The following is a 71,663-nucleotide window of genomic DNA, read 5'->3' as shown; positions in this document are numbered from 1 at the left end:
TTCATCTTCAAATTGATAAGCAAATAGAATAGGTGAATTAAGTTCTGAAGTAATACATGAGGTGTACCATCAACTATCATTAAGATGATTGAACAACTTTTTTACCATTGGCAGAGTTTGGATACAATAATTTGATACATTCTTCTACTCAACAAACACTTTTTTTTATCAACTATAGTTATCATCTATGACTTGGTACTTTTGACTTTTTAAAAGTTCATAATTCTTTGGTAGAAGATTTGGCAAATCGTTTGTCAAAGCTACATATAAAAATAAAGGTGCAATTATTGAAAGCTCAAGAATGATAAAAAACTAATTCCTATTACAAGAAACAACTACAATTCAATAAGGATGATAAAGTATTGTTACTTCATTACAATATCAAGACTACTTGTCTTTAAGACAAATTGGACTATCGTAGGCTTGGACCTTTTTTTATTAATAAAAAAAATCAATCTTATTGCTTATTGATTATATCTACCAAAGTCTATAAAGATCTAATTCATATTTCACATGTTTCTTCTTAAGTCATATAAAAAAGTGAATATTTTGGGAAGAAGACAAATGCCACTTCCTCCTATAGAAATGGATAATAATCAAGAATTTGAGGTAGAAGAAGCCTCAGATTTAAGGTGATGCTAAAATAGATTGGAATATTTTGTTAATTGATGTGGATATGATATTAATAAATATACATGAGAGTAAAAAATCTCGCAAATGTAACAAAAAGAGTTGAAGCTTTCCATCGGTGATATCCATCAAAATCAAGATGAGAAATTACAAATATTTTTTATAAAAGAAACAAGATCAAAAAAAAGATAATAATCTATCTTCTATTTTTTTTATGGCTTGTGTATTTGTGATGCTAAAAAGATGGAGAACCAACAACTAGTAGATTCAATTCAAGAGCTTTTATTTGCAGACCTATCAAATGAGATATTACAATTGTCACAACCTCTAAGATGACAAAATCAAAGTGAAGATCTTCAAGAACGATATGTCCTCTATCCTATAGATGGTAAGATATAACATGCTTGGTATTACAACCTTTGAAGAAGCTCTTGATGTTTTGTGATTTTATTAGAGGTAGAAACAGCTCTTAACAGTATTTCATAAATTTTATTTGAAAGAAGTTTTAAAGTCCTAAAAAAAAACCAAATCACAAGGTAGTCTTCTCATCCTGGTATAAGATACTATCAATGACTAAGAAGACCTATCAACCATCTTCAAATAAAATAAAGATCAGAGTATGTAACAAATATAATTTGTCACATCTTAGATTTTTTCAACATATAAAGACCGCTCCTTGTGGAACTTGTCAATGTCTTTCTAATCCTTAGTCTTGCTTCAAGACTTTCTAATATTTTTTTTTTTAGAAATAGCTATTCTAGTTTAATATTATATCATCTTTGAATGACTTTTTAGTTTCCTTCAGTGACACAAGAATGTATTGAAGATTTTTTTTTTTCAAGTTTTATGTCCTTGATAGATACAATGCATTTAATCACGATCTAGGAAGAGACTCACAATACTTGGTGATTTTATTGGAGGTAGAAAGGACTCTTGATGGTGTTACAAATGTTTTTTTTGAAAAAAATTATAAAAGTTTCAACAATGATCAAATAATAGAGTGATCTTTGCATCCTAGAATAGGACATTACCAATGGCTGAAAGGACTTATCAACTATTATCAAAAGAAACAAAGATCAAAGTACATAGCAAATATAATTTATTATAGTTTAGACTTCTTCAATATGTGATCACGGCTCTTTGTAGAACTCGTCTCTAAAAGGGGAGATAATATTATGGATATATATCTATTATACTTGTTATCTAAGTAATATGAATAGGTAGAAGTAAGTAAAAATAGATTAATTTCATAACATCTTCTAAAAAAGCTTTTTAAAAGCTTTTTAAATATTTTTTTGACTTTATATGTATTTTTAGTTGAATGATAGGTTAAAAATTTGATCAACAAGCTAACCACGTGCCACATGTGTTAGTAGTTTGTAGAAAAAGCTAACTATGAGGTGTCCATTTAAAAAACTTATCTTGTAAATTAAGATATATGTCATGCAAAGTCAACACATTTTTGGAGATCCTATAGAATGTTGCCATATAGATCCAAAGTAAATAGTATATATAGAAGCAAAAATAAAGCCTTCTTCACTCTTGTCAATTCCTTTCTTGCTTCTAGTCTAGTTTCAAGAGTCTCTAGTTTTTTGGTCTTTTGATAATAGCCATTCCAATTTCTTTCTTAATATATATATATTTTTTATTTCTATTTTGTCATATTTCTATAAGAGAGTCTCACTTGTTTATTTCTTTCATCAAATTCTTGTCTTTAACAACCAAATCAGTATAAATCAACACAAAGAGAAGTAAATTAAAGCTTTAAAAGATGTGTTGTTTAAACTAAGTATCTCTTGAGCCTTGACTCTAATATATACTTGATATTAGGAAGCTTTTCAAAAAATTACCATGTTGCTTAAAAACAAAGAAATCTTAGAAAGTTTTTTGTGAAGTTTTTATGTTCCTTGAAGATGAAGCAATCTTAGGAAGCTTTTTAAAAAAAATTCATTTTGCTTGAAGATAAAGCAACCTTAAAAAGCTTCTTATGAAGCTTTTATATTGCTTGAAAATGAAGCAACCTTAAGTAGCTTCTCAAGAAGTTATTGTATTGTTTGAAGATGAATCAATACCAAAAAGCTTCTTAGACAATTTTTTTAACTCTCCAAAAAAATTATAAAATTTTATTAAAATATTTTAAGAACCTTCTAAAATATTTTAAAATATTTTAATATTTTTAAAAATATTTTATTAGAATATTTTAATTTTTTCAAATCATCTTATTAAAATATTTTAATAATATTTTAAAATATTTTAAAATCTAATAAAATCTTTTAAAATCTAATAAAATATTTTAAAAATATTTCTAAAATCTTCTTATTAGATGTCTATAAAAAAAACATTGTCATATATCTCATAGTTGGATAACATATATAGAAGCAAGAATGAAGCCTTCTTCATTCTTCTCAACACCTATCTAATCTTTAGTTTTATTTCAAGACTTTCTACTCTTCTTGTCTTTGGTAATAGTCATTCTAGTTTAATATATTACTATCTTAGAATGATTTTCTAGTCTCTTCAAGTGACATATGAATGTATTGATATTTTTTTTTATTTAAGATTCATATCTTTAACAATTTGATGAGAGTGCTAACTTGTTGTCTTTATATTGTGTTTGAAGTAAGTAAATTATTTCACTTCTATTATTTCTTTTTGAACATTCTAGTTTATTCATCTTTACATTTACTTTTAATTTTTTAATATTGATTTTATTTTAAAATAAGAATAGACTATCTTTCTTTGTCAAAACTTCTATTTGATATTAGAGATTATGGATTATCTTCTTTTAGTTTGATTTTTTTTTAAATTTTAATTATTTACAAAAAATAAATTATAGATGCAACTCTTGGCATAAGTAAAAATAGATCTGCAACCATTTCAAATCTTTACAAGCTTATTAACACTTTGAGGGTAGAAATTTCATGTATCTCTAATATTAAGTATGAAGGTAGTATTTTCATGCTTATCGAAGAAATCAATAACAAAGTTTAAAATCTACATGAAGAAGTTTTGTAATTGAAAGAAGTATGTAGATCAAGTTTAAAACTAAATCTAAGAAGTATTACTACTCCAAGTAAGAAAGAAATAAAGATAAATATGCTCAAGAATTTTGATGGAATAAGATAAAAATTTTAAAGATTTTTAGAATAAATAAAGTTCTATTTAAAGTTGCATCATTTTAAATACATTAATAGATTTACTCAAGTTGGATTTATAAATGCACTTTTTTTTGGAAGTAATTTTTTTTAATTTTTATCTTTAATAGAAAAATATTTGTATCTTTTTTATGATTTGAATTCATTTTTAGAAGTTTTTATAGCCACAATTTGAGAAAATAATTGAAAAAAGATGGCATAGATCAAATTTTTAACTTTATAATAAGAATCATATTCAACTACCATATATGCTATAGAATTCTAAAATTTTACTTGTGATATAGATTGGAATGATAAACCTTATTAATCAATTTTGATATGGTTTAAAAGATAGCGTTAAAGGTTTATTATTGATAATGCTAAGAGTAAGCTTATTAAAGCAATTTATTACTTAAGCCATTACATATAATAATCAATTCTTTAAAAGATGCCAAGAACAAAGATTTGGTTGGAGAGGTACAAATCAAGCCAAAAAAATATTTTCTACATTCACAATAGGCACTTTCAATCTAATAACTATATATATGGATCATAAGAACCTCGAATACTTTATATTGGTATGTATTCTAAATCATTTTTAAGCCTGTTAAAGCATATTTTTATCAAGATTTGATTTAAAGATCACTTATCATCCAAAAAATAAGAAGGTTTATCAAAATTTCTTTCTAAATGTTATTATCTTGCACCAAAAGAAAGAAATGCATCTTATAATCAATAAAAAATGATTTTCTTATAGCTAGAGCATTTCCATCTTTGAGAAATGAAATTTATATTAATTATTGATTTAATTATTGTCAAGAAAGTTCAATCGAATATATCCATTGATCTTCTTATTCATGATATTAGGAATGGTTCTTCTTAGTCTCAAGATACTTTTAAATTTTCATTCAAAAATAATCTATTTTATTTTGATAGATAATTATATATTTTAAAAGGTAAATCATGATTATTGGTCCTTCAAATTCATCAAAACTTTCCAACAATTAAACATCTCGGATACAACAAAACTTTAGAGCTAATATCTAGAGATTTCTAGTGGCCTCAAATGTAAAAAGAAATTAAAGTCTTTGTACAAAAATGTAACATTTATTCAAGATCAAAAACTCCTTATCATCAATCCTATAGACTTTTTCAACCATTACCTATTCCAAAATAACTATGGTCTTTTGTTTCTATAGAATTTATAATAAATATTTCAATCTTAGATTCTTTTTATTTTATATTTGTAATAATAGATCAATTTATCAAGATAGTATATTTTATATCATGTATAAAATCTATTATAAGTAAAGAAAAAACTAAATATTTCTTTGACAATATCTATTATTATTATGGATTATTAAAGAATATTAAATAAAAGAATTAAGATTTTAGAAAATTCTTTTTGAGATTCTAAAGATTGATTTAAAACTATCTTTGGCTTTTGAACTTCAAGCTAATGGCCAAATATAACAAGTGAATCAAGTTTTTGAATAGAATTTGAGGTATATCATCAATTACCAATAAGTTGATTAGATAACTCTTTTATCATTTGTAAATTTATTTTACAATAACATGATACATTCTTCTACTCAATAAATACTTTTTTTACCAATTATGATTATCATCTATGACTTGATATTTTTTTATTTTTTAAAAGTTGACAATTCTTTAATTAAAGATTTAAAAAAATATTTTTTAAAGCTATATACAATAATAAAGGCATAACTAAAAGAAGCTCAAGAATGAAAAAAAAAATTAATGCATTTTCAAGAAGGCAAGCCTCCTCAAGAAAACACAAGGTCTTTGATCACAAGTAGCTTATAAGAAGGCACACTGTTGTCCCAAACAAAATCAAATATAAAAGATAGCTCAAAGATTAGATATAATTTATATATTAATTTCTTTCTTGTACTAGGATGCATCCAATTCCTAAATCTAATCTCAAATTCAAACCTCTATTCACTAAAATATCTATAATTTACTAAATGGTATAGAAAACTTAAATCCAATCTTGAAATTTATTGTCCAAAAATTCTAACAACCTCTTCCTATAAATTTGTTTAGATTTCCTTTATCAAAGCTCTATTTTTATGTACTATAGCTTATTGAAAAGCTCACAATTAGATCTAGTTTTTTTCCAAATATAAATGCAAAAAAATAAAAATACAAGAAGTGGCATAGAAAAATCCAAATCAATGTTGAATCTTTCTTCCCAAAATCTCTAATAATCTCCTTTTCACAAATTTGCTTAAATCTCCCTCTTCACATCTCTATTTTTAACATGCTATATCTTATTGAAAAGTTCACAATTAGATCTACTTTCTTTCAAAATAACTTTGATATGTTTAAATTAAATACATCACAACACTCATCTCTTCTAAATTTGTACATACTTTGATATGTGTCAAAGTATTAAACCACAAAACCACCATTATCAAAATCAAAGTCATTTTGAGTTGTATCTTTTTTGAATCATTGATTAAAATGTTGAAGCTCAACAGCCTCTAAATCCTCTATATAATTCATTTTATTTCATTGCTTAAAGACTTTAATTTGCTTTCTTGTAATTCTAATCTTCAATGGTATTCTATCTAATTCTTGAAGAGAATAAGTTACATTATTATATACTTCAAGTACTACATAGGATCTAAACCAATATCGTGTAAATTTACAAAGAGTAGAATGTTGGTACATCAAACTACTATTATAAATCAAAATCTAATTACTTACTTTAATTGGCTTAGGACTCAATTAATAAATTTTAACAAACCTCTTTTTGTTATGTAACCTTGTCATCTTAAGCTTCTTCATAGCAACTTAATAATCCTTTGACAATCTTTCTAGTTAGTGAATTTAAAGTTCCAACAATTTTTCCTTGTTAATGCCATCTTCTTTAGACAAAAACAACCAAGAAAGAATAGACTTCTCTACAAATATTAAAGACTTTTGTCCCAACATCAACTCCATTAGCATATAGCTAGTGACTATGCTATGAGTAGTCCTATTTGCCCATAAAGCAAATAACAAAAGCCTTGGCTATAACCTTGCTTGATTCCTACATGATTTGACCAAAGCTTGAATGATTGCATTGTATCCTCTTTTATTCTTACCATTAGCTTTGGAGTTGTAGGAGTTGTTCTATTTTAATTGCATTTTATACCTTTTGAAAAAATCACGTGTCTCTCGCATGTTAAGCTCACTCTGATCTACTTTTATTTTCACAATACTCCTATAATGATATATAATATCTTCCAAAATAAATCAATATACTACCTCTGTAGACTTTGATCTCAATACCTTCTTTTTACATAATTGGAGAGTTTTTTTCTTGCCAAAATTAAATACTTCATATTCCAAAGTCCCATTGGCATGAAAACCAAATCAATCATTGATTAAAAATACATGGCAAGTAGATAGATAAGCCATAAACCATCTCTATACTTTACCTTACATTGCAATTGGCACTCTTTATAAGAGCTTAAAAACTCCTCTATATCCTTGTATAAGTCCTTCTATCAATAACGTTCCTTGATTTTGGTGTAGGTAGCCCAAATTCTTCTATGCCCAGCCTACATTGTATCATGAAACTCACCTAATACCTTATGTTTGGTCTCCAAATCATCCACAACTCTCAATGGGGTACTATCTCTCTCATGGAAATATCACTGAAGAAGTTTCTAGAAGGTTTTAGAAGGTTCTAAAAGGTTCTAAAAGATTCTTATAAAATCTAAGAAGGCTCCAAAAAGTTCTAGGAGATTTTAGAAGATTCTAGAGGATTCTAAAAGATTCTAATGGATTCTAAGAAGGTTCTAAAAATTTCCAATAGATTCTAAGAAAGTTCTAGAAGGTCATAGGAATTCCTAAAAGGTTATAGGAGGCTTTCGATGATTTAAGAAGTTGCCAAAGAAGGATCTTAGGCTTGTTTTGTTTCCAAGCTTCATAGAAACTTCTTAAGAAGCTTCCTAGGACCTAGTATATATATGAGTCGAAGCTGAAGAGATCCTCAGTTTTAACAACTCACTTCTTATGGTTTAGCTAAGATCTTCTTGCTTTGTATCCAATTCTTGTTATAATGTCAAACTAACTCCATTTCTTGATCTGAAATCCTTGTCTTTTATATGGTTTTTAATAGTTTGTCGAGACTGCAATAAAGTAATATTAGAAGCTTGGTCTTTTTTGGTAGAGAATGGATTATCCCTCTTTTTAAAAATACTATAGTATTCTAGAGGTTACAGATTATCTTCTCTTAGACTAATATTATTATTTTTTTAATATTTTTTTTTTTTTTAATTCTATAGATCATATTTTTTTTCCTTTGAAGGCATGTGTTTTCTATGGCAAAAGGTAGAAAAGTGAATATGACAGACCCTAAAGAAATCAAGTTAGATTCTATTATTAATGCTCTTGAAGCATTGAGTATCAAAACAAAGACTTTTTCAAAATAGAATAGAAAATTATATATAACCATACATAATGGTCAAGGAGCCGAAGCACCTCAACTACATCATCAAATCGCAATAGAGGTTCCAAATCCTCAAACAACTATGAGTACTTCAAATATAGGAGGTATATTCTGTAAGTGGATTTTTCTCCTCTCACTTAAATTTGATTTAATTAGATCATAACTTACATCAGAGCCCAATACTAATTAATGTGGAAATGCAAATCATCTATAAGATAGAAAAACCAAAATGAGGTAATAATCAAGATTAATCCAACAATACAAAAAGTTAGTTACACTTTTTTATGATTTAATTTTTAGCATTTATAGTTCATTTAGTTAAGTGCCTTCCAAGACTTATTCTATCAAACTTAAATTCTGAAAATTATGAATTGAAATAAAATAAAATAAAAATAATGAATATCATGCCAAAGTGCTAGTTTAAGGCTTTCCAAGGTAGTATCAATCATGTAAATCGGAGTTCTATATAGGAAGTTATCTACAGATGAAGTTTTTATGACAAAACTTCATCTAGAATTAGAAATTCAGTAATAAACAGCCTTGAATATTTAAGTTCAGCACTAACATGATTTTAAGATTTTCCTTTTTTAAGATAAAAGATGAAAGTTGGAAAATTAAAAAATCAAAATAAATAAAATAAAATAAAAAAAATAAATTAAAATTTAAGTTAGAATTAATAATTAAAATTTAAGTGAAAGTTTAAAAGTAATAAAAGTAAAAGTTTAAAGTTGAAGGTTAAAATTTAAAGTTAAAAGATTAAAGTTAAAAAAAAAAGAAAAAATTAAAAGATTAGATTAATTTTTATTTATTTATTTATTTATTTTTATATTATCCTTAAGGATAAAAATGGATGGAAAGATAAGAATTTAAGATTAATTTCCAAGTGAAATAAAAGTCCTTTGAAATTATTAAATAATATTAATTGATGGTAATAAGACAAAGGAATGATAATATAGCAATTTAGGTGCTAAGGGATGTGATTAGACGGTGATTAGGGAAGAAAAACTTACTTAGAGTATGTCAAGTTGAGGGCAGCAGATCCCTTGTCATTCAAAAAATTTCTAGCAATTATACACAGCTCCTATGTACTTGAAACTTTTTGTGGTTGAGGTTGACATAGAGTTGCTCCTATCTACCAAATTTCATGGTGATCCAAGGTTTAACATTCGAGATGTGTGTTTTCGAAGCAAGGCTACTTGAACTGCCTAGGCAGCAGACCCTCTTCTACTTAAAAATTCACTAAAAATAAATTAATAGTTTAAAATTGACAAGTATAATTTTTCCTAAAACCACACGTAGTAGAGTTACTTGTTCAACAAATCCTAGCCAAAAAAATTTAAGTAAGTACTAAGATACAATTTTTCAAAACTGGTTGTTCAAGACTGCCAAGGTAGTAGATCACTTCATATTTAAAAATTCATTAAAAATTTGATATAGATCAAGAATCAGTGATTTAATTTTTTTAATAAACTAAGCTTTAGAGTGCATTCATTTCAATAATCCATATCAAAGTTGAGTCACAGGTCACCGAGTTATAGATTTTTTAAACTAATGCTCCTACACTACCAAGGTAGTAGACCCCTGCCATCTTGAAAACTCGCCAAAAATTCATCAAAACTTCAAATCAGGCGTGCGTTATGCCGTTACAAAGCTTAAGGTGAGTAGAATCTGTTCACAAAGTTTTACAGGTAGAAAATAAAAAGAAATAGACTGAGCGAGTTAAAACTGAGGCCATATAAGTTTAAAGAAGAAGATTTGTATTCACAAGATGGGGGAATATTTTGCTATGGCTTCGCCACAAGAAGATGGAGAGAGAAAGGGAGCTTAGTCACCTAAGCCCTCTTAACCAGGTGGAAGGAGGTCCAAAAGTGGCCGACACATCTCCACCATCAAAATTGGAAAATCTCTAACTAAGATCAAGGGTCCTCAATAACTCTTAGCCCAAACCCGATTTTAATGCTAGAAATGCCTAGAACTCAAAAACTAACATCTTTTTGGTGAAACTAACACCACAAATGTCTCTAAAACATATTTTTATCTAAAGATCAACTATTCACAAGCCCAAATCTAAGTTCTAAAGCATAAGAATTAATTAATTTACTAATTTAGTTATAAATTTTAACTACAGTTCTAATTCTAATTAACATATTTGGAAATCAGCAAGGGTTCTTGCCATCAAAGCCTTCATAGTCACCATTCTTCAATTTAAACTCCCTTAAGCATGAACTCTTGACAAATCCAAAACCTAATTGCAAATTGGCCTTGAATTTGTGATTTTTTCCAATTTTTCTTTTTTTTCAACTTCAAGTAGTGATTAAAATCACTATGAGAGGAAACTCCACCAAACATTTAGCTTGTCTCCACCTTTTTAAGATTATCATTAATTTAACAATTAGAATTTATATTTTTAATCCAATTAAATTATAAAATAAAATTTAAGCTTAAAAATCTTTAAAATTAATTAAAAAGATAAAGCAATTAGGTTTAAGGGACTTTTTAACCATAGTCAAATTAGAAATTAGCTTTTGGATTGAAAATCAAGATTGTGGATTAATTTAAGATATAATTTCTAAGAATTAAAAGAGAAATTCTACTAAAATTATAATTTTATTACTAAAAAAAAGATTTAAAGTAATTCAAGAAAACAAAATCATAGACCTTCTAAATTTACTATTTTTTTTTTAAGTTTTAAAATAGTCAATCAATCTACTAATTAAAATTATCTATTTAATTAACAATCTAAAGATATGATCAAAGTAATAATTAACTAAAAAACTAATTTGGATCTATTGATTAGTTATATTAGCATTAAAATTAATAAAAATATGTTAAAAATTACAAAAAAAACTGTAACTAACCATTGAAGCTTTTAATTATGCTCACATATCCACTCAAGGTAATGATTTGATAACAATAATAGCAAAAGAACTAAGGATCAGTCTTCCAAAAAAGTTCAATGGCACCCGCTCAAAATTTCATGGCTTTGTAAACCAAGTACGACTAATCACCTTGCTTCAACCTCAACAATATTCTACTCAAGTATCTCTTGTTGGTTTGGTTGGAACTTTGTTATTAAGTCAAGCTTTATCGTTGCTCACTCCATTATCTGAAAAGAATTCTCCTATATTGCATAATTTTGAAGCATTTTTAGCAACATTTGCAAAAGCATTTGGTGAACATGATAAGATTCATTCTTCAATAACTAAAATTTGAAGCCTTTGACAAAGAACGTATTCTGCATCAACGTATGCATCACATTTTTGACAATTAGCATATGATATAAATTAGAGAGAAGATGTAACGATAAGCCAATTTCATTAGAGATTAAGAGATGATGCCAAGGACTTATTGTTATTTATGCCAGATCTTCTAACACTCAATGAAGCCATTAATCAAGCTATAAAGTGGAATAATCGTTTATTTCAACAATGATAAAATAAATATTCTTTAATTATGCCACATGTATATACCAATTATTCTATAGCTTCTTCACCATCTAATTCTAATAAGCATGTAGAAGCAGAAGATATGTAGATTAATGTAGTTCACTTGAAACCTCTTTTTGAGCAAGAAAAAAAATATCAAAAGGAACTTGGCTTATGCTTATATTGTAGAAAATTTGGCCATAAGATTAATAATTGTACATAAAAACACTAGCATATATATCGAATGAAGAGTGCAACTGCATTATCAAAAGCATTGCAGGAAAATAAGGACGTCCAACCATAGTAAGGATCATGTAGCTCCATTCTTCACTATCACAAATCAAAAAAGGTCTTATATTCTTTGCCAGCCCTTGTCATTGTTTTACTATACCTATATGATTAGGAGTCAAAAACTAGAATGTCATGCATTACTTGAGTTGAGAGCCTTTGCATGTTTTATTGACAAAGAATTTTTTAGATCACACAAAATCTATATGGTCAAAAATCCAAAGTCGTGCATATAGAAGTAATAGATGGTTGACCTTTATTCTCTCAAAATATCACTCATAAAACAATTTGATTAAAAATAATCTTTGATAATCATAGCAACTAAGTAGTATTCAACGTAATTAGGTCACCATCAAGTCTAGTCATTTTAGGACTCTCATGGCTTGAAAAATACAATCTACGGATAGATTGAGTATCCCAAAAGTTAGAATTTCTTCTAATAGATCATAGAACCCACAAATCTATAAAAAAAAAGCTTCTAACACCCGACAAGCCAAAACTTAAATAATATTTATTTATTAGAGCTAGAATATTTGTGAGGGCGGCCAAACAAGGTACTACATTTGCTGTTTATGCAAATCCACCATCAGAACCTATGGTTGCTACAACAACAATTCTAAAGGTGTATAAGGATTTTGCACATGTATTTGAAAAGAAAAATGTACATATCCTATCAAAGCATCGCCTTTACAATTATGCGATTGACCTTCAAGAAGGTGCTCAACCATCATTCAAACCCATCTACAATTTATTCCAAAATGAGCTTGCAACTTTAAAAGAGTACATTGAAAAAAATCTAATTAAAAACTTTACTTGACATTCCAAGTTTCTAGCTCGTGCTTTGATATTATTTATGAAGAAAAAAGATGGATCTTTATGAATGTGTATCGATTATTACAATCTTAATAAAATTATAGTAAAAAATTGATATCCATTGCTACTAATATCTAGACTTCTTGATCAACTTAGCCAAGCAAAGAAATTTACAAAGATTGATCTATGAGGCACTTATAACTTCATATGCATTAAAAAAAGAGATGAATAGAAGACAGCATTTTACACCACGTATGGACATTTTGAATACAATGTCATGCCTTTTGGACTTACCAGTGCATCAGCCATATTCCAACATTTAATCAATAACATAATTTGCGAGTATATCAACATCTTTGTTGTAATCTATTTGGATGATATTGTAATCTTTTCCAAGAATCTGGAAGACCACAAAAAACATGTCCGCCTTATACTGAAAAAGCTACAAAGTGTTGAGCTATATATAAAATTGAAGAAGTGTATATTTCATGGACCTCAAGTCAAATTTGTTGGATATATTATTTCCAAGAAAATCCTTTTTATGGATCTAAAGAAGGTACAAGCAATCATCGATTGAGCAAAACCAAAAATTGTAAGTGATGTCCAATACTTTCTTGTATTTATAAACTTCTATAAGATTTTTGCTAGAAATTACTCTAAGATCACTGCTCCATTTATGTGGTTGACATGCAAGGACAAGTTGGACTAGGGCTCTAAAGCAAAGAAAGCTTTTCAAAGCTTAAAACATGCTTTTACAACACCTCAAATTTTGATACATTCAAATTTCAACAAGCTCTATTTTATAAAGACCAATACTTCAAACTTTGTATTGACAGCACTCTTGTCACAATATGGAGAAGGTGACAAACTTCATCTAATTGCATTCCATTCTAAAGAATTCTTAATATCAGAAATTAACTACAAAATCCACAATAATAAAATTCCTTGATATCGTGGATTCTTTTTAAGAATAGTGCCACTTTTATGAAGGGACCTTTCATCAAGTGACTATATATATAGATCATAAGAATCTTGAATACTTCATGTCAGCCCGAGTCTTAAATCATTATCAAGTACATTGAAATATATCTTTATTATGATTTGGCTTTTGTATCACATATCAACTCGGGAACTAAGAAAGATTATCAGATGTATTATCATGATGTTCCTACCTTGAACCAAAAGGAGGCGAGGTAGCATATGATCAACAGCGGGCAATGTTATTAAAGCCTGAGTAATTTTATCTTCAAGCAACCAATATATCAATGCCTATGGATTTATCATTTCTTAATCAGGTTAGTAAAGCCTCAAATATGGACCCTCTTGTTCTTAATATCAAGTGTCTTACTAATAACCTTCTTGAAGAGTCTTTTAAATTCAAGTATGAAGACAACCTCTTGTTATTTGAAGAATGTTTGTTCATTCTTGAAGGCCAACTCGCATGCACATTCTTCAAATACTCCATGACTTCCCTGTAGTCGGACATTTCAGATTCAATATAACCTTAGAACTTCTATCTAGAGATTTTTGGTAGCCTAAAATATGGAAGGACGTTAAAAAAAATTTACTATCATGTGATACTTGTTTAAGGTCAAAGAACCCTTGACATCGGCTACATGGACTTCTTCAATCCCTTCCTATTTCAAGACAACTATGGTCATTTATTTCTATGGATTTCATTATATATCTTCTACCATCAAGCTCATTTGGCACTATCTTTGTAGTTGTTGATCAATTGATCAAGTTGGCACATTTTATACCTTGCAAGAAGTCAATTACTAATGAAGAGATGGCAAGACTCTTTATTAATAATGTATGTCATTATCTTAGGTTACCAAATGATATTAAATTGGATTGTGGGCCATAATTTGTATCAAGGTTTTGGAAGGCTTTCTTTAAGATTCTTAAGATTGATATCAACCTTTTCTCTGCCTTCCACCCTCAAACTGATGGCCAAACAAAGCAGGTCAACCAAATTCTTGAGCAATTTTTGAGGTGCACCATCAACTATCAATAAGACAATTAAACTTCTTACTTGTTGTTGACAAAGTTTGCATATAACAATACAATCCATGTATCTATATAGTAAATGTCATTCTATTAAAACTACAGTCATCATCCACTAAATTCTTTTAAAGATCTAAAATCCATTTAGTCTATAGCAACATAATTTCTATTACAAAGTAGGATAAAATAGAATAAAACAAAACTAAATACAACTAAACAAAATAGAACATAAAAGACAAAAGAAAACAAAAGAAAATAGAATAAATAAAAATAGAAAATACAAATCAAACTTTACTGAGAGAAAAGAACCAAAGTTATATCACATTGAATGCACTAAATGGCCTTTATCAATCTTATTTATATTTTTTCTAACCATCTTGGAACTTTCTAAAATATTCTTTATCGTAGACTCCATTTCAGTAACTGCCTTTAGTTCTTTTAGGATGTTCTATGGTAGATCCCACATAAACCATCAACTTGCCACCAATTCTAAAAACTTCTAAAAACTTCTAAAAAATGGCCCTAATTACCTATTTCTACATGTTAATAATATAATTATCTTATCCATGCCCCATTATAGTTAATCCTTCTTTAGTAATGCGGAACATCTTCTTTTTGCTTTTGATGGTACCTCTAGATTGTTTCTTGACAATGAATGAGGTTCTATACAAGTTTTCACATTATATCATGGATGGAGTAGCCTTTTCAAAAAACCTTGTATTAAAGTTGCAAATGTCCATTGCCACAACAAACATAGCAATGCTCCAAAATGTTATCTATTTCATATTCTTATTAGTCATTAATTAAAATTAGTGGTAGTGGTGGTTAGTATTAGTTTAAAAAGTGCCTTGATTGAGTATGAAACTCCTTGCGCTACAAAATATGAAAGACTAGATGGACCTAAATATATGGCAAAAGCTTGAGATGATATGCAATATCAAAAATCACTATAAAAATGTAGAAAGGTCTAAGCCACTAAAGTGTCAACTTATGGACTTGGATTGATGTAGTAAGTAAAAAATTGACATTAGAGAATAATATTTGGTCACCCTTCCAAAAGGTCTTATGTTGTTGGTATTGTATTATATGTCATCTTGTTTGAAAATGCATTGGACATCTCATTGTAGAAGATGGAATTATATTTTATAAGTATCTAAGAATTTTAATATGTTTCATCTTTATTAGAAGAATGCAATTCGAATTTTAATTTAAAAGTGCTTAAATCTAATACAAATTATTAAAAAAGAATATTTTTAATAATTTCAACCATACATAAACTCCAATTGCCTTGTTACTTTCATAATTAGGCAATTTCAAATTTTCTTTACAAACTTTAACTCTAATTAATAAGCTTTAGCAATAGCTTCTAATCTAATAGTCCACTTAGAGCAAAATTTTGCACACAAATGCCACTTTAAGTCTTCTATGTGCTCAAAAAGAATTCATTCCAATCCAACTTATAAATTGTGAAAAAATATCTAAAAACCACACTAATGTTACTTGGCGGCCAACTTGAAAGTTGATACAAATGTTCTAACACTAATTTTTCCTTCTCCAACTATTAACTTCAATTCAAGATTGGTATATAGCTTGATCTTTAAGTCTTCTAATATCATGCAAAATTTTACTTTGATCCAATTAGTAGATCTTCAAATATCATAAAAATTCTATCCAACCTCAAACTTCTAATTTTTGATACCTTCTTGTATCAAAATCCAAATATCTTTCAAACCCATTGTTAGATTTTTGTAAATTTTTACATACATTTAGCACACCTACTTAATCAAGCACTTTCAAATTTTGAACTATAGATGTGACATCAAATTTATGAACTAGCTGAGAATGCTAGCCCTATTTGTATTGCATAAATTCCATGTTGTCAATATAATCCTTGATTTGAACAACAATTGCTAAGTCTAAATAAATCCTACAAAAAAAGCCTTATGTCTTTGAAATAAGCTATAAGCTATCTCTTGAACTCTAATCTTTGATCTTCAAATAAAACCCTATTTAGCCCTAGGTCATCGTTTTAGTGGATAGAGGTCTGATTATCACCCTATCTAACAAATGGTCGACCCTTGAGTATCAATCTAATCTATCATAGAGATTTTTTAGTCCAATCCTATGTTCAATTTAATCCTAGTAACAATCATGCTAATTATTTATGTCTTTTAACTTGATTTTATCAATTTATGGTCGTTCTAAGGCAATAAAAGAGTCTCTACAGCCTAGAAGGTAAAATTACTAACCAACCTTTAACCTACTAACTATTAAGAAAAAAAAAATAAACTAAGAGACTTTTATAAAAGCCATGTTTAAATATCTTGAATTATTATTGAACTAAGATAATTAAATATTAATTAAATTTTTATTTTTGATTATATCTTCACCATATAATTGTATTACATTATGACATTGATGGTTATCTACATATTGTTTCTTTCGATTCTAAGCAATAAAAAAACCAATATAGTGCTTCTTGCAAGGCAATTATAAGCTATTATATAAACTCTCTCCTTATAAGATTGCTAGTGTTGATGATATGATAGAGAATTGCTAGCATAATTGGATGCTAAGTGAGGTTAAAAAATGATGGTGAATAATCAGTACTTGCTTGAATATTATCATTGTAAATAAACTCCAAAGGCATCAAATATTCATTCCATTCATTATTGTGAATCACCACAAATTCTTATAGCATATCTTCTAAGATCCAATTTTTATGCTCTATTTGTCTATCTGTTTGAGAATAGAAAGTTGTAGATATAGTAAGTCGTATATCCAATGGCTTGAGTAAGGCCTGCTAAAAATTCTTCATAAAATACAGATTCCAATCTAAAATGATGACATAAGATAATCCATGGTGATGAAAGATAGTATCAAAGAAGATTCATGCAAGTGCTAGGGCATCAATATCAAATTATATCACAATTAAATGAAGTTGTTTCAAAATTTGATCTACAAAGATAGCAACCACAGTGTAATATGAGGCATTTGTGGCAAACATGTAATGAGGTCTATGGTCACTTGCTTCCAACATGTTGTAGGTAGTGGAATTGGTTGCAATAGCCTAGAAAATATTACATTGCATACTTTTTATGTTAACATGACTTGCAAGAGCACACAAAAGCTCAAATATCATAATCCATATCTATCCAAAACTATGTCCTTGAGATTTATTTTAGAGACTTCTTATGCCCTAGATGTCCTAAAAAGATGACTTCCAGCTTCCAAACTTCATACTTTGATTTTTTGCAATAGAAGTGACTATCTCGTAGTTGATGCAATACTTTCCTTATATATTGCTTATTTTTTTAAGGATTTTATTATAGACTAGGATATAATTGATGAAAATAATTACATACTTATCCAAAAGGTCTCAAAATAGTTTGTTCATATGATTCATGAAAGACATTATAGGTAAAGATGTGCTTAGATGATGTTAAATGAAAGAGAATAGTATTAATGGAGAAGAAATGGAATCTTAGTAAGTCTTCGAGGTAAATATTTTTAGTTGGTTAAGGATTTTTACTTATTATTGTGTAGTGAGCATTAGTTATTAAGATCAATATCTATGTTGATCTTTTATCTATATGTATTAATTATAAAAAAAAAAAACTATAAATGTTAGTTAGTAATTAGAAGAAGCATGAAAGAGAACCTCATGTCTTTTTAGTTAGTTATATAGAAAGTAAAATTTATAGTAGATTTAAATTTAATTTATTATTATAAAAGTCATTAAGATAGAAAATTATAGCCATAAACTGATAATAGTATTATAGAACCATTATAGGAATTTTTAGAATTTATTTAGAATTTATTTAGAATTATTTAGGAATTTTTAGAGTAATTTCTAAGACTTTGGTAAAAATGTATTTTACCACTTAGAGAGCCATTATGAAGAAATGGAGTAAGAATTGGACACTCAAGGTTCTCAGGCTAATAGGATTTTTTTAAACACCATGAAAAAGTCAAAAATATAAAAAAATGAGTTTTACTTGTAAAAAATAGGAGGACCAACAACTAGTCTAGCCGTTGTAGGAAAGGAGGTGTACAAGTCCTATATGGATTGTAGCACCTTGGATATAGATAGGAAGATAGGACTAAGGCCTCATAGAGTCTCTAAATACCCTTATACACTACATGTGAGCCTTGGTGAGGCTTGAACTCTTGATCAATAAGCAAGTTATCCATGCAATAAAATATATTTACTTCACTTTTTAATTATTTACTTCCTATCTTTAAAACTTCATAAACTTCCTAACATAATAATTTAGATTTACATGGTTCTTATGTCATTGGAAAGATAATAAAATTTCCTATATAAAAATATACTTTTTACTTTTCACTTTTATTTTTTACTAGATGAAAAGATAGTGAACAGACTCTAATTTAGTTTTACATGTTCTAATTACTTGATTTCATTTCTTCTACTTGTATAGTGGTTGTTCTTCTTTGGTTTTTTTCCAATTACATACTTCACTTTACACCACCAATTACAAGCAACTTTTAATTGAGGCCATCTTATAATTTGGATTGAGAAGTGAAATTGACACTCACAACTATTATTAAAGATAAGAAGACTAGGAAGTCTTGAAAAAATATTAAGGACTAAAAAGGCATTGACAAGAATAAAGAAAGCTTTACTCTTGTCTCCATATATACTCTTAATTAGAAACTACGTGGCAATGTCCTATACATATTAACTCCTTTCAAATAAAATATTTGAAACACTATTAAGAATTGTTTCTAATTCCAATAAAATCACCAAACATTAAAAATCTCTTCTAAGGTTGTGATATCAACAAGTTGTATCTTGCCATCTATTTGTGGAAAGACATGTCATTCTTAAAGATCTTCATCTTGAATATGTCATCTTAAAGGTTGTGACAATTGCAATGTCTTATTTGATAAATCAACAAGTAATAGTTCTTGAATTAAATCTGTTGGTTGTTGATTCTCTATGTCTTTAGCATCACAAATATGTAAAAGTTATAAATAAGAATAGAAGATAGAATGCTATCTTCCTTGGATCTTATTTCTTTTTATAATAAAAAATTATTATTTTTTATTTAAATTTTTATGGATGTTGTCAATGAAAAGCTTCAACCTATTTTATTACATTTGTAAGATTCTTTATTGGCTTTCATGTGCATTCATAAATAGGAAAAAGATTCAAGCCAAGAATAGTCCAACTTATTACAAGGACAAGTAATCTTAATATTATAACAAAATAGCTATATCTTATCATCTATGTTGAATTGTGGTTGTTCCTTGCAATAAGCATTTGTATTAATCTTTTGTTGTTATAGAACTTCCTTGAACTACTCTTTCATTTTTGCATATAGATTTGATAAACAATTTGTCAAATCTTTTGCTACAAAATTATCAACTTTAAAAAAGTAAAAATATTAAGTCATAGATAATAACCATAATTTTTTCAAAAAAATATTTGTTGGATAGAAGAATATACCAAAATATTGTATTCAAACTCTATCAATGGAAAAAGAGTTGTCGAATCATTATGATGATAATTAATGGTACCTTTTAAATACTATTCTAGAACTTCATTCATTTGTTCTGTTTGTCCATCAATTTGAGAATGAAAAACAAAAAAGAGCTTTAAATCCATCATTAAAATCTTAAAAAATATTTTTTAAAATCTTAATACAAATTGAGTCTTCCTATCTGATAATATCTTTACATAATCCATGATAGTCATAGATGTTCTTAAAAAAAAGCTTAGCCATTTCTTTACCTATAGTACATTTTGTACATAATACAAAATGTGCCATCTTGATAAAATTATCTAATATTACAAATATAAAATCATACAAACTTTAGACTAGAAGATTTGTAATAAAATCCATAGAAATGAAAGACCATGGTTGTTCCAATATAGGTAGTGGCTAAAATAGTCCATAAGATCGATGATAAGGAATTTTTGATCTTAAAAAAATATCACATGATTATAAAAAAAATCTTTAACTACCTTCTATATTTGAAGCCACCAAAAATCTATTAATATTAGCTCCAAAGTCTTATTGTGTCCAAAATTTTTGTTGTTAGAAAGTCATGAAAAGCTTAAAGAACACATAATTGTGCTTCATTATTTGAAATATATAATCATCCTTCAAAATAAGATAGATTATTCTTAAACTTGAATTTAAAAGTATCATAAGATTTAAAAAAATTATTCTTTATATTATAAAAAAGTATTAGAAATTGTATAGAAGATAAGGATTCAAGGCCAAGAAATGGAGTTAGCTTGACATAAGAACAATAACTAAACACGAGGCAAGAAGGTCCTAACTAAACCACAAGAAGTGAATTGTTGAGACTGAGGATCGCCTCGGCCTTGATTCCTATATGTACTAGATCCTAGGAAGCTTCTTGAGAATTTTTCAAGAGGCTTGAAAAAAAAAGTAAGCCTAAGATCTTTCTTTGGCAACTTCCTAAATCATCTAAAGCCTCTTAGAACCTTCCAGGATCTCTTTTCACCTTCTAGAACTTTCTTAAAATCTACTACAATCTTTTGGAATCTTATTAAAACCTATTAGAACCTTCTAGAACCTTCTAGGATCTACAAGAATCTTTTCAAAATCTCTTCAAACCTTTTTAAACCTTCTTCAGTTGTATGTCCATAACATCACCTCCTCCTGTGGCTTAGAGGTCTCAGAGAAGTAATATTACTACAAGTCAATATATATACAAAAAGTTGAAGATCTGTTGCATAGTATCCACTATATATTCTAGTTTTTTTTTGTAAGGCAAATATTTCATAGGCCCTTATATCCATCAATAGTACCCCAAGTCTTCTACTTGTGACCAAGCATGAACTATGATATATTTGTTATGAAATTATCTTACAAACAGTCCTTCTCGGTATCCTTCATGGCTAGGTTCTACCTCAAATATAATTATCGATGATCTATTACTGGATATCCTTCAACATCTTTGTGGTTCAGGTAGTTCTTCATCATAGAATCATCTTCACAAGCTACTTAGTTGAAATCATATGACCGACAAGGTATCTATGTCTTGACTATTCATATCACATAAAATAAACAAGATCAAAAGAATATATACAAGTTGTGATTGGGAACTCAAACTATTGACATATATTGTTCTAAACATTTGAAAAAACTGCCTCTTCAAAGGTTGCTTCCTTCCCTTCTTTATGAAACCAAGAACTAAGAATCTTCATGGTGAAGCCATCTTATCAAGCTATTGTTCCTCATTTTGCCACTTTTTGTCTAAATAGATGTCATTGATAGAACTTTTGAACCTTCATTTGTGCATTTACAAGATTGTCAGCTAATTTCCACATGTAATTATTGATATCATATCCACGCTAATGAACCAGATATTCAAGCCTTTTATGTCTTATCCTTAAATCTAATATCTCTTCTACCTCAAATTCAACATGATCATTGATTTCAACTATAGGAGGTGGTGGTTATCTTTGACTTGGTATGTTTAATTCTTTATACCTTTTCAAAACTGAAACATGAAAGGCTAGATGAAGGTAACTCCAAGCAATAACTTACATTGTTTATTTATTTTTGAATCACAAATGGTTCCAATTTTTAGTAGTCCAACTTATTACATAGCATGTTGGTTTTTATATATGCCAAAGTAGCCACACTTTGTCACCAATTTGGAATAGAGGATGTTCTTTTTTTAATTCATCTATTAATAGCTTATAACATTTTTGAGCCCTTTTTAGATGAGTCTTCATGATTGCTTGAAGTTTGGCCATTTTCGTAGCAAACTCCTCTGTTATTTGATTTATCGACTTTGTAATTCTATCATATCCAATTCTAGATGATGACCATAATTTGAATAGAATGGCATTTCTTGCATAGATGCATGGATTGTGTTGTTATATGAAAAGTCTGCCAACAACAAATAGAAAGTCCAATGGTCTAGTTTATAGTTGATAGTGCATCTCAAATATTGGTCAAGAATTTAATTGGCCGGCTCCGTTTAGCCATCAGTTTTGAGATAGAAGACAAAAGAAAGGTTGATATCAAACTTAGGAATCTTATAATATGCCTTCTAGATATTATTTGGCAATCCGTGGTAATGATAGATATTATCAATAAAAAATCTTGCCATCTTCTTAGCAGTAATTGACTTCTTGTAAGATATAAAATGTGCCATATTGATCAATCAATCAATAACTACAATGATAGTGTCAAATGAACTTGATGGTCAAAGATCTGTAATGAAATCCATAGAGATAGATGACCATGGTTGTTTTCGAATAGAAAGGGGTTGAAAAAGTCTATATGGCTGATGTCAAGGGTTCTTTCACCTTGAATAAGTATCACATGATAGTACAAATTCCTTAACATCCTTCCATATTTTAAGGCACCAAAAGTCTCTAGACAAAAGTTCTAAGGTCTTATTGAATCTGAAATGTTCGATTGTAAGAAAATCATGGCATATTTGAAAAATACATAAGCAAATTAGTCCTTCAAGAATGAACAAATATTCTTCAAAGAACATATATTCTAACGCGCTTTGCAACAATTCAAGACTCAAGTTGATATGAAGTATTCAAGATTCTTATGATCTATATATACAATCATCTGATGAAAGGTGCCTTGAAGAAAGTGGCACCATTCTTGAAAAGAATCTATAATAGCAAACAACTCTTTCTTGTGAATTTTATAGTAGATTTTTTCATTAAAAAATTTTTAGAATGAAATACAATTAGATGAAGTTTGTCATCTTCTCCATATTGCGAGAAGATTGCTTCCAATGCAAAGTTTGAGGTATCAATTTCTATAAAGTATTACTTGTTGAAATCTTAATGTATCAAAATTGGAGCTATTATGAAAGCATCCTTTAAGCTTTGAAAAGCTTTCTCTACTTTAGGGCCCTAGTCCAACTTGTACTTGTATGTCAACCACATAAATAGAGTAGCAATCTTGGAATAATTCCTAACAAAAACCTTGTAGAAGTTTGTAAATCCAAAAAAGTATTGGACATCACTAACAGTTTTTGGTTTTGCCCAATCGATGATTACTTGTAGCTTCTTTAGATCCATAAAAAGGCATTTTTTGGAAATAATATATCCAATAAATTCGACTTGAGGTGCATGAAATATATACTTCTCCAGTTTTGCATATAGTTTAAGACTTTGTAACTTTTTCAATATAGGATAGATATGTTTTTTGTGGACTTCCAAATTCTAGGAAAAGATTAGAATATCATCCAAATAGATCACAACAAACTTGTTGAGATGCTTGCAAAATATATCATTCATTAAGTGTTGGAATATAGTTGGTACATTGATAAATCCAAAAGGCATGACATTGTATTCAAAATGTCTATACGTGGTGCAAAATATTGTCTTCCATTCATCTCTCTCCTTAATGTGTACAAATTTATAAGCACCTCGTAGATCAATCTTTGTAAAGATCTTTGATTAGCTAAGTTGATAAAAAAATCTGGATAGCAATAGCAATAGATATCAATTTTTTACTATGATTTTATTAAGACCGCGATAATTGACACACATCCGTAAAGACCTATCTTTCTTCTTCACAAATAATATCAAAGCACTAGCTAATGACTCGGAATGTCAAATAAAATTCTTAGCCAAATTTTCATCAATGTATTCTTTTAAAGTTGTAAGCTATTTTTGAAATAAATTATAGATGGATCCGAACAATGGTTGAATATCTTCTTAAAGGTCCATTGTATAATTGTAAAGATGATGTTTTGGCAAGATATCTGTATTTTTTTTTTTGAAATACATCTACAAAATCTTTATATGCCTCTAGAATTGTTGTTGTAGCAACTTTAAGTTTTGATTGTAGATTTGTATAGACAACAAACGTAGTACCTTATTTGGCTGCCTTTACAAAATACTCTAATTCTAATAAATAAATATTTTTTTAATTTTGGCTTATCAGATATTAAAAACTTTTTTATAGATCTAAAAATTCTATAATCTATTAAAAGAAATTTTAACTTTCATGATATTCAATCTATCCATAGATTGTATTTTTCAAGCCATGAGAATCCTAAAATGACTAAACTTGATGGTAATCTAATGACATTGAATACTACTTCATTGCTATAGTTGTTGAAGGTTATTTCTAATGGAATTGTCTCATAAGTGACATCTCTAAAGGAAAAAAGGTCGACCATCTATTACTTCTATATATATAGCTTGGATTTTTTGACTATACAGATTTGATGTGATCTAAAAAATTCTTTGTCAATAAAACATGCAAAGGCTCCTGAGTCAAGTAATACATGACACTGTAGTTTTGTGACTCCTAACTATACACATAAAGTAAAACAATGGAAAGGACTAGCAAAGAATACAAGATCTTTTTTGATTTGTGATAGTGAAGAATCCAACCAAACGGTCCCTACTGTGGCTAGATGTCTTCATTTTCTTACAAAGCTTTTGATGAAGTGGCCGCACTCTTTATTTGAAATATATGCTAGCATTTCTTTGAATAATTATCAATCTAGTGGCGAGGATTTTTATAATATAAGCATGGGCCAAGTTCCCTTTGACACTTTTTTTCTTCCTTAGAAAGAGGTTCAAAGAAAATTACATCAATTTACATATCTTTTGTTTCCAAATACTCATTAGAATCGGATGGTAAAGAAACAGCAGAATAATTGGTGTATATATGTGGCATAATTAAAGAAGATTTATCTTATCATTGTTGAAATAAATGGTTATCATACTTCACAACTTAACTAATGGCTTCATTGAGTATTTGAAGATCTAGCATAGATAACAATAAGTCCTTAACATCATCTCTTAATTTCCAATGAAATTGGCTCATCAATACATCTTCTCTCCAATTTATATCATATACTAATTATTAAAAATCTCAAGCATACATTGATATAAAACACGTTTTTTGTCAAAGGCTTCAAATTTTAGTTGTTAAAGAATGAATCTTATCATGTTTACCAAATGCTTCTATAAATGTTACCAAAAATGTTTCAAAATTGTGCAATATATGAAAATTATTTTCAAATAATAGAGCGAATCAAGATAAAGCTTGACTTGAGGGTAAGGTTCCAACCAAACCAATACAAGATGCTTTAGTAGAATATCATTGAGGTTGAAACAAAGTGATTAATTACACTTGGTTTACAAAGCGAAAAAATTTTGAGCGGGTATCATCAAACTTTTTTGAAAGGCTAATCCGTAGTTCTTTTGTTGTTATTGTTGTCAGATCATTGCCTTGAATGGATGCACCTCCCATGTTTGTTGAAGCAGATATAGTTTTTTGAGAATTTAGAACCTCTATTATCATTTGATGTAGTGGTTGAGGCACTCTAGCTCCTTGACTATTATGTATGATTATATATAATTCTTCATTTTTCTTCAATAAAGTCTTTGTTTTGATCTTCAATGCTTCAAGAGCATTAATAATAAAATCTAACTTGATCTCTTTGGAATCTGTCATATTGACTTTTCCACCTTTTGCCATAAAAAATTAAAATTGATCTATGGTAGAAAAAAAATCAAAAGAATATTAAGAAAAGAACAATATTAGTGTAGGAGAGGATAATCTGCAACCTCATAAATGATATAGTACTTCCAAGAAGAGGGGTAATCCACTTTCTATGAAGAAAAACCAAGCTTCTAATATTGTTTTATGGGAGTCTCGACAAACTATTAGGAACTGTATATAAGATAAGGATTCAAGACCAAAAAATAGATTTAGCTTGTCATTAGAACAATAATTGAATACAATGCAAGAAGGTCCTAGCTAAACTACAAGAAGTGAGTTGTTGAGATTGAAGATCCCTTCACCTTTGACTCCTATATATATTAGGTCTTAAGAAGCTTCTTGAGAAGTTTCTATGAGGCTTGCGAATAAAGCAAGCCTAAGATCTTTCTTCAGTAACTTTCTAAATAATCTAAAGCCTCCTAGAATCTTCTAGGATCTCGTATAATCTTCTAAAACTTTCTTAGAATCTACTGGAACCTTTTAGAATCTTCCTAGAATATATTGGAACCTTCTAGGATCTTTAAAAATCTTCTTAGAATCTTTTTGAACCTTCTTCATTTGTATGTCCATGACAACAAGAAGATCAAAGGACATATTTAATTGAATTTTTTGGATAAGAGTTGAATCAATAGTCAGTGTTGATTTTATTACTCAAAGATGAAAATACTTTGGCTTCAAGAGGATCATTTTTTGTTTATCAAAAGCTACATCTCCTTCTTTTGGTATAAAATAAAAATATCTAAAAAGAGTGTCTAATAAACCTTATTATTTTTCAGTTAAATAAGTAATCTAAAAATCAAAACTTGATAAAGATATGCTTTAATTGACTTAACAATGATTTAAAACATGTGCTAACATGAAGTACTCAAGATTTGTGCGATCCATATATATGGTGATTGGACTAAAAGTGCCTTCTAGATAATGATGCCATTCTTGAAATGAATCCATAATTGAAAAAAGTTCTTTGTTATAGATTTCATAGTTAATTTTGGGTCCTAAAAATTTCCTAGAATAAAAAATTACTAAGTAGAGCTTATTACTTGCTTCCATTTGTAAAAAAATGGCACCCATAGCAAAGTCTAATGTGTCTGTTTTCATAAAGAATGTATTTGAAAAGTCGACATGGTATAAAATTGGTACAAAAATAAATGTTGTCTTAAAGGCTTAAAAAGATGCTTCAACTTCTTTATTCCACTCTAGTTTGTGTTTACATGTTAAGCATGTAAAAGGAGCTGCAACTTGAAAAAAAATCTTGATGAAGTTCTAATAATAATTAGTAAATTTGAAAAAATATTATATGTCTCTGACTATTTTTAGAATCTTTTAATCAATGTTACTTTAGACATTTTCAAGATCCATCATAAGACTATTGTTTGAAATAATGTATTGTAAGAAATCAACTTGAGTAGGAAAAAATATACACTTTTTCATCTTTGCATATAATCTTGCATCTCTTAGTTTTTGTAATAGATAATGAATATAAAGTTTATGCTCCTTTATATTTTTAGATCAAAATATTGTATAAATAATAAATGACAAATTTACCAAGAAACTTGTAAAAAATATCATTTAATAAATGCTAAAAAGCAATTGGTGCATTCATGAATCCAAAAGGCATGACATTAAATTTGAAATGTCCATATATTGATCAAAACATAGATTTTTATTTGTCTCCTTCTTTAATGCATATCAAATTATACATTCTTAGTAGATCTATTTTTATATACATCTTTCCTTGATTTAGTTGATCAAGAAGTTCTGCAATCAAAGATAGAGGGTACCTACTCTTGATGGTGATCTTTTTAAGTCCCCAATAATTTACAAGCATTTGCGGAGATCCGTCTTTTTTTTTCACAAATAAGATAGAAGCCTCAATTAAAGATTTAGAATTTTGTATGAAGTTCTTAGCCAAATTTTCATCAATGTATTCCTTAAGTGCACTCAACTTATTTGTGATAGGCTATAGATTGGTCCAAATGGTGGTTGAGTTCTTTCTTGAAGATCAATGGAACAATCATAAAGATAATGCTTTGAAAGAATATTTGCATTCTTTTTTTTAAAGATATCTTAATAATTTTGATATTGGCTTAGAATACTACTTAAAATCTTTTCTCTATTAACAATAGATATGTCATATATAACAAAAATTGACCCTTCTTTTGTAGCATGTATGAAAGTTCTTGTACCTACTAATAATAATTTGCATGTATTGATCTTATGGATATTTAATTGCCTAATAGAATCTTGGCCTAAACTATGAAAAAAATCAAGATTACAAGAAATCTAATCTATCTAAAGATTATATCTTTTTAATCAAGATAATCCTAAAATAATTAGATTAAAAAGAGATCTAATCACATCAAATATTACTAGACTATTATGTCTACTAGCTGCTACTTCTATAAGAATAGTTTCATATGAATTATCTCTAAAAGATAACAAACGACCATTTATTATTTCTATATGCACAAATTTGATTTTCTTAATTAAAAATATATCTTGTTTTTTGACAAAGTTTTTTTATAAAATAGATTGAGGCTCTTGAATCTAACAAGGCTAAGTCTTTGTGATTTTTTGGTCCTAAAAAAAATTCTATTGTAAAATAAGGTGAAGGATCTAAGGAGAGAATAAGATCTTTACTAGAAATTGTATAAGATTTTAGTTGCATGGATCCTATTGTAGTTGAAGAGACTCATTTTTTGATATATCATCTTCTTTAATAACTATACTCTTCATTTTTTGATTGTGTTGCTTCTTTAGATAATATTAAGCAATGTACTTGGATTCTCTACAATATAGGTACAAATCTTTTTTATGACAATGAATCTTTTTTTGTTCACTTAGAGATTTAAAATATACCATATCAATTTGCATTGGTTTTAGCTTTAATGAATAAGATTTTGAAAACTTAGGAGCTACCATCATTACTTGATTTGTTCTTCTTTAGTTGAATCTTTGTTCTTGACATCTTTTAAATAATTGATTGTTGCATGTAATGGCTTCAGCAATAAATTGTTCCAAAAAAAATTCTTTTGACATTATCAATAACAAATCTTTGATATTTTCCTTCAATAAATATCAAAATTCATTGATAAGGGTTTTGTCATTCTACTCCACATCACAAGCAAGATTTTGGAATTTAGCAATATATATGGTGGCTGACCATGATTTTTATTGTAAAGATAAAAGTTTGATCTCTGCTACTCTTTTTTAATCACTTTTTTCAAATATGGCCATAAATACTTCTAGGAATGAATTCAAATTATAAAGGAGTTGTAAATCTTTAATTTGTGAAGATCTACAATAGTTACAAATCTATTTTTATTTCTATTGAAAATAAAATTTATAATCTTTCTTTCTATAAATAATTCAAATAAATTCAAAAAGTTAAATTAGAAGAAGATAATTTCGAATCTTTAATATCAAATGAAAATTTCTACAAAAAGAGATAATTCACTCTCTTTAAAGAAAAAAATAGTATCAAAAAATTAAATATTTTATTTAAAAGTAGATAATCTACAACCTTTAAAATATAATAATAGAAGTAAAATAATCCATTTACTTCTAAAATAAGATAAAAAAAAATGAATTGGGACTCTTGTCAAATTGTCAAGGATATGAACCTCAAAGAATTAAAATGCCAATACTCTTGTGTTACTCAAAAAGACTAGAAAAGCACTCAAAGATGACATAGTATTAAACTACAATGGCTATTGCCAAAGAAAAGAAGACTAAGAAGACTTGAAATAAGACTAACGACTAAAAAGGCGTTGATAAGAATGAAAAAGGCTTCACTCTTGCCTCCATATATATTCTTAACTAGGAGCTACAAGGCAATGTTCTATAGGACCTCCAAAACATGTTGACTTTATAAGATACATATCTTAACTTACAAGGCAAGTTTTCTATATGTATGCCACATAATTAGCTTATTTTACAAGCTACCAATATGTGGTTAACTTGTTGACGAAGTTTCTAACATATCAATCAACTATAAACATATGTAAAGTCAAAGCACCATCTATGAAGCTTTTAAAAAACTATTCTAAAAAATATTATGAAATAAATCTATTTTTATTTACTTCTACTTAATCATATAGATAAATATTAGAGTAAATATGCATGTTTGTGACGTGCTTTGCACCATTTAGTGATATAATTTATCACTATGAGTATATATTTATTTTGCACTTGCATAAGTGATTTGATGAATTTGATGAAGTCTAGTTCCTAACACATAAATAGTGAAAGTAAGGATATGGGCCATAACAATGCTTGGTCTATTTGTACAAATCTAAATTTGGCTATTTGATACAAATGGCACAAAGAGACATACTTGTGATGTCTTTATGAAGCATAAACAATCAATAACGTGCAGCAAGAAGTTTGTTGATGTGGTGTCAATTGTTTGGTGTTCTCTTGTAGGACCATTGTGCAATGATTAACTCAACTTGTTTTGTTGGACTGCTAGAACGCATAATTGGATAATACAATCTATCTCAAGTTTACATAATTTTTTGTCAACAAATATATACATTAATATTTTATGTACAAAGATGAAATTTTTTAAATTTGTAATTAAATATTTTATTTATTTTAATTAAATAATTTTAAAAAAAATAAAGATTCATATATTATTACAAATCATAGGCAAGAAAAAAATAGTGATATTATAAAAATTAACAAAGAAGTATTAAAGTTAATTGTACTTTCTAAAAGATGAAAAGATAAAAGAGCAACAATCATTGATTTTAAAAGCAAGAATGTATTTTAGAGGTATTATGCTTAAATTGATTTTTATATTTATTCTTGTTTTTTTTAAAATATGTCTAATCAGCAACAAAAGAAGAATCACAAAAATATTGTAGCATCACTTTTTGTAAGTACATACTTTAGAAACAACTAAAATATATATAAATTAAATATATCAATTAGTAATCAATACTAAAAGTGATTATTTAATAGCAATTCAATCTTCTAATGTTTGAATTTATTACCAACATATAGAAATTTATATTGATAAATAAATAAATTTAATATGTCATTTAATGTTGTTGTCAAAAAGACAAAGTTAAAAAAATTTGGATAAATATTTATATATTATATGAATTTAGTATTTGATTTAAAATACAAGTTTGATTTAATCCAAAAAAATTACAAGCTTAGAATTTTAAAAAAATAATAAGGTCTTAATTCTAATTGGCAATATATAATTTAAATATACTAAGTTTTTGTAAAAAATTATTCAAATAAAATTATTAGTTTAAAATTAAAAAACCAAGTTAAAAAAAGAATTTTATTAAATTCAAAAGAATTCTCATCTATTTTTATTAAGAAAATTTTAACAAGGCTAATGTCAATCTTTCTATTATAATAATATAAGATCAAATAAGAATATATTTATTAATTAATGTAAGGCCAAATAGATAAGAATAATTTTTTTTACTTGTTGGTTAAGTTTTCTATATTTGAATAAAAATTTAGAGTATTTAAAATAGATATATGCATAAATTCTTTATTGTTAATAATTTCAATAATGTTAGAACTCAATTCCATTGGTTGAATTTGTTTTTCATTTCTTTTGAATATTATGCAAAGTTATGATTTAATACTAATCTTTTCATGATTATTGAACATAAATAGAAATTAAACATATATTTTTAACTGTAATTAGACTAATTTTCAATAAAGATCTTCTTAATAAACAATTTCCTAATTTTTCTATGTACATATAAGAAACAAATGATTTTTATTATATTTGGATGAATGATTAATTTTCATGTTTGACAACAAAACATAATTTTATAAATACTATGTTATTTAGATTCTATGTGAGATAATTAAGATATTTTTGGTTAAAAATTAAAAATTTAGAAATTTGAGCAAATAATATAAGCAACTTGGTAAAGAATCAATTAATACAAAGATAAATACTATAAATAAATCTATGATTTAGCCGTATTTAATGAAAATAAATAATACATACCAATACTCAAAAGTATAAATATTTTTGAATAAATAGAAATACTCTATTGAAAAAAAAATCTCTATTTGATAATATTTTAGTAGTATAATATATTTTTTTTATAATGTGATTCATTATGAATTTTAGAAATTTTAGAAATTTAAAATTTTACAATTTAAGACTTACAAAATTTTAGAAATTTAGCATTTTAAGAATTTTGAGGTTTAAATTTAGAATTTAGGATTTGAAAAATATAGAATTATAAAGATATACTTAGATATTTTTATTTTATTTTTTATTTTTTATTTTATTCTAGTTTTGATATGACATATTTCTCTATTTATTTTTGCTTATAATTCTTATAGTAAAGTCAAAATGTCCAAAAAGATTTTTCATTTGTAAGATATAGATAGTTTGATTTTAGGTTTTGGTTAGGAATTTAGGCTTATATATGTGTGCCTAGTTTTTTTTAAAATTTATTTCGAAATTTCGACTTGACTTACCTTCTTATTTTTGGCATGTAGAATTCTGAGGGTTTAAATAACTTGCACTAAAAGTTCTTACTTTAGAAGATATAGTCACTTTGACTTAGGCTTTAAGATTTTAAATTTTATGTCTTTTGCAAGTTTTGAATATACCATTGTGTTCATTTTAGGATTACTAAATCTATCTCTCTCTCTCTCTCTCTCTCTCGATATATATATATATATATATATGTGTGTGTGTGTGTGTGTATAAATATATATACATATATTCAAATCGCTCTAAATAAGAATGAAATTTTAGATATTTAAGATTTAAGAATTTAGGATTTGGAATTTAGGATTACATTGACCTCCCTAAGCTTTTTGACATATTTATTTTGGATTTTTGAAATCACCTACTTTCTTATTTTTGATGCTTTCACTCTTTGCAGTATGATTGAGAACTCAAACATTTATTTCTTTTTTTCTTTTCTTTTTGTCAATAAAGATTAAATTAGACTAGTTGCATTTTACTTACACTTACATAAATCAGCACAAATCACTTAATTTTATAACTATGTACTTCTTTAACATAAAATTTAGTGTAGAGAAATGAATATCAAATATTTTAAAATATATATATATATATATATATATATGCATGATATGTTTATAATATTTCAAAAATATAACTCTTAATTAAAAGATTCTTTGAAAGAAATTAATTTTCAACTGTTCTTTCAAAGAATCTTTTAAACCCTCTTTTATGATATTTTGTTGCAAGATCTCCATGACAAGCCACTGTGGAATCCCCACTATAAAGAAACTCAAAAAACTACATAATGTCAAAAAGAAGGATATCAATACAGGCCTAATCAAATAGAAAGAGGTTGGAATCTCCCTTTCTTTAAGAAAAGAAAAGAAAAGAATCAATAAACAATATGTGGGTAACTTTTGAGCAATACTAGGGATACCATATCTTTATTAAAGCAACTATTAATGCAGACAACATGAAGAACTTGAGCGAGCATATCTTTAACACAGCAACTTCTGATGCGTATAAGTGGGTAATAGATTCTGTCTAATAAAAATTGACTCCCAGTGTACCAAAGATTTTCATCCTGCTAGAAACGCACTAGTTTCTCTACTGCACCGACAACAGTCTATTCGCATGTTTATATCACACGGGCCGCAGCAGTAGATGTCGAAGAAAGTAGCATACATCACAGTTTTTGATCCTTTTCCATCAGCAGAGCATTATAGGTGGCGCCGTACTAATTCAACGTTGCACGTGGAGAAGAGCAGCAGACAAGCCAAGTTAAGAATCGTGAACTCACTGTAATTTATTTACCCTTACAGTGAGGTACGCTGTAATACATCATCTGGTAAAAAATCAGATCAGGAGCGTCGTACTCCAAGATGTATAATCACAACTCAGGGGTGCTAACCAGTTTCAGTGAATTCCCCAAACATGGTGCATGTCAGCCACTGGCAGCAGGAATAGTATTGTTGACAACCAGCGTCGTACGTGTTGAGGTATAGAGTTAGAGAAATGGCATTGACTGAGAAAGTGAATGTGCGGGTTGCTGAAGAGATATAGACTGTCCGAATCCTGGACAATTGAAGCCACATGACCACAAATAAGAAATCATCTGTTGTCCTGTTTGGGTAAATAGAGAGTAGTTGAGGCTTGAAACGATGGGCATACATGATTTCAAGAAGACCTTCATGGCCAATTACTGCGCAAGTAGCACAGAAGAGCGGCTCGAATCGGCACATACAATAAATCGGACTTGAAAGATAGCAGACATCTGGAAATTCATTGAATCAACTTTGGACGCTGGCCCAAATCAGTAAAAATAAAATCAAGAGTAAGCGCATTACATACATCTCAGCATCGAGATAAAATGAGCGGAACCCAACTTGGACTAAGTAAAGACCGCACCAAGTATTTCGAGCAAGCACAGCACCTCAATATCCCTAGATTCAGAAAAATATCCCCGAACCAATACCAAAACTGCCAACTCCGCAATACCAATAAAACTACTTCTTCTTGGCAGCGGCCTTGGTCACCTTGGCGCCGGTGGGTTCCTTCTTCTCTACGGCCTTGATAACACCCACAGCCACCGTCTGCCTCATATCACGCACCGCAAACCGTCCCAATGGTGGGTACTCCGCGAACGTCTCCACCGTCATCGGCTTCGTCGGAATCATCTTCACGAACCCTGCGTCCCCGTTCTTCAAAAACTTCGGCTCCTTCTCCAGCTCCTTACCCGATCGCCTGTCCACCTTCGTCAAGATCTCCGCAAACTTCACCGCAATGTGCGACGTGTGGCAATCCAGCACTGGTGCGTAACCGTTCCCGATCTGTCCCGGGTGGTTCATGATGATAACCTGCGCCGTAAAGTTTGCTGCCTCCTTTGCAGGGTCATTCTTCGAGTCTGAGGCCACGTACCCTCTCTTCAGGTCCTTCACCGCCACATTCTTCACGTTGAACCCAACGTTGTCACCCGGGTGTGCCTCGGGCATCGACTCGTGGTGCATCTCCACAGACTTCACCTCAGTCGTCAGTCCCGTCGGTGCGAAGCACACCAACATGCCCGGCCTGATGATTCCCGTCTCCACCCGTCCCACTGGCACAGTTCCAATGCCCCCAATCTTGTACACGTCCTGAAGCGGCAGCCTCAGAGGCTTGTCAGATGGCCTCTTCGGCTCCGACACGTTGTCCAACGCCTCCAACAGAGTCGGACCCTTGTACCAGTCCAGGTTCGTCGACCTCTCGATCATGTTGTCACCCTCGAACCCTGAGATCGGCACGAACGGAATCTTGTCCGGGTTGTACCCCACCTTCTTCAGGTACGCCGACACCTCCTTGCTGATCTCCTCAAATCGGGCCTTGCTGTACTTCGGGGTCGTCGCGTCCATCTGCCACCCTCCACATCACCAACATCAGCCCACCTCACTGCTCCCCAAAAATGCACGCAAAAAACCCTACCCCTTACCCCACTCGTCTGCCCCCGACATTACCCACGCCATGTCCATAACGCAACCCAATGCCACCACCGCGCCCCGCTCCCATACCATGTCCCTACCCCCCAACCTCAACCAAAATGCCCCCGAACCCACCTTGTTGCAGCAGCAAATCATCTGCTTCACTCCCAAAGTGAACGCCAGCAGTGCGTGCTCACGCGTCTGTCCATCCTTCGAGATACCGGCCTCGAACCCTCCCGTCGTCGAGTCGATGATCAACACAGCACAGTCCGCCTGCGACGTTCCCGTGATCATGTTCTTGATGAAATCGCGATGTCCGGGCGCGTCGATCACAGTGCAGTAGTACTTCACGGTCTCGAACTTCCACAACGCGATATCGATCGTGATACCACGCTCGCGCTCTGCCTTCAGCTTGTCCAGCACCCACGCGTACTTGAACGAACGCTTGTTCATCTCCGCCGCCTCCTTCTCAAAACGCTCGATCACACGCTTGTCGATACCTCCCAACTTGTAGATAAGGTGCCCAGTGGTCGTCGACTTGCCGGAGTCGACATGGCCGATGACCACGATGTTGATGTGGACCTTCTCCTTACCCATCTTGAACTATCTGCTTCACATAAATGGTACCAAACTTAGATAGGCCACAGCGGATCGTGAAGAGCTACAAAACACAAGTGGAAACAACATGTCACAGACTCTATCCACAAAAAAATTACATGAATAGAGCCATTCAAGTCGGCCTCTCAGATATTAGCTAATACACCATCCTGAGGACGTGACATACACCCTCCGGAGATGAAACACCGAAGGTCAGCAGCTCCTGCACTGCTGAAAGTAGCAACACAGGATATGAACCGTGTATCGTGTTTCCAAATAGTAGAAGTGACCATGTATTCGAGCATAGCCGCAAACTCATTGCATGTAGCCAGTGCAATAACTCCATAGAACGAGCAAGAGGGCAGGGGAAGGGACAATACCTGAAGAAGCGGAGGTTTCTATCTGTAACAGTGAAGTGCGCAACAACGACCAATCTCTCCTGCCGTCCTGCCTGGGAGAGAGTAGGGAAGTGGGAGGGGTGGGAGAGCATTCTTGAAGGCCAGGAGAAAGCGCAAACTTTGCATGTTCGGAATGCGGTGGGTCCGTCGGATGGGAGATCGGACGGTGTGGATGGTGCGGCAAGGAGCTACGTCTGACGTGGCCGCATGGTTGAAGGCGTGGTTTGTAGGGCAAGCGGCGGCTTGCGGTGGTCTGGTCTGGATCTCCGAACCACCACCCACTCTCCCAGGACGGTGGGAACGGTGACCTAATCGCGGTGCTGTAGACGGCGCCATGACGGCGTCGCTTTTTCTTGGGTTCTACAGCCTGAGGCTGTCATGGTGCACTTCTTCCTTATCTTTCCCCCTTTCGCTTTCTTCTCTTTCCTTATTCTTGGTTTTACCTTTTACGTTTACTTTTACTTGTTTTTACTTGTTTTTACTTGTTCTGCTTCTTTTCATTTCTTTCTTTTTCTTGTATTTCTTTCTTTTTCTTGTATTTCTTTCCTTCTCTTCTCTTCTTTATCTTTATCAATTAGCTTCCTTTTCGGATTGTTTTCTTTCCTCTTTCTTTCGTAGCTTTTTCTTTTCTTGTTTCTCTTTTTCTTTCTCTTTTTCTTTTCTAGGTTTTTGTTCCTCTTTTTGTGGAAAATCTTTGGAATGCAGTAGTGTTGACTTAGCTGAAGTAGGTGGTTGTGGCTGGAAGCAATTCTTATCATAGTTTTTGAAATTACAGGAAAAACTAGAAGCACATTGTTGGACAATTATATAGTTGTGAGAATGATCACTTATTTAGAATTGTGCTTTGACAGAGTATTTCTATAGTAAAATACTTTGAAAATATGGCATTTTCACTAATGAATACATATATATATATATATATATATATAAATTAAAGTTGAAACATAAGATACATCTTAAGTTTTTAGCAGCCATGGTGCTTCTTATGTTCTATATTTTTATTTTGCATATGACGTTCTTTTCACATGGATTTCTATTCATAGATAACATGGGACTTTATATGTTGTTCAAGAATTTTAAAGAACAAATTGAAATATATTGCAAACATGACATGGTATTTTAATTGCCGTCCAAAATTGCAAAAGTTTTTGTAGCACGTAGAATATTCTGGGAATTTTTTAAGATGTCGGTTACAAAGTAAATACTTGAACTGTAGTATTTCATGATGAATCAAAATGAATGCTTGTGCATTGGGTTTGGATCGTTAGCTTGTTAAGCTCACCGCTAAATGCATCACATTATCACTATTTTAATCCTTTGATTGACTCAGTATGCAAATTTTATGTTATATATATATATATATATATATAAGTATAAGATGAATAGCACATTATTATTTTATTTTTATTATAAAGACTTTAATTTTTATTATAAATACTCAAAATACCATGAACAAACACGTTCATGTTCTTAAACAAACATTTTGATTATTCCAACACATATATGATGCAAATAATGGAGTACCTCTTTAATAATTGTCAGACTGGCTTGTTTTCATAGTCATATTTAGATTCATGCTCTTGATTAGGTATGATTAATATTTTTAATGTTAAAATCAAAATTAATAATAAAAAAAACAAAAACAAAAACAAAATTAAAACTTATACATCCTAGTGATGCAACAAAATTTATATAGATAAGATAGAAAAAACTCACATGGTGGGGCCGTGGGACCTTAAGGTTAAGAGACAATAGAAAGTAGATGTTATTATTAATTGTTTTACCATGCTTACAGAGATTGCAAATGTTGTCATTTGCTCTAAAGTACCTTATTATTTTTGGATGCAATTTAATAAAAATTTGGACCAACCTATAATAAACCTTTAATATATACCATCTTGCTCTCTGAGTATTTTATTTCTAAATCCATCCAAAATGAAGTAGTCGAAAGAATGTTTTGAAGCCCAAGGCAAGGAAATCCACTCCTCATGCTCATCGAATTGCTTATTTGGAATGAATTCGCAGGTGTTTGACTTGTTTGTTTTGTGTTCTACTTGTGGGAACGTGGAGTTTAAATGGTGGGAAATTGGGAGTTCTACTGCAGGAACGTTGATTGGAGAAAGTAAAGGAAGTTTTGGGTACAAGACAGGTCTAATAGAAGAATTACCCTTTTCAATACAGAATCCGAATGTGTCCAACAACTTTGTTCCAGCCTTTGGGAGGCAAATATGGGGCTCATTTACAAGTTTGTTCAATAGCCACATTGCCTAAACAAATTCAATCGAGGTGTTGCAAAACGTCCAAAAATAAGCTTAGGAAAAAGAAAAATACACTCAAAATTCTTTGAAGGGATTCCCATCGATGTATAAACAATTTTTTTGTTGATCCTTTAAAACCACAGAAGTTGAGACTCATGCTTCCTTCTCACGAGTGCATTTTCTTTTTATTTTCCTAGTTTTCTGGTTGTAAAATTACTGTTAAATTTTATCATATAAATGTTTCGTATCAAATGGGTTTGAATGCATTGGGGTCTTCCCTTTGAGTCCTCAACATTCAAGGCACAAGTGCAGCGTTCCCGAAATTCAACTGCGCCTCCTCGGGGTCTCCGCCGTTGGATGTCGAGAGCAGCAATGGGCTGGAGGCGCAAGGGGGCGGGGGAATGCAGCCGAAGAAGAATCTCGATCGACGGATGCATCCATGTTCGACGACGAGGAGGAGGAGGAGGAGAGTGTCTGCCATTTCATGAATCCGTCTCATCGCTTTGGTTTGGGCTGCGTTTCGATGTAACCGCCCGAACGGGGACTACGCAATGCAGGTAGTTAAGCGTGTCAGGCAGCTGCAGGAGTCGAAGAAGCCTCGAATCCAACCCCATCATCGCTTCTTTGAATCATCGGTGTCAATGCCCTCCTCCGCCCTCACCTTCCAGCTTCACAAGACCTCTGCATCTGCATCCTCCCACTTGGGTTGCGTAGCTGCTGCACAGACCATCTTCTGAAGTGGGTGTTTTCCTAAAAAATTTACGGACTTGGCTTCCAGCACAGTTTCGGGCTTCTGACAGATTATTCTGGTCAGAAGATTAGGTTTTTCAAGTAAGTCATGACCTTCTCGTTTGTCCCAGAGCTGGTGACTGTAATAGCTTGCTGCGATCTGATTGTGATGCTGCTGCTGCTGAGTGCAGGCTTGCTACTGTAGATAACTCGACAAAGTTAAACTTCATGTTTGTGATGAAGTGACGTGGAGTTCCTCTGATAATTACTTGAGGGCGTTTGCGACCGTAATTCCTGCATTGATGCAAAGCTTGCAACAGGCAGAAAGGATGCCGGGGGTAACATATTGTGCAAAGAAATAGTAGCATTCTGTCATCGATTGGATTCCCGAACCTCTCATTGTAAGTGATATCGTCAGATTTGGTGTCGTCTTATTTTTTCTGAATAGAATAAAAATCAGTGATTCTTAGTTTCATATGCTTGTGGGTACAAATTCTCCTTCAGGGTTTGCTTGTAACTTGAGAGGGTCTAATTCCATCCCTCAAGAGACAAACTATTTTTTAAAGATAATGCATTCAATCACAGTCTTCGGATACCAATTACATTAAGGTGAGTTATTCAGATCGTATCGAGGAAGCAAGTTTGTTTGAGGGCATCACAAGTGAAGATGATATGGGAGATGAAAGGTGCAACTTCTATGCTTGCAGTTTTGCCCACCCTACTGTTGGGTGCTTCTCAGCATCAAGTCTGCCATAGAGCAGTGGTCCTCCCGAGAAGCGAGTTTTTCTTCGATGCAGAATTGTTCAGGTCCTGGTGTTACAGACGTACACAGCGTCGTAGTAGATCAGACTCTAAAAATGACAGGAAAGAGCAAAAACGCAAAGACTGAATGCGTCTATGAAGAAATAGGGAAATCACTTGACAATGATTGCGAATTTTTGCCGCATTACGAGGTGCACACAAATAAGAAGAAACAGAATGGTCGCCCACAGGAGTCTCCCCCTTCCGTGTTGCCACCCTCTGGCAGTCACCCATTTTGGCCCAGCTCTGGTGAAGGCTCCTCCATGTCCAGTGTAGACAATGTACGTCTATCCAAACCTAATTGCAATCCACTGAATGTTCTAATCTTCCAGTTTGTCAGTAAGAACATGTTTTTGGGTGACTTGAATACTACTGGAGTTGGACAATAACTGAGGGATTGGTTGCGTGTCCCCGCAGTACGATCATCCAGCCTCTGTCAACCTCCATCAAAGATTTTCAGAATTTCAAGTAGCGTTGCGCGCCTCAGAAAGGTCTTTATGTCAATTCTTGAATTGTTTCATCCATCTTTCTACCTTGACCAATTGCTAGCACGATTAGCAGATTTCGAGTGAGCACTAAACACAACATTCGTTATTTTGAAACTTTTTAGGGGTTTTGGCTCTCGCAATTCGATTGAATATTTTGAATGCTTGGAGCTTAGATTCTGGGATCACAATTTTGAGACTGTAAAAGACTCAAAAGAAGTACCACAGGCTTCCTTGATTTGTAGTTTGCTGCAGCAACAAGATTCAAATTATTCTCGGCATGTTGTTAGAAGGTGATGTGTCTTGTCATTGATTATTTCAGGGCAAGAGAGGAAGGGCAAAGGGAGACCGATTCATTGCGAGTTTATGTGGGCAGTGTAGAAGCTGCTGCATCCGGCCTCCTTTCGCGTGTTCAGGAACTTGAGCATTTGCTGGCTTTGTGTTGAGTACTCCCTGTACTGTTCTTTGCATCTTGAGTTTTTCGGGTGCAAGTAATGCTGTCGTTCTGCGAAAGCCTCTCTGAATGGCATGGGCATGTGGTAAGCATATGGTCGCTGGATGGAATTGTAACGTTCACTATGTCGTGGTTTGGTTGTGAAAGTACAGCTTCAGTTGTTAAGCAAGGTCTCGACCTTGATCAACTAAGGGGTAAGGTGGCCACAGCTGCGACTCATGAGGTTCGAAAGCACGCAGCTGCCGCTGCTGAAGCTGTTGCAGCAGCCCGTGAAGCAACCATGGAGCTTGACAAGGTAAGAAATTCAGTGTAGGTTTAAGGACCGTGCTACGTCCTTCTAAGCATGATGCACCACACATGATGTGTCCGAAATTCCAATTTGACAATTTGATTGATGTAATTACTCTCGAATGTATTTTCAGGTGCGACGTGAGACACACGCCCTCACGAAGGCGCAACAGCAAGAGATTGAGAGGATAAATGTGGAGGCCACTGAAGCCCGCATACTTCACGAGGTACGTATTGGACATAGAGTTGAGGGATGGCAAACTGAACAAAATACCAACCCTGGTCTACACTTCTACTTTTCATAGATAGAAAACAAAGAACTGATCTTATACTTTTGAGCTGAATTCTTTTGCCAAATACGTACTGATGACTGCAAAATAATCTTAGGAGCATTTTATTGTAATGTGATTATTTCTATTTTAATTGGAATTAGGGTAACTTTTTGAATACATCGATTCTGAAAATAAGTCGTCTTCAGATATACTTTAAAAAATTATATTTCTGTGATTTGAACAATCTAATACAACATTCCAAATACAAATGTTGCAAAAGTATGTTTGAAGAAAATGTATCCAAAAATTACATTTATTGAGTCCCATTTTTTAATTATATATCAAAATTAACTAGTTATTTGACTTTTAATTCATAATGTTATCATACGGGACAACATGTATTTGTTAAATCTAAATATGAAAACATTTTCCAAACATGCATCATTAAAATAATCCTTAAGAAAAAAAAGCCGGCAGGTAGTTGCGAAAGTAGTGAATTATTTTTTTATCACTTGATTTTTATTTCAAGCTTAAAGAAAACCAATTACGACCATAAACACCAAATATGCATAATTTCCTGGTGGTACTCAGTCAAATAACTAGTTTCATTTTAGGTATTAATTTCATGTTATGCAACTTTGTCGATGGAGGAACATCCCAAGTTGCATGTTTATTTAGATACTTGCTAACGATCTGATTGTTGATATACAAGCAGGCAAGGGCATTGCAGAACCAGGATTTACTGGATCAGAATGGGAAGCTGGTACATTCCCTAATAATTGCTTGTTGCTAAAACAGTACACACGCCCTACACAACCGAAACTCCTCAATTCTTAGCATTGAAACAAAACTTCGGCATGCCTGATCAGATCATATGCACTAGCGGATGTGTGTAACCTGTGGATTATAAGTCATATATTGCAAAGTTTATTGGAGAACCAGACGCACAAGGGCCCAATTTGGTAATTTGTTGCAGGAAAGGCGATGGGAGGACATGAATGCCAGGCTTGAGGAGCTGCAAGCAACCCATAAGGCTGAGCATTCAGCTTTGCAGAAGAAGTACGAAACGCTCAAGGTCAACATTTAGATTCTTCTGTTCCACTGACGTTGAAGGTTATTTAATATCATATTTTTGAGTATAGAATTATTATAAATACATTTTCCAGCTTGTCCCACAGGATTACGAGTGTGATAGTTGGATGGGAGGCAGTTTGTCACTGCTATGATGACTGACCCTGGAGAATATCTTTGCAGTCTACAGCTTGTGAGTACCGCACACACAACTCGGAGCTGAAGAAGGCCCTGGAGAAGAGACGAATAACTGCTCATTCCTTACAGAAGAATTACGATGATCTGCGAACCGATCACAAGGAATTGATTCTCCAAAATGAGATCTTAGAGCAACAGGTTGTCCAATAGTTCACATTTTGAAAACCCTTTTTTTGTGTTGAAGTTTACTTGTGTTCGTGCTAGACCTGATCTCTTAGACCTAACAATGGCCGTAACACCTGAATCAACGTCACAATTAATTCTGTCCATGAACTAAGGGTTTCGTTTGCTGCCTACGTTTCACAGGTGAAGAACCTGCAGGGTCAAGAAATGTCATCGACCATTGCACACTATGATCATGAACTGCGCAAGGTTTGGTATCCATTTCTGTGTCAATTTTTCTCAAGCTCCGTGAGACTTTTAACTTGCATCGTACTTCTTGCTTTGGAGACAGAGAAAAATCTTTGTTACATAGCTAAACTTCAGAAGCAGAGTCAGTTGAAAGAAACGCTGCTAAAATCCTCACGTAAGGTTCAACTATGCGCAGGTTCGAGCCTCTCTTGGAGGGGAGAAGGCTCAGCTTCTGGTGGAATTGGTACAATTACATGATAAGAAAGTCTACTTTTAATTTAAGAAAATCGGCTCCTATATGGCCACGTCCAAGAGCTGAAAATACGTGATCTTACTAAAACCCATTTTCTGCGGTCATGGGATTTCTATTACATGATGAACTGTCAAGAGATAGTTTGGTATCAACTTCGACAATCTGCAACCCTGCTTAAATGTTTCATCCGTCGCAGCGCTATGTCGCATTGGGATTTACGTTAGCTCAATAGTGGCAATATCTTGACTGAGGAATTATTCCATATTTTCTATTTCGAATAAGAGATAATAAATTATCCTTCCCATACCTGCAACAGGCTTCATTGCGGCGTAGCAACCACAATTTGCGGGCTGAAGTGGAGGATTGGCAGGATAAATTCAGGACATTAAGTCATCATTACGCAGGTTTAGAAGATCTTGTCTGTCATACAGAGAATTCCTCCAACCGACGCTCCTTGAAGCCATGTCACAACATCCAGCCTACACGTCCTCAATCCCACTCGTCAAGGGGCTCGTCAAGGAACTCCGTTGTTAAAGGAGGATGCGAATTGCCAAATAACCGAGAGGTATGACTTGAAATAGGCCTTCGACACATGCAAGGTGATCATATATAAAAATAATCTATGAAACTGCCTCTCAAAACTGAGTAATGTAGGGTTTCTTTCTTTATTGTGTCTAAACAGATACCTGTTGATGAGGGTCGTCTTGGTAGCGGCGTTTCCTCAACTGCATCTGTAGCTGGTCCTTCGTCCAAGAGCTCAGGTACATCACCTGCAAGAGAAAATAAAGCAGGAGAGACATGCTCACGAGGCTCCATCGGGACGGTTGAAATGAATATGACCAATTCCAAGCAATCAATGTATACTTCGAATGGGACCTCTGGAGAAGATGGTGTATCTGTACATACTAGCTACGGGGCCTCCCCTAAGTCGGAAAAGGTACCTCAGGCCATGCTCATATAACATATTGCATTACGTAGCAGCATTACGCTAATTTAAAACGCTTCCGGCTCTCTCGTTGGGCTTTGACCAAAGGTATTGGACGCAAAGTCTTACATAGTCCATCCAAGAGACACGACTTGGAATCCGAACTTTAACAGTCTGAAATGGTATATTGGGGCGAAACCAAGCAGATTTGTTCAACCGGTGGGAACTGGGTGAAAAGAAACACATGATGGCTGCCTGCATTACAGCAACCTTATAACTGCAGCTTGAAAAATCTGCTAGGCACAGAATCTGCATCAAACGACATGCAATCTCAATTCACAATAACGTTGCAACTGCTAGAGTCAGAAGATCTCATATTCAGACGAATCTTACATCGCACAGCAGCATTATCAGCTTACATAGAACTGTAATGAGGCGTCTACGAGACTGAGTTGCCATATTTTTTTCAGTTCTTGTCGGTTCTTGTTGTCTGAGTTACTCGGTAACTATGTAAACAGCATCCGTGGCAAAAAAGTGCCCCCATAATCTTATGAACTAATTGGTGTTTGTGACATGGTTTCCCATTCTGCATGTGCCTAATATATACATGCTCATACATATCTGCACCTCTTGATATAATAAGCAACATACTATGTGGTCAATGTACTCCATGAGCAGTATCCTGCCGGATCGAGGAGCCCACCATCTGAGTTGCCAAGTTTTTCAATTGATTTCAACCATCAAGATATGATTTTAATTGGTTCTAAACTTACGAGGTTTATGAACATGGTATACTATATATGTAATGTAAATACGCTTTTGCAGTTCAAAAATGCACGATTATCTAAAAGCCCTGACACTTCGGAAAGTGAAGTAGCTGTGAGCTCACCACCAAAAGAAGAAAACTCGTTTGGTGCTACCAGAAACGCAAATTTGAGGAAGGTACACTCTTATTTTCTCCCAATAAACAGCACACATGTAGAATTGAAATTAATACGTTTGCTTCGAGGAGCTGTGTCACACCATACTCTTATTAACCAGATAGTATTTGCTGAAATAATTAGAAATGATGAAGACTTTGACAACTGTCCCGAAAAGTAGATCAGCACAAATTGTCTGGAAGACCTCTCATTCTTAGAAACTGCCGTAGTTGCACTAGTTTCTTCACCACAGTTAAGTCCAATGTTCCGTCGAGCAGTCACAACTTCGATCTCAGAAGTGCCAGGAATAAACTGAGTACCATCAAGAGTTCTAGAATCCTATTTCATTGGGTACTTACAAACGCAAAGTTTCATGTGAGAATGGGGTGGGAGGAAATGGCGTCTCAATGCCGGATTCATGTCAGTGAAGAATTTCGTGCGGGGAGTGGAGGGGAGCAGGGCACTACAGCTTTGCGACCGACAATTAATGAACCCGTTGGAGTTTTCGGCCCAGTCATGATGTTCCTCGCCTGCTCACTCGCCCTCAGGGTCAGCCAACTTCCCTTTCCCAACTCTCTGATCTTAGTGGTCATCCTAAATAACTAAGGCATTGTGATTGAGAATGCTAAATCTGTAGCCGCAGTAAAAATGATTTTGTGTGTTTGGTTCTCAGACTCCTCCGAAAATGTATTGAGGGACATGCTGATGGAGCATAAAACATGAAAATCATGACACTCCAAGGATGAGAGGCAAGGAAGTCTTCTTCCCCTAAAATACAAAAGAATGTTTTGAGCTGCTTTGAGGTGATGTACAGTTGTGTGGGTTGTCATGGTTCTCTTTGAAACAACCATGCACAGCAAGCTGGGATCTCCGAGGTTCATTCGATGACCAAAATCATCTCGCAGTACGATTAGGTGTGTTTAGAAAGCTACAGAGGTAAGCATCATGGCTTCATAATACAAAAACCTGTGTTATTCTTCGGGAGAGAAATGAGGATTCAGTATTGAAAAGAACCTGAGAAAATGCTATGTTGATCAACAGACTAAGTAGTTTGGCCCAGCTGCAACTGAATTTCAGCATTGTCACAAAAGAAAATTAGCTAGCCGATATCAATGACCACCTCATAGAAGAGGTTAAATGGTAAAATTTATTAGGTTCTGCACCTCGATGTTAGGCCTCCCAGACTTCCCTCCTCCCGTAGCTTTCGAGCATAAGGTAGCACATTAAACCTTTCTCTTTTTCACATTCTTGCAATCAGAAAATATAAATGTAAGTAAATAGTCCGAATACAACACTGAAAAAGTCACCAGCAGGCCCGTGAAGGAATATGTAACTTGCTGCTATCAGCAGCTCAATCTTCAATACTAGTCGCTTCTTCTGTATTTTGAAAACTGCCTCTGACTCTGCTTCAACTTCAACATGAACACACCTGCCTTCATGTTGTCTCCTAACTACCTCCGCATTCAAAGAAGCCACCAAGCTAAATATCTCTATAAACTTGAAAGTGCTCACAGGCGTCAGGATATGATCCTATCGACCTTAGACAATGCTCTGTCGGATGACTTGGTAAATTTCTTTAATTGTTTCAAACCAATAATATCACCATCCCCGAGTTTTTGTAGACAATAGCAGCACATGGTTACGAATTCAAAAAAGACACAAGAAACAGCTGTTTTACTCGTGCAATTGATGCTACGAAGCTGGTGTGCCTCGCACTATAAATCCACACATTACATTCCGCTATTTGGTAAGGGCTAAATCTATCCCGACCAACTACTGTACACACATTGCTGCTCCAAATCTCCAGAGACAAGCTTCAGGTTGAACCAAGTCGAATTTCACTTCACCAAATCACAAACATTACCTTGAATGCGACTACTCATCCACCGTAGGATTTACTCGAAAGATGAAAGAACAGTCAGCTTACATCCATGACAGCATTGCCGATCTGAGCAATTTACATGCAGCATTTCAACAAAAAGCATCGAAACCCTAATCCACGAAATGAAAAGCTCTCCAAACCAAGCAGTCGATGAACGAACAGAGACATCCACCCGTAACCAACCATAAATCGTTTGCTTTACATCTAATGAATGAAAAATGTCGTTCTGTTGAAATCATGAGGCGTTTCTCATCCATCTAATCTCGGACGGCATAGTCATTGTATACAGGCTGGCCTTTTGAGCACTGAGACAGGAACTCGAGCGATGGCGATAGAGCTCGCGTCATGATTCTGCACTGATTCGACGTGAATGGTTCGCGTTATGATTTGGTGCTGCTGTTGCAGCATACCAAGTGGCTTAGCCAGCTCGCCGTGGTCCTTCTTGTAGTTTGTTAATAGTGGATAATGGTTGAGTACGTGATCCGTTTTTCAGTTCACGATTGTGGCAGCTCATTAGCAATGGAGCAAGCTTGCTCGTGTTCTACTCTAGGGTTTGTTGCAGGGTTTTAAGGTGAATCGAAGCAGGGGAGATGGCAGGTTTGGAGATCGAGAGGATTGTGGATGCATTGTGGTTGCGGTGAAGTTGAGGGGGAAGGGGGGGGGGTATCACATCACTCCTAGATGGGATTGCGGGAGAATTTTAATCAAGAGGAACGAGGCCTCTGTATGTGGCATCACGAGTTCACAATGCTTGGAGGTCACGATGTTCCTGGTGCAGTCTCGATGAATCTTTCGAGTAATGTGATAGTTTAAAGTGGAGGGAAGGATGAGAATGTGGAATTGAAGGAAACTTGCAAGGGATCGAGGATTTGGACAGTAGGGTTGAGTAATTCAAGCAATGGAGTATTACGTATATGTAGACGAGGAGGTCCATGGACTTATCGATGGTGCCATGGAAGCTCGGTTTGAGAATTTGGAACTAATCGGCAAAGGATCTTTTGGCGATGTTTTCAGAGGGTAAGTTGCAGATGGTTCGATCAACTCAACTACTGATCTTTTAACTTAATTTAGTTTTGCCTTACATTTTATGCACTCTCACGACTGTAGACTTACTGGAGGTTACAGTTTTGCATTGAGTTTATTTGTTGATCAGCATTTCCCAAAACTGGCGCGGAGAGACTGACATGGCTCGGCTCCAATTTTCTAACAAATTTTTTGTCTTATTTTTGCAATTGAGTTCGACCATTGGATCTGATGTAGCGTATATTCTCTGTCCAGCTTTGAAAGCCAAGATGTCCTTCTTTTCTTTCAAATTCTCTTTTTTCGATCTTTGTTTAGAAATGGGATATAGCTTTTCATCAAAAACTCTGATGCCCTTGGTTATAGTTACTCCTTCACTCAATCGGACCAATAATTGACACGTAAAGATCCTTGAGTCTTCTCTAGTTGCACTACCGACCACAAACTAAGCTGTCTTTCGCGTCACATTATCGATCACGCCATGCTGTGTATTATTCCATTTCCATGCCAGGCGAGCTTCTGGAGGGCTGCAAGTGGGTAGTGAAGACAATATGAAGCTTAGGTTGATTAAATTCATAGAAAATATGGAATTTTGAGTTTTCGATCACTCTAGACTACGTTCTGATAGTTGTTCATGCTGCTTGAATTGTACTTGAGCAGATTTGATAAGGAGTTGAACAAAGAGGTGGCAATCAAAGTCATCGACCTGGAGGAAGCGTAAGTGACACATTTCATCCAAAGTTAACTTTGATTGTCTTTGCCTCCTTGAGACGTAACCGGAGTCAGTTCGTAAATTTACGAGGTACTTCTGTGAAAGTTTACACGGGTTACTAGATGTCTGTAAAACCCTGAAGAGTTGCAGGAAAGGTGTATGTAAGATCACTGAGGCTGACTTTCTCGATGTGGTGCGCAATTTTCCTTGTTATCAGAGAGGATGAAGTTGAGGACATTCAGAAGGTAGGTTTGTTTGGTTTTTCTTTATTAATGTAAATAATTTTAATATTAAATTTCTTATTCTAGCTCCAGTCTAAATTTGGTACTGCCCTGATGGATAGATGTCTTCAAGATGTTTGTTCCTCATTAGATCTTAAGTGCTCTATGGTTACAAGGACTTTACGGAGACAGCTGATTGGTTCTTTATCTTTGTTTCTCAGGAGATTTCTGTACTAGGTCAGTGTCGATCACCTCATATCACAGAGTATTATGGGTCGTACTTACACACGACAAAATTATGGATTGTCATGGAGTACATGGCTGGTGGCTCTGTATCAGACTTGGTAAATCTAACAGCACACTTTGACTTTGTTTTCCAGTTGGGGTATGAAACTGTTTTTGTGCTTTTGCGTTATTGAATCAGTTGATAATTTACCTCTGACAACAACTCACTGAAACGAATTTTTAATTAAGTTTTGGGGCATCAAATTGACTGGACTAGTTGTGTGGAGTAGCTGTGATGTAGGTTGCTTCACGTAAGTTTCACAAAGACTTTGATTTTTGTGTTGACGCAGCTTGAGACTGGACCACCACTTGATGAAGTTTCTATAGCGTCCATCTTACGAGAGCTGTTGCTGTCACTGGACTACCTACATTCAGAAGGAAAAATACATCGTGATATTAAAGGTGCAGGGGTGTCTTTTGCGTCAAGTTTTACCTACTTTTTGTTCTGAGCCAGTGTACGTAGTTCATCATGCAAGTAATGGCAGATTTTATGCTAGACTTAATTCATTTAGCATTTTATTTTTGGATGACGTTTTAGGTCATAGCTTATCAGGAGCATGAGGTTTTGAGCATTCGTTGGAGTATGTTGCATCTTCGCCTGCTGGTAGTTTCAAGGCTTACAAATCTCCATTTATAGTTATCGATAATGTATCCATGGTATTGTTTGTTGCAGCGGCTAATATACTGCTCACTGCAAATGGAGATGTTAAGGTAAGTTTACCTCGCCACTTAGACTGTAAATTTCAGAATGATACTACAACTATAAGATCAGATCAAAATGTCTTAGCTGACTATTTTTCTTATTGAAGCTTACAGTGTAGATTTGTTACGAATGTTTAATCGCTCTGTGGCTAACGGTTACAATGTACTGTGGTATATCTTTGCAGTGTATATTGGTATCCTAAAAAATACAGCTAGTCTGTTGGTTTTATAATTCGTGTTTTTGTGATACGTGATGAAATAAATATCGGCTCTGATGGGAAGTGGTGCAGGTTGCAGATTTTGGAGTTTCTGCTCAGCTGACTCGTACAATGTCCAAACGCAAGGTCAGTTGACTTCTCAACTGTATGTGGCTTTTTTTGAAAGAGTAGCCTTATCCAGCATATTGGAACCGAGTCTGTATGCGGATGAACCATGTGAGCGGTTTGTTACGTGGTCTTAAAATTGGTGATTTTGTCTAAGAATGAACCGATTTAATTGGAAGTCTGACATGTCGCTGCAGACATTTGTTGGAACTCCATTCTGGATGGCGCCAGAGGTCATACAGAACTCTGGAGATGGCTACAATGAGAAGGTAATCGGAAACTACTCGGAAATCGTAGCTAATGTATATTTCTTATTAAATGGTGTACGCCATTTTTTTGTTGGCTCAGAGCTCTGTGGAGTGCCCTAGTTGATGCTACTTTTTGCTCATTCGTGTTGAAGGGGGTTATGCTTGTGATGGAAAGATCATTCTCATTCATTCAATAGCTGAGAGCAGGTGATTTTCATTGCAGGCAGATATATGGTCATTGGGGATCACCGCTATTGAGATGGCAAAAGGGGAGCCACCTTACGCAGATCTGCATCCTATGCGTGTTCTTTTTCTTATTCCTAAGAACAACCCGCCGCAGGTGAGAGTCTTGTGGCGCTGCTAATTACAGGATAAAATGCTGTGGAGGGATGGGAATTAATCTCATATTTTCGATAAATTATGTTTGATGATTCATCCAGTCTGCTTAGACTTTAGAGTCTATTAGCTGCCAGTACTACCAAATTTGGTTTAAGGATTTGCACTCCATTGTCCACTTACTCGTCTACTCTAAATTTATGTAGTCTATTGGTGATTAACATAAAAATGTAATTTTACTTGTTGCAGCTGGATGATCATTATTCTCGACCCTTCAAGGAGTTCGTATCTTTCTGCCTTAAGAAAAACCCTTCTGAGGTATGGAAAACTGGAGGACATCAGATTCCAAATATTTTGCTTTTGGGGGGGAAGATGATGATGTAGACAATAAAATGCAGAGTTGTGCACAGTGTTGAGAAGTTATTTTATTATTTGACTTGGCAGTATATACGGTTAAGTCGCATATCATTGAAATAAAGAATGAGGAAGGAATCATCTTGTCCCAAAGCAAGTTGTATTTCCTACGATAATATTGATGTCGACAGCAGTTTATGACGTTTCACGAATGCGATCTTAAGTTGCAAGGTTGTGAGTTATCCTCTTGTCGAAGTCGATTTTCTTTTATTAGATATCGTGGACTTAATACCCAAGTGCATTCCACAGAGGCCAAGTGCGAAGGAGCTTCTCAGACACCGATTCGTCAAGAATGCCCGAAAGAGCTCCAGACTTGTTGACAGGATAAGGTTAGGGATAATGCATAGCAGTTTGTTGTCTCTGTCATCACGTGCTCGCTTTTTGATATCATGTCGCATTCTTCTTTCTTGTAAATCAATCCATCTCCCTCATCCATTTTGAGAAATGCAATTGTCTATCCAGAGAACGACCAAAATCACATGTTAGCAAGGCCAAGGATACACCCAGACCATCCGAAGCCTTTAAGAATGAGTCTGACAGTAAGGGAGTGAGGATGAGGAGCGACAATGGTGTCTATCCTCCCTTGAGGTTAGTTTGTTAAGTATTTAATTTTTTAATGTGCTCAATTTCCAAGTGGTGTTGATAAAAACCTGCTGTGCGTAAATTTATGACTTGTGGACTTGTGAACCTGTTTCCTTTGAATACGTCCTCATTCTGTGATGCCTCGTAATATTATGTATCAGCTCTCGACGTAGGGATGCAAGTTGGGACTTTGGGACTGGCAGTATACATACTACTGGTACTCTCCGAAGCAGCTCAAAGACGTTTGGGCAAATAGATCAAGACAGGCCTCGAGGGACTGATAATTCCTTACATCAAGGAAGCGACGTATTGCCCACTCTTTTGAGCAAGGCAGAACTTGATTATCAAATTGATGCAGGACTGAGGGATGCCAGTGTGGATATAAATGCGCTTCGTAGAAATAGTTTCGGCACGCAAAAAAGATTAGATGCAGAACCGTACTTTTCGAGAGATCCTGTAAGTTTTAATTCGGGGAGCGTCCAAATGCCTTTCGTTGGGATTTGTAAAAAATTGAATTACTTTATTTTGCTGACTTCGTTTCGCCGCTAATTTTTGAGTTTAGATCGTAAATAATTTGGCTCACAGCTTGGAGTGTCAACTTTCATCACTGTATTATGAGGTCCACTACTCGGTCTTGCATGTGAGGGATACGATCTAAATAGCTAACGTCTTGGGAAACGCAACTGAAAGTGGTATGGCCGTGCTGCTTTTAACGAATTTAGGTGAAACCAGGAGCTGATTCACTAACCCAAAGTAACTTATTTTTTTGCAGGGGCCCCATGCAAGTGGTGATAGCAGTATGGAGGGAAGATCTCAAGCACGACCATTTCTAGGGTCACTGTCAGCTACTACGGTAAATTCTTCTTTCTCGATTACTTGTGAGTGTACTCCTTGACCTGACACTCTTATACCCTTCGTACTTTTTGCCATTCCATAACGTGACTTCCTTGTACGCGTAGGCACGCGTCCCGAGCTTGTTTGTGTTGTCCTTTCTCAGTCTGGGATCAGGAACTTATGTCTTCACCCGCAGGTTAACACCACTGGAGGATCAAGAAATGAAGAAGCTTCGGAAGGTTTTTCAAGTGGGACTATAGTGCGAAGCAGTACACCAGACGAGGGAGGCTCAATCCCAGGAACTCCAAAAATTAATCTAGAAGCTCGAGAAGATAGTGCAACAAATCTTGCCGAGGTTTTTGATTAATCTTCTTTGGTTCCGAGCAATTCTATATTAACATGAAGGAGTCTTACAATCTCGATGTTATTATCTTCATCTGAGGGGTGGTCCACATCTTTGATTTAGCATTTGACGTATTCTCTTTATGTTCACGAATTTTACAACCTTGAGTGTATGCCTCTATGTGCCTAAAGTAGAAATTTAGAGTTATGTGGGTTACTGTAACTTTTTTTTTCCTTCAGGCCAAAGCTGCCCTTCAAGCTGGAATGAGGAAAGGAGGTCCAAAAGGTCCTACACCAGTGAAATTACGGAAAGATGCTCACGAGCATTTAAGGTTGGTTAATGATTATGTGCACCCATGAAGTTTGGACTGCTCTTGCCTTCATGTCTTTTTCTTTTGCACCTTGCATGGGTAGTTATCCAAATGGGTGGATTTTAGTTTCTCATGTCACAAGGATCTTCTACTTCTATTTTCATGGTTGGACTTCTATTCATTAGGTTTAGATGTACTTGTCCAACCTTTCTGATTTTTTGGCTACAGTGATCCTCGAGAGACCCCAAAGGCAGCTTCTAGGCAGAGTAGACGGGCCAGTGAGGAGGACGTTGCCCGAGCCGCTGCAGCTGGTGCATCGGCTGCCTTGACCCTTCTTCTAATACCTGCTCTTAAAGAGGTAACTATTTTGTCATTTCACCCCATACTGATAGTAGACGATGGAGCTTAATAGAAAGGATAGGAAAGTGCTACTAAGTCTCACTTTGCAAACAGCTTTTTCTTCTTTTCTTTATGAACGTCAAATCTAATTAAATTATGTGTCAGATACAGAGAGATCGCTGTAATGAGTGTCTGTGGGTATAGTTGAGATTGAAACCCACCCTAGTTTTGAAAGGATAATTCGGAGGAAACAGTTTACGTCAACTCTAATCATATTAAGTGAATCATTTCATTTTGGATCATCGACATTTTAGTTAGGCTGGAACAGTTTTGAACATGTACTACATAAACTTGTCCAATTAAAGTCCAGGTAGCGTCAAGCATGATAAAGCAACAAATGGCGAGTAATCTCTTAAAACCTAGTGGCAATTAATGGCTTTCCTTGCCGGGCAGTGCCTTTACAGTCCATCAAACCTACCTTTAATTGATTGCAGCGTTTCATGCAGACTGCAGCTGAGCAGTCGGAAGGGCCTGCTTTAAGAGCTGCAGCTGATGCAGCGGACGCTTTGATGGATCTGGAGCGGCTGGCGCCAGGTGCTTGTGAAGTTCTTGTTAGCAAACTTCTAAGACAACTAATCAGGTACTGGATTAATCAGAAACTTTTATGCCCATCAGGCATGCAGTAACTTCCGCGGAGGGATGCCAGCTGACAAACGTTAACGTTACGTCAAATCACAACATCACGTCAATGGATCAGTTGCTTTTTCATATGAGAAGACATAGTTATTTACATGCATCCGTATACTGTGTTGTAGTGATGTTATTAGGAACATATTAGTTTTGGATCGAAAACTTTTAATCTCTGACTGTTTTATAACTTACTGAATTTTTTCTGTAGTTATGATATAGGAACTCATGGGATAATTTTAATGTGAATTATGTAAGCTTCTGGTATACTTCTAGTCGATACTTTGGAATCACTTAGTGCTCTGATTGGTTTAATCCTGTTTTTCAGAAAAGACGAAGCTCCTGTGAAAGGTCTGCAGAGCCTAGCACGCCGGTTACTCTCAGATAATGGCGGTGAAAAAGATGGACATGTCCCATCTTCGCACATTCGTTCTGGGACTGCTAGACTTAGATCTCAAAGGGACAAAAGTTACGATTCGGGTTTGAGTCCAGTGGCCGCATTCTTACTTCACAGGTGTGCTTCCTCCCGTTGGTTCTCTCATCTTTTCAGAACTATATGAGTTTCACATTGTGAGATAGTTTCCTCTTGCTTCCTCTTCATCATGATCTTTTATTTATAACTGATTCTATTGTTACACTGGAATGAGGGCAGTTGACGGGAAGCACTACTAGTGTCATTTGGTGTCACGTACTTTTATTCCTCAAGGATGTACTCAATCCACGGGTATTCTAGCTTATGGCGCGCGCCTTTAATATCATCTCTGTCCTAATACAATTTTTCTTAGTGCAGGTGGCAAGGTCAAGTCTCAAAAGACCTAAATTTTCGTCGCTAACATCTCATTTACAAGATATAGACGAGATATCATCGACATTGTAATAGAGGCGTACTTGAGGTCCATGTGGGTATCACCACTGGGTTTCTTGCTGTTATGTGTGTTTCTTAGTGCCCGCTGGTTTTGCTGTGGTCCTATGTATTGACATAGTGATTGTAAAATATGTAACCCTTAACTATTAACAAATTCCACAATGATTCATAACACATAGTTTTGTTGGCCCATAATGCCTCACCGTAGTTGCACAATTTTCTTTAGTGTCCTTTGTCGTCTCTGGTAATCAGGCTAGTGAGGTTGTCACTAAAATATCCAACTTAGTAGTACGAACTAGGGATGCCTGCAATAGGGTGGTTTTAATAAAAGGTGTGGTTTTCGTCAGCGTCAAATGTTGACAAATCATGCTAGTCTTTTTTGAATCCGATTGCTACAGGTTACTCTGATGTTTTGTATCCATTATCTGTCTTTTCTGTCCTCACTCACTTCCGGAGATTACCAGTTTGAAATCACTGCCATACTGAAACGTTCAAGCTTGTGAATTCTTCGTCAAACGTTGTAGTTTGACTACGAAACAAACTCTCCATGTAATATCCCTCAGGATCTCTTTTTCATGTTCGTAGAATTATTTAGTTTCAAGTTTATGTCATCATATTGTAAAATCCGATGGTTTTATCTGTAAATGCACATACATATACATTAAAAACCGTCTTTCAATTGGAAGTTGGATGCCCTTTTTAAAAAGAACAAAAAAAAAAAACAAAAAACAAAAAACAAAATTCCTACGTGCATGCATGCCTGTCCATTTTGGGAGCACCTCAATAGAAGAGAACTTAAAGATCCAATATTCACCCATAGGCCAAGGGAGAGGAGAACAACAAAGTCCAATCTAAAGAATTCTACAAAGAAAAGACATAGTGCGAAACAAACATCTCAACTTTGAACAGTGAAAACCTATGCCCTCTATGCTGCCACTTGGGATCAACCCCCATATCTCTCAATATTGAGGGAATGTTCTCTCCAAAATAAACCATTTCTTGCTGAAGTTGTTTAAGTTCCAAAATAAAACCAATGTTTTTTAAAAAGAGTCTTGTTCCACCTGCTGCCTATTTGCAGCCGACTCGCTACTCCAAAATAGTAAGCTATGTTTGTTAATATCTAAATAAGTTTTTTGGAAACTTCTGACAAACTATAAAAAGCTAAGATAAATATAAAGTTTAAAGTATCCTTAAAAAGATTACAAAATGTTCTAAGAAACTTTTAGACAATTACAACATAACTTAGAAGATTTTTTAAGACTTATAAAGACCTTTAAAAAGTGGTACAAATATGTCAAAATATTTAGAGGGTGCTTAAGATTGTAATTTTGTATATAGATAAAATATAATTTTAATATTAATATCAATTATATATATACACACACATACATCTAGTTTTAAATCTTATTGATTTTTGATTTTTGATTTTAATTCAAACAAATATTGTATTACAAAATCTACAAAAGTAGTCTTAGTGCACAATATATTGTTTTAGTTTTTATCAAAGTGATTTCATTGTTGTTATTATTTTATGTAGTATTTAAATTGAATGCATGAGATTTAGAAAAAATATTTTAAATAATATAGTATAGTTTTATTGATGTATGTTATATTTTGTAGTCAAGAGAGTAATAACTACAATATTTTTTCCAGTAACTAATCTCCCAAAAACTAATAACCACTAATAATTAATTAAAATTTTGAAAATTGACTGTTTAATGGTGTATAATTAATACGTTCTAATTTCTAATAATTAATTAATTTTCATCAATTAACAAAGACCATGCGGCTAGTAGGGCTACATGGCTATACTTGATTAGGCAAGGCAAGACCAAAGAATTGGCAGGGCCACATGGTTGCCATGCTAAAAGTACACAACCTAGATTGTAAGGCCTTAGCAAGCATGATTTCTATCCTACCTTCACCAAGCCATCTTTAAAGATTATTAACCTCTAGTAATTAATACTTTTTCTTGCAGTGGATGATATTAATTAAAATGGGAAACACTGTATAATATAAAATTTTATTACAATAATAAAATTCAATTTAACATACATTCTAAAAATTACAATATTATGTATAATTAAAAAATTAAAAATATGTAATAATTTTTCTGTGAAAATAATAAAACAAAAGATAAAATATGCAAAATATGCAACTAAGTCATTGCATATACAAAATTGTTAGACTGCTTAATCCCTCATTGCTTGATTTTTTGATTTTTTGATTTATTTTTTCTTTTCTTTTCTTACATTTTTCTTTATTTTCATTTATGATTTCATTTGTTAAGAGTCGTAGAATACCATTAAATGTAATTATTATATTTAATGTTAAATTCTGATTCATTATGATGTGATAAATATGATATGAAGCAATCTTCAAATCATCACATGTTATTTGGAAAAGACTTTATTTGAAACAAAATAATATTACTTTACATATTAAAATTAATTCAATAATAATAAAAAATACATCTTAAAATATAAACATTAAGATTTTTATTTTTTTATTTTTTATTTTAATTAGATTTCCATAAATATCCAGCTTTTAGTTTATTTTGCAAAGTTTAAAGTTATTTGTTGAAAGTTTTACCATGTAGATAGGTTTTAATCATCTTCTCTCACATCCACTCTACAAGTAACAAGTTTATCCAAGTGGTGAAGACTACATGCTTTTACACATCTATAATTTACCAAAATAAATAAATAAACTATTGTTCCACCCCCTAAAATTAAAAATAGAATTAGTGTTCATTACATTAAGTAAAAGTATAAGAACTGGGGCGATTTTGTCTACAATTGTACAAATATGCATGATGTGTACCTTTTACTTTCTTGATCAAAAGAGATGAATGTACCACAAATATCAACACTCTTAAAGTGCCCATTTGTGGCATTGGGTTTGGAAGTTGCTCCACAATCCCTTTCCAAGGGCAAGTTTGGTAATCCCCAGGTACAAGTGGGAGTCAAATTTGCTGACATGGCAGCCAAGTGGTCCGTTGTCCTTGCTGGCAGCAAAGATGCCGAGCTGACTTGTCCCCCAGAGCCGTCTGAGCTGACATGATGATATTTTCTTTAACATATTAAATTCTTACTGCTAGTTCTTATTCAACATGTATGCATTTTACAGTGAATCATTGTATCAATCAATGAAAATGTTAACTCAAAGTTACCCACTAAGGACAACTTAAATATCCCCACTTTCTATTCCACCTCTCCTACTACTGCTCTCTTTTTGTTGTTGTTAATATTTAACTTTTATTTATTTATTTATTTTCTTTCTATTTGCTTCAACTTCTTTACAGTTTGTTTGTTATGTTTCATTCGTAAAGTGGGAAACCATCTCTTAAAGTGAATGGAGTTGGTCCGATGCAATCCCCGACAAGCGGCAGAGTTGCAAGAGCTTACGTCCCGTGAAACCACGAGGGCATGATCTTCCTGCTCCATCACAAAATTCCTGCGAGAGAATCCACAATCCTAAAAACACAGCAGAGAAATGCAGCAGAGCAGAGGAAGTGCAGAATCCATGCTCCATCGCCACCCTCGTCCCCCAGGCCTGACATTCACCCTGGACTACCCTCGCCGCACCGCACCCACCCTGACAGTCTGGTGTTAAAGGAGCTGGGTGCATGGATCCAGCCAGCCCGTGCGAGATCGCAGAGCTTCGCAGTCCAGCCACAGTGCGTGGCTTTGACGTGCCTCGTGGAGGATCTTCTCGTACCCACATCATGGGCTGACAGGGAAGAGCGATACGAAGCAAGGGTGAGCATGCCATGCGTTCATAGATATTGAGTTTTGATTGACTGGGTTGAGCGAGAGCATCATCCTTCCAAGCTGCTAAACCGACTTGCCACTGTTTCCATTTCAAATGCATAGTACGAGATGAATCTGCGTGGGGGGTATTTTTTTGCAAACGGCGTTTCATGCTATACCTTGCATGAGATCCGGCAGCTGCGATCAGCAAGATTCAGTTGGCAGGAGCAAATCGAAGGTCTATGGGCAAGCGCTTTGGTTACTGCAGCTGCTTCGAGGTAAGAAATTCTGGCATCGGAGGGTCCCACAGAAACTGCAATGAGTGAGCTCAGCCCCTGTAGGTAGACCGAGAGCTATGACTACCTTCGCAAAGCGTCAGAAGCTGCCGGCTGACGCCCGTGTGGAGCCTGCCTGCGGGTTTGGTTTTGGGTTTTGGAGTTACTCGAAGCGTCTCTGCCTCCGTAGTGACGTCCACACCGAGCCTGTTCGCCTCTTGCATCTGCATGTGAACTATTTTCCACATGATGTCCGCTTCATCCCACGAGACCTCGCACTGCACGCTCCACAATCCACAATCCAGAGCCAGCTTTGCCTAGGAAAGTTTCCAAATTAAATTCAAAACACAACAAAAACAGGTGAAAATTGTGTTTTAGCCAGGTAGAGATTTGAACGAATCCATCCAGAATGTGGTCAGAAATCATGGATTTTTGAAGGAGTGTGTACATGGAAAAAATAAAGATGAGGAAACCTTAATAAAAATTGATGATTCATAGCACAACAAAGAGTTGCTGCGGCAAATGCAGCTATTATCCACACAATTAAACGTTCTACAATACATCATGAATTTACTTTGCAAATACACTGGCAAGTAGAGTATTTCACCTCAAATTTTATCAACAAGTAAACTCTAGCTTGTTAAATGACAGAGTGAAGTGATTAGGTGATGCAATTATGCATGACTTATGAACAATAATAATAACTGAAAATTATAAATTACACATTGGTATTCTTTTGTTTACTAACGATGAATTACGATATGCTTGTTGGATGATGGGCGATATGTCGAAGGGGAGGAAACATAGCGAAGGTGTTCGATCCAACATATCAGCCGCCGCTGCCGCCGCCACCACAAACCCCTCTCCCACCCTGTAAGAAAATCCTGCTGCTGTTGCTAGTCTATGGACCTAAGAAAGCCAATAGGCAATCACCAGAAAGCCATCTACGTGCAACTGAGCAACGGGCTCAATCCTTGAATGAGCAAACGAGAGATCTCCACATGGCGGTTGCTGCAAGCGCATTCAAGAGATGATCCAAGTGTTTGGTAAAATTGCAGTCATCATGGCTGCTTAGCTGCAAAACGTGAATCCAACTGGGCAGCGATGAAGAGCCTACCGCGCAGGCTAGCTTATATTCTCTGACAAAGACAGAGAGGAGGCCACCAGTCAGGTTCAATGTCAACAGTGCGCAAATCGCATCGAAATTTGCGTTGTGAAGGCGTTGGCGATTTTCTCAAGTGGAGGCGCATGGTGTCCTGTCGGCTTCACGTGGTGCATGGCCGTTTCCTCTAAAATATAGCATTTTCACCACCTTCTGTTGCCTTCCTGCTGTGCGCGTGGGAAGGCGAGCTGGGCAGGTGGCCACTTTGGTGTCTTCTGCCGCCGGGGTGCATCGGGGAGCTGGGACATTGTGAGGAGCTAGTCGTGTTGTTGGCTTTTCAAGAATCCATGGTGAGAGAGTGGGTGCAGTGTGTTCGCAGTATAGTCAACGACGTTGAACCATTTTTTGGACGCTCTACTTGGATTTATGTGACCGTTGGGATTATAAAGTGCATGACCAGAATTTCTCCAAACGGCGATGCGTGTTGAATCCGGGGGTGTCGACTCCCATATTTCAGATTGTGTTCTGCATCCCTTCCGCTGCGAGCTTCAGGTAGGAGTGAGTTACAAAATGTTTTATCAGGTATTTCACTCTTGGAGTAATCGCCGCAGCGACATTGTTTTTCTCATTGGTTAATTTGTTAGTATTCATTTCCCGAGGGCGTAAGACGAGCGTAGTATCCATTTGCTAGATTTTCATGTGAAGTCATCGATATGTATGACAAGCCATTTCGACCACTAAGGAGATTAGTTCATATGTTGCAAATTATGCAGGGCAGAATCTGTGAAGGTGGCATGTCTTGGTGATAATTGCTGACTTGGCAATGGTTGTGCAGGTGTTGGGATAAGGCTGCTGTTAGAAGAGCACGATGGAGGACCAGGATCCATCATCCTCAAGCGCCAAGGTTGGGATGGCGGCTGCCGCCTCAGGGCGTTCGTGGGGACGCGGCAGGTACAATGCTGCCCCACGTTCAGAGCGAAAATCCTTGGAGGTATTCGGAGGCGCGCCCACGAGTACCTGCTATCTTCGAGCGGCAGGAACTTTGTTCGGAGGCAATTCGGTAGCAGAAGGAGAGCAAGAATCTGAAGCTGCGCTATCCCCACAGATTGATCTGCATCGGAAAACTCCCAGCATCGATGAGAACTTCGGAGGCGTCAGACGCAGGAAGGTCAGATGCAGGCAGCGACGTAAGTCATGCATCTAACGTGCCAAGGGTCTCACGCGAAGTCAGGGATGCTCTGTCCACTTTCCAGCAGACCTTCGTGGTGTGTGATGCTGTACAACCCGACTTTCCCATCTTGTATGCAAGTGCAGGCTTCTTTACCATGACGGGGTATACGCCGAAGGAGATCATCGGCCGTAGCTGGTAAGTTCGCAGTTTCTTGAAGTGCTGTAATTCCTTCTGTGCTCGGCCTATTATTGATGCACACTTAGCTAATTGTGTACGCTTTGGAGCAGCCGTTTCTTGCAGGGCCCTGAAACTGACAAGGCGGACATTGCGAGTATCAGAGAGGCACTCCAGCAGGGCAAGAACTTCTGCGGCCGCTTGCTCAACTACAAGAAGGATCGTTCCGCGTTTTGGAACCTGCTTACCATGACCCCGATCAAGGACGATGCCGGCAAAGTTCTGAAATATATCGGGTTAGTTGTTCTGCAGCGTAGAGAATCCATTCAGTCTCCACAGACTCGATTCGAGCTCACACTGCCGATTAATTTAACGTTGATGAGGATTTGATAATTGGAGACCAGAATGCAGGTTGAGGTGAGTAAGCACACGGATGGCTTGAAGGAGAAGGCGTTGCGTCCTAACGGCCTGCCCGAATCACTGATCCGTTACGACGTAAGACTGCAAGACAAGGCAGCGGAAGCTGTTGGCGACCTAGTTATGGCGTTGAAGAACTCGGGAGCGTTAACATTGACCACAAAAAGACCAACTTCTAGCCTGAAACCAACGCCATCGATGCTGACAGAGAATGACATGGCCCATTCTGTGACGAATACAAAGCCCACATTCCAAGGTCGTCAGATTGATTCCTCACGACGACGGTCGACCAGCACAAACGTCATGATGCGAAGTGATTCTCATTTTTCGAATACCCCCGAGAATGATCAGCTCGCGCACTCTCTACGGCGAAATCGGCGATCGTCTGGGTTTTTGTCCCTCCTTGGGTACGTCTGCTGTATGGCCCATGTTACATTATTAAAATTGGTGGTAACAGTGGTTTTCTGATTAGAGATGCGACTCTGTGCAGGTTGGGGAAATCGGAGCCTGCATTACCGGACCCCGAATTGGATCCTGAGCTGAGAATGCTGGACGACGAAGACCGGCCGGAGAGTTTTGAAGTTGATGTTGAGAGGAGTAAGAAGACTCGACGTGGTATTGATCTGGCAACTACTTTAGAACGTATTCCGAAAAATTTCGTGATTACTGATCCTCGCCTTCCAGACAATCCAATTGTAAGTACAGCCACGTTTATTCTCTCGAAAGTTTTTGCACCATCTGTCCTCCAGCAATCAGACCCTGCAATTAAGCTTGTTTCATGCCACACAAATGGCAGATATTTGCATCCGACGAGTTTCTGGAGTTGACAGAGTACAGTCGAGAGGAGATTCTCGGCAGAAATTGCCGGTTCTTACAAGGACCAGACACAGACCGCGCTGTCGTTGATCAAATCCGCGATGCCATTGCCGCCCGTCGCGACATCACAGTGCAGCTTCTCAATTACACCAAGAGTGGTAAGTGTTGGACGCTTCATGCAGGAGTTCTGTTTCTGATAACACAAAGATTCTACAGGCTATTCCGGCTTGTGGTAAATTGTGAAAGTTGAATCAGACGATGGAATCTTGACTAACTGTCGAAGTCGTGGTGCTGCAGGGAAGCCGTTTTGGAATCTGTTCCACTTGCAGAGTATGCGAGATCATAATGTGAGTTATTCGCATTCTATCTGCAACCCTAAGTAATTGCAGCAGTACCTTGATGAATAGCAAGAGATGAATTTCTCATGTACTTCCGGTTAGTTGCAGGGAGAGTTGCAATACTTTATTGGAGTTCAGCTCGATGGCAGCGAGTATCTTGAACCGGAGAGACGTGGGTTGCCCAAGAAAACTGAGAAAGAGGGGACTAAAGAAGTGCAAGAGACGGCTGGTAACATCGATGGCGCCCTGCGGGAGCTTCCCGATGCTAATATGGTACTACTTCTGGTTCATTCACGCATCAGATCCTTGGATCTTCATTACCTCCTTGCTTTCAATAAGCAGATTACTCACGAGTTTGTTGGGTTGCGTGCGCAAGAATCCCGCTGATTTGTGGTTCACGCATTCACTGCTTGTGCACCCGAAGCCGCACAGGAAAGACTCACCAGCTTGGGATGTAATTCGAAAAATAACGAATGATGGGCGAAGTCTAGGATTGAAAGACTTTCGCCCAATCAAGCCTCTGGGGTCCGGTGACACGGGAAGGTACTTTGGGTGTGCAGTTATCTTCTCCATTGTGCAATACTTTTCCATGCTATTTGGGTTTGGATGTTGGTCGTTAGTATGGTTTTGATAACGGATTGCTCTGCTGTGCAGTGTGCATTTGGTGGAGCTTCGTGAGACGGGGTTGGTGTTCGCCATGAAAGCGATGGACAAAAGTTTGATGATGCTGCGGAACAAGGTGCACCGAGCACGCGCAGAGCGGGACATTCTGGATTTGGTGGATCATCCGTTTCTGCCTACTCTATACACAACCTTCCAGATCCCTTGTTCTCTACCTCTGTTTCGATGTATCAGTTTTTGAGTAAATTTCCTCATACTGGGGTTGAAACAATTGATCTTAAGGTTAAACACATCTCACGCTTGAGTGCGGAGGTTGCGACATTGTGCAGACGAAGACGCACATTTGCTTGATCACCGACTTCTGCCCTGGTAGTGAACTCTTCTTGCTCCTCGAGCAGCAACCGCGAAAAGTGTTCACCGAAGACGTGGTCCGTTTCTTCGCGGCCGAAGTCGTCATCGCTCTTGAGTATCTGCATTGCGTTGGTAAGGACTGTCATCACATTCAGATGCAGAATTCTTCACTAAAAATTAGGATTGAGCATGATTTAGTCACGAGGGACCGGCAATTTGTGTACATTTGTGTTTGACTTGTGGCTCGCGTGGAACACAGGCGTCGTGTACCGGGGCCTGAAGCCAGAAAACGTCTTGCTCCAAGCGGACGGGCATATACAGCTAACGGACTTTGACTTGTCATTCTTGACATCGGCGAAGCCTAGGGTGCGTTCCGCCAATTTGTTTATGTGAAGACTAGATACTCGAAACCAATTTGCCTCCATTCTTCGTCTTTCTCAAAGCTGTATTGTTATTGTGCCTTCTGCGAGCGTAACGAATTGTTGGCAATCGTGCAGCTCGTCGAACAAGCTCTGCCTCCAGGCCGCCGCAGAAAGCCAAAACATTTCCCTCCTCCGATATTCTTCATAGAACCCGCGACTTGTTCGAACTCCTTTGTGGGTACTGAAGAATACATTGCGCCTGTAAGTCTCTGCATTAGTTCTCTATGTTAGTTGCGTCTTTTGCACATCGCTTCTATGGAAAGTGTGTAATATCGCCTCTCGGAATTGCTGTACAGGAAATTATCACTGGACTTGGTCACAGCAGCGCCGTGGATTGGTGGGCGCTCGGTAAGCATTTCTTCCACGGTCATTCACTTTCTCTCTTGCAGTTCCCTAACCACTCCAATCTCACATCTTGTCGAGACTTTTGCACTGGCAGGGATCCTAATCTACGAAATGCTGTATGGTCGAACACCATTCCGAGGGAAAAATCGACAAAAGACATTCACCAATGTGCTCCAAAGAGACCTCATCTTCCCGACAAGCATTCCGGTAAGCATACTTGTGCGACAGTTAATGCGGGACCTTCTGCAACGTAACCCAAACAAACGGCTTGGCTCCCGCAACGGCGCCAACGATGTGAAGAACCATCCATTCTTTAGTGGCATCAACTGGTCGCTCCTCCGCCATATGAAGCCGCCGCCGTTGGAAACTCCAGTCGTGCTCATTGCACCCCAAGCGGAGTCGGTCAAAGCTGGTGAAGGCTTGAATTGGGAGGAGGAAGTGTCCGTTCCCGCTTCCACATTTCATGAATTCTGAACACTCCTCTCCACGCTTTGTGAGTCCAACGTGCTTGATGCTGGATTACAACGTAATTATCAATGTATTAAACGTTACTGTAGCATGAGGATTGGTCCTTCGTAGACTGAAACCTGCGTCTGCTATGAGGTACTATCGGTCTAACATTCATCATATGTCGCACTCTTGCTGTGTAGGTTGTTACCTACGAGGTTATCGTATCTGCAAACGACTACAGCGCGGATCATGTGCGCAAGTGAACACGAGTGGTAGTTGAGTCCGTGAAATAGTGGAGCATAGGTTTTTTGCCTCCTTAATTTGTCGGGAAACCATGACTAAGAATGGCGCATTTTCTGTGGTTTGTGATTGCTTCATTCAAGGTGATTTTACAGACCAGGAATGAGAAAGCGCAGAGTTTCACAGGGGCGGTTCTTACAATGTGCGGTGGGGTTTCAATTTTTCTTTTCTCAAAATCGAAAACTGACACTGAACTACATGCTCACAGGTTGCCTAACCACACCCATCTGAACACATTTGAACTTGTTTCAACCAACTGGTGCCTACATAGGCGCCATAGAGCTCTTTGAGAGGATAGTGTTGGCAACAAAATTCTAAAAGAATTTGGAAGTTCCGCCACCGGGGAGAACATTTCAAGGGTAGAGAGATGATTCAACTACCCTGTCAGCTGCAGCATAAGTTATAAATGACACTGAACAACATAAAAATGTCTTTTTATTTATGTGACTAGAAACCTTTTCTATGTTAGTACTGTTTCCAGTAAAGAGCAGTCAGAGTGATGTTGCTTTGTGCTGCTTGACCCTCATCTACTGAAAATCCCTTGCGAACTCGTATGGCCAGCTTTTTATTATTTCCAGTACACAAACCATGAGAAAACATGCCTTCTTTAAAGTGACTGAAATGACGTGAATCGCTGGACGTTTCTCTCTCAATCACCTTAGATTTGAACTCTGAGGTGATTGAAAGTTGTGTTTGGTGGGGCCTTCGGGAGTTTGTAAACGTTACCGAGCCGTTATTAAATTATCTGCATTATTCCACTGCACCTTGACAAAACAACTTTCGAGGTTGGTGCATCAGCTGAGTGGCACGCCCTGGAAAGGTTCACTGCTTCTTCCAATCGGTCCACCTGACCGAAAGCGTATTATAGTCAACTTAAGACCTCATCTATGAAAATATCAACTAGAAATCATGCAATCCTTAATCGACGAAACCAGCATGCCAGGACACTCGCAAACGCCCAAAATTGTCATCTTACTCTTCCAGCCTACATTGTTCGAACACCTGCATGGCTTCTACTCCGTAACCATATCCTCCAATCCTAGTGACAATCAAAGTCTACGGCACGACGACGCTTTTCATCAATCTGTCCATCATCTCTGGCATCATCAACATTGCTAACTTGGCAAAGTTGTGAACTGCTGTGCTAACCCACGTTCACATACGACTTGTGCAAGCATGTGAAAGAATTGACTGAATGTAACCGTTTACGGCGAAACCATCTGGTGGAATCGTGATGCAAAGCTTGAATGAATCTGGACCATCACCAGCCTATGCACATGAACTGATACGATTCAAGATATTCCATCTGCAGCAAGTCTGCAGAAACAGATCTAAAGCATAACCACCGCAATCCATCACACTGAAGAACCTTCAATCATCCATGTACTGGCATTGTGACTGACTGTTGTATTATGAACTTGTCTTCTCTCTCCGATGCTCCCACGTTTCTTTCAGGAGCACTGGTTGTTGAAAACTTGACAACTGGCTTCATTCCTCAAGAGGTATTGGCCACATGATTTTTATTTTATTTTATTTTTTTCCCATTCTGCTCGTTGCAACGAAATTCAGTTCAGGTTTTAACAGTGTGCCTTGTTCAAGGAAGCTCATTTTACTCACACGGAACTCCTGGGAAGTTTTCCCGTTGTTGGTCGTTTTACAAGGTCTATTGTTGCATTTGTAACCAATAATGTTGACGACTTTCAGTTTGATGTCCACCATAAAGATTGTAATGTTTGAAAACTTTTCAATACATATGTTCGTGGTACACAAGATTTTGGGATTACATATGGTGGATTCAAATAAAAATAAACTTTGGCAGCAATGTCCATTACAACAATTACAAAACTGTAATTCAAGATTATTATGCCCTTTTTCTTTTTTTTTTGGGGGGGGGGGGAGTAATGGTCTAAATTTTCAAGAGTTTATGAATAAAAAATACATTGACATCAACAATTTATACTCCTGAAGAAAAATATTATAAAAGAAAAAGACTAATAAGTTCATGATGGTCAATAGTTGTATTTTTCTAATGAGCATCCATGGATAATACAAAAAACATTGATGTACAAGATGTTCAATGATCTAGTGTTTTTTATGGTGTACTAAAAAAAAAAAATGGAGATTTTAAATTCAAATAATAGTTTTGATTGTGAAAGTATTCAAAAAGAAATATATTGATTTGTACATGTACTTTAAATTTGCAATTGCGAACTGTGTAAAATTATTGAGCTTTGAGGTTTTATTGATGGATTTAATGAAAGAAGAAAATATTATTCATTACTCAATATGATAATGCAATATAAAACATGTGAAGTATATAAAATAAAGAAAGAAAACTATAAAATAAAGAATATAACTAAATTGGAACTAATGCACCCACTTTCTTTTGGCAAAAGAATTACAAACTAAAAAATATGTTTATAAAAAAATCGTAAGTTTCAACAATAACTTTAAATTCATCTGGATAGACTTTAAATAATTATACCAAAATCATCCAAGAAAAAGAAAAAGATAAAAGATCATTCGCACATCACAATCTATCGAACTTAGGTATTCAACAAAATTGAGATTAAAAAACTACCCACCAATCATCACATAGATCAAATTTAACATAAAAAGCTAAGTTATTTAACAGTTAGATACCGCATGAGATATTTACAAACGATTGAACCTTTTGATTCACAAACAAAGCTGATTTTAGTTCATTGAGAGCGAAGAATCTTAAACAGAGGGCTTCACAGGCTTATTCCTGGGATATTCAGACATTGCGACAGGACAACAATACATTAATGAACCAAAAACCTGCAAGTGTTGATGCATGTAGAAGATCCTGGCAGGTTTGTGTTCGGCGACATTCTGCTCAGATATACTGATAGAGAGATGTCAAGTCCAATTAATGTGAAGAATCCTGAGAACAATTGTGACTGTTGTGAGGCATAATCAGATGTAGAGAATTATGTAGCTGGAGAAATATTAACTGTGTAGAACTGGTTCGGCAACACTAGAAGTGTCACATGAACTCGCAATAAGTTAAGTTAAACATTGCGAATGCATCACTGTTGTTCATCTGCAAGCTGATGAACAGGAGTGAACAATAATGTGATGTGTTTAGGCTTCCGTGCCTTCTCTTTTTTGGCTAAAATCCAAACTAAATGAACTGACGATCATTTTGAGTGTACATGAAGCTACAAGCCTCCACCATCAGGCACAGTGGCTTCTCAACAGTACGTAGCTAAGAATGGACTTACATGTGTGGCTTCTGAAGCAGTTCTGGAACGGTAGGAATTGCAGCCCCTGAACCTGGTTTTCCGAACCGGGAAATGAGCACGGCCCATATTTGTTATCTTTGAACACACGCAGGTACGTTGTGCATGTTTTCTCTCGCTTTTCTTAAGCTAAGATGCAAAAGTAGCTGACCAACTATTTCAGTCAACTTTGCAGTGTGAAGGCACTTTTTTCCTCTTCAGGAAGCGTAAATTGGCATCACATGGAAGACACCGAAGGTGAGGAAAGTGAGGAAAGTGAGAAAAGTGAGTGGATCTTGTTAAAATAAATTCGAGTAGGGTAACAAGAGGACGATTCAGCGTTGCAATATCACATGCAGGTGATTTGTCTTTGTTGAACCAATGATAAGAGGGGGCGCATTTTGGAATACTGCAAGGCTTGCTTTTGGGATGAGGGCTGATTCAAAATTTTGTTGGGAGAGGTTGCACACGTATCCAAGTGCTTATTGGGCTTCCATTTGTTTTTTTGATTAAGTCAGAATGAGATTGATTGAATATACTTCATGGGGTATACAAGGATTCATGGCAATCACGACAGAGACTTAGAGCGATTCAGGACAACAATTAAGGAGGTAAAGAAGTGACGGTGCTTGAATTCGTGAGGCCAGTGGGGCCATAGACAAACCTCTAGAGACACCAAGTTGAGGAGACATGTCCAAGAGGTAAGATCGACATCGAAGGACCCACAAGATATGCCTGCTGAAGGCTGTAGGTGACTCTGGAAATGATGCAAAAAGCAGAAAAGTAGCAATACTTCGTAAACCTCGCCACGTAAGTTGAGATCAAAGATTCGGAGGAGCAGGTGAGGCATTGCATCTGTCTTTGAGCGAGAAGTTGCCCTCAACTTAAGTAGAAAGTAGTGGCCGATGAAAACTTGAAGAGTGGCCTAAATTTCATAGACTTTCTTGCTGGTCATGGGCGGTGGAAAGTAGAATTGGATGAAAAAACAGGCGTAAGATAAGCCGCTCTGCTCTGCTCTGATCAGATAGTATGTCAACAGCTTCTAGTCTCAGCCTAAGCATGTGCTGTCGAGGTCATGTAAATTCCAGCACATGCTTCTTGCCAAATCATCCCAAATAATTACAAGCTGGATATCAACTACAATCGAAATGACCTCAGAAGCTGTTACTTTGTTATCAATGCTACACTACTTGAAGCTCCTTCAACAAGCCATGGCAAGCTGAGCTGAAAGTAACTATTCTCGGACATAGCTATTGCCAGTATTCTAATGCAGTTCAAAATGGGACTAGAACTAGTGTGGCAAGTGTTCTGCACACGAAGTCGGAAGGAACAATCGTGCTCATTTCCAACTCAATTTCGTCTTCATCGTCTATAGATTGGAGGTGTACATCCTCTTCGTTATATACCGCAGCTGAATTCATATTTGAATCCAATGGCCGCAAATTGGGTGCAATCAATTGCATAAAGTACGATTAGTCAATCGAGATCTGACCAGTAATTCATGAATTGTTGTGCAGGTCTCAATTTGTGTGGTGAACGAAGGGCAAAACCACAAAGGCACCCACTCCTGTAAACATGACGAATGTGGAGAGAGCGTACATGGATATCTCCCATTTGAAAGACAAGGGATCCTCAGGAGACAGAGACAAAAACCTCACGACTGCGGCGGTCCACAAGCCCAGCAGCACCAAGAAAGAGTAAGGGCCATGGACGTACATGAAATGGAAGTAGGGGGGCACGATGAAGCTAATAGTGTAGATGATGTACCCGCAGATCATGACCGTCATAATAAGGGCTAACACTGCCAGGAGCATGTAGAACAACGCTGAGCCGACTTTCTTCACCGCATGGTGCTCCGAGGCATCTGCAAACCGCTGCTTCATGAAATCGAATGTAGTCATAGTGAAAGTGTGGGGGAGACGAACCGAGAGATTGCTGATTTTATCCAGTGCTGGACGGCGATAGAGGATTATCGATGTCGCCTCGACATCTTGAATTTAACCCTAGATAAACCTAAAATTCGGATCTAAGGCTTCAAGATTGAATCGATTAGCGGATCTCTAATTCCAAGTATTCAGAGCTAGAGAAGACCGTG

At 35.1% G+C, this 71,663-nt stretch overlaps 4 protein-coding genes across 11 annotated transcripts; 3 read left to right on the top strand and 1 right to left on the bottom strand.

Moving 5' to 3' along the window:
• Positions 1-34,513: 34,513 nt before the first annotated feature.
• On the bottom strand, positions 34,514-36,734 carry LOC112288671 (elongation factor 1-alpha). Its single transcript, XM_024533141.3, has 3 exons — positions 36,664-36,734; positions 35,822-36,293; positions 34,514-35,620 (listed from the first exon to the last, which is right to left on the bottom strand). Exons 2-3 carry the CDS (start codon positions 36,281-36,283, stop codon positions 34,739-34,741), a joined length of 1,344 nt encoding a protein of 447 aa, XP_024388909.1. The 5' UTR covers positions 36,284-36,293; positions 36,664-36,734; the 3' UTR covers positions 34,514-34,738.
• A 1,981-nt stretch (positions 36,735-38,715) lies between these two features.
• On the top strand, positions 38,716-47,068 carry LOC112288660 (uncharacterized). Of its 3 annotated transcripts, none has more exons than XM_024533098.3 (17): positions 38,716-39,770; positions 39,860-40,069; positions 40,376-40,750; positions 40,887-40,960; positions 41,277-41,395; positions 41,561-41,703; positions 41,831-41,923; positions 42,684-42,731; positions 42,945-43,043; positions 43,223-43,375; positions 43,544-43,609; positions 43,785-43,832; positions 44,158-44,406; positions 44,524-44,778; positions 45,592-45,708; positions 46,056-46,235; positions 46,360-47,068. In XM_024533098.3, the coding sequence occupies exons 3-17, from the start codon at positions 40,460-40,462 to the stop codon at positions 46,378-46,380; spliced, it is 1,956 nt and encodes a 651-aa protein (XP_024388866.1). In that variant the 5' UTR covers positions 38,716-39,770; positions 39,860-40,069; positions 40,376-40,459; the 3' UTR covers positions 46,381-47,068. The 3 variants fall into 3 exon arrangements, with proteins under 3 accessions (XP_024388866.1, XP_024388876.1, XP_090108006.1); XM_024533108.3 differs by having other exon boundaries at positions 40,291-40,750; XM_090251880.1 differs by having other exon boundaries at positions 38,718-39,770; positions 40,291-40,750; positions 46,146-46,235.
• An 816-nt stretch (positions 47,069-47,884) lies between these two features.
• Positions 47,885-56,173, top strand: LOC112288649 (uncharacterized). 4 transcript variants are annotated; one of them, XM_024533084.3, is made up of 20 exons: positions 47,885-48,585; positions 49,249-49,305; positions 49,518-49,545; positions 49,743-49,865; positions 50,097-50,208; positions 50,480-50,517; positions 50,799-50,852; positions 51,029-51,100; positions 51,303-51,419; positions 51,665-51,733; positions 52,079-52,158; positions 52,292-52,417; positions 52,573-52,867; positions 53,184-53,264; positions 53,442-53,600; positions 53,828-53,919; positions 54,127-54,256; positions 54,744-54,877; positions 55,253-55,438; positions 55,715-56,173. In XM_024533084.3, the coding sequence occupies exons 1-20, from the start codon at positions 48,467-48,469 to the stop codon at positions 55,755-55,757; spliced, it is 2,115 nt and encodes a 704-aa protein (XP_024388852.1). In that variant the 5' UTR covers positions 47,885-48,466; the 3' UTR covers positions 55,758-56,173. The 4 variants fall into 4 exon arrangements, with proteins under 4 accessions (XP_024388852.1, XP_024388844.1, XP_090108003.1 ...); XM_024533076.3 differs by having other exon boundaries at positions 47,890-48,585; positions 54,732-54,877; XM_090251877.1 differs by lacking the exon at positions 49,518-49,545 and having other exon boundaries at positions 48,329-48,585.
• A 5,745-nt stretch (positions 56,174-61,918) lies between these two features.
• LOC112288635 (phototropin-1) lies at positions 61,919-66,873 on the top strand. Of its 3 annotated transcripts, none has more exons than XM_024533061.3 (15): positions 61,919-62,284; positions 62,377-62,559; positions 62,668-63,087; positions 63,171-63,375; positions 63,477-63,654; positions 63,794-63,843; positions 63,943-64,107; positions 64,259-64,377; positions 64,489-64,612; positions 64,785-64,938; positions 65,066-65,172; positions 65,304-65,429; positions 65,525-65,576; positions 65,668-66,066; positions 66,224-66,873. In XM_024533061.3, exons 1-14 carry the CDS (start codon positions 62,055-62,057, stop codon positions 66,045-66,047), a joined length of 2,493 nt encoding a protein of 830 aa, XP_024388829.1. In that variant the 5' UTR covers positions 61,919-62,054; the 3' UTR covers positions 66,048-66,066; positions 66,224-66,873. The 3 variants fall into 3 exon arrangements, with proteins under 3 accessions (XP_024388829.1, XP_024388812.1, XP_090107998.1); XM_024533044.3 differs by having other exon boundaries at positions 64,211-64,377; XM_090251872.1 differs by having other exon boundaries at positions 62,008-62,284; positions 62,675-63,087; positions 64,211-64,377.
• The last annotated feature ends 4,790 nt before the right edge of the window (positions 66,874-71,663 follow it).

This window comes from Physcomitrium patens, chromosome 1 (assembly GCF_059467195.1).
Source record: "Physcomitrium patens ecotype Gransden chromosome 1, ASM5946719v1, whole genome shotgun sequence".
Classification (NCBI taxonomy): domain Eukaryota; kingdom Viridiplantae; phylum Streptophyta; class Bryopsida; order Funariales; family Funariaceae; genus Physcomitrium; species Physcomitrium patens.
The sequence above is the reverse complement of the archived record's forward strand: the minus strand, read 5'-3'. Positions and strand labels throughout refer to the sequence as shown.

What these genes read in the sequence shown, in the direction of transcription:
- LOC112288671 (XM_024533141.3), bottom strand. Translation starts at nt 36,283, where the DNA reads ATGGGTAAGGAGAAGGTCCACATCAACATCGTGGTCATCGGCCATGTC. An exon ending in TGATTTGCTGCTGCAACAAG is followed by an intron (nt 35,621 to 35,821) that starts GTGGGTTCGGGG and finishes GGAGGGTGGCAG; the next exon opens with ATGGACGCGACGACCCCGAA.
- LOC112288660 (XM_024533098.3), top strand. Translation starts at nt 40,460, where the DNA reads ATGCAGAATTGTTCAGGTCCTGGTGTTACAGACGTACACAGCGTCGTA. An exon ending in CAACCATGGAGCTTGACAAG is followed by an intron (nt 41,704 to 41,830) that starts GTAAGAAATTCA and finishes ATGTATTTTCAG; the next exon opens with GTGCGACGTGAGACACACGC. An exon ending in ATGATCATGAACTGCGCAAG is followed by an intron (nt 43,610 to 43,784) that starts GTTTGGTATCCA and finishes AACTATGCGCAG; the next exon opens with GTTCGAGCCTCTCTTGGAGG.
- LOC112288649 (XM_024533076.3), top strand. Translation starts at nt 48,467, where the DNA reads ATGGAGTATTACGTATATGTAGACGAGGAGGTCCATGGACTTATCGAT. An exon ending in GTCATCGACCTGGAGGAAGC is followed by an intron (nt 49,306 to 49,517) that starts GTAAGTGACACA and finishes CCTTGTTATCAG; the next exon opens with AGAGGATGAAGTTGAGGACA. An exon ending in CTGCAAATGGAGATGTTAAG is followed by an intron (nt 50,518 to 50,798) that starts GTAAGTTTACCT and finishes GAAGTGGTGCAG; the next exon opens with GTTGCAGATTTTGGAGTTTC.
- LOC112288635 (XM_024533044.3), top strand. Translation starts at nt 62,055, where the DNA reads ATGAGAACTTCGGAGGCGTCAGACGCAGGAAGGTCAGATGCAGGCAGC. An exon ending in TCTCAATTACACCAAGAGTG is followed by an intron (nt 63,655 to 63,793) that starts GTAAGTGTTGGA and finishes GTGGTGCTGCAG; the next exon opens with GGAAGCCGTTTTGGAATCTG. An exon ending in TGACATCGGCGAAGCCTAGG is followed by an intron (nt 65,173 to 65,303) that starts GTGCGTTCCGCC and finishes GCAATCGTGCAG; the next exon opens with CTCGTCGAACAAGCTCTGCC.